The sequence below is a fragment of the Seriola aureovittata genome, chromosome 19, assembly GCF_021018895.1.
Source record: "Seriola aureovittata isolate HTS-2021-v1 ecotype China chromosome 19, ASM2101889v1, whole genome shotgun sequence".
NCBI lineage: Eukaryota > Metazoa > Chordata > Actinopteri > Carangiformes > Carangidae > Seriola > Seriola aureovittata.
The window spans coordinates 9,226,815-9,298,275 of NC_079382.1; the positions used below are offsets into that span (position 1 = coordinate 9,226,815).

At 40.1% G+C, this 71,461-nt stretch overlaps 5 protein-coding genes across 6 annotated transcripts in view; 2 read left to right on the forward strand and 3 right to left on the reverse strand.

The window, feature by feature from the left end:
* The window catches only part of LOC130187852 (C-C motif chemokine 5-like), a 1,468-nt gene extending 227 nt beyond the window's left edge, over positions 1-1,241 (reverse strand). Inside the window, exons 1-3 of the mRNA XM_056405778.1 lie at positions 1,132-1,241; positions 502-613; positions 1-162 (exon numbers count right to left, since the gene is read on the reverse strand). The exon at positions 1-162 is cut by the window's left edge and continues 227 nt beyond it. Of these exons, the coding sequence (XP_056261753.1) occupies positions 33-162; positions 502-613; positions 1,132-1,213 (324 nt within the window). The 5' untranslated portion in view covers positions 1,214-1,241 and the 3' untranslated portion in view covers positions 1-32. The remainder of the gene's footprint in view (positions 163-501; positions 614-1,131) is intronic.
* Positions 1,242-9,893: 8,652 nt separating this feature from the next.
* On the reverse strand, positions 9,894-26,487 carry ehd3 (EH-domain containing 3). Its single transcript, XM_056405464.1, has 8 exons — positions 25,163-26,487; positions 21,075-21,251; positions 20,110-20,207; positions 15,521-15,662; positions 15,259-15,358; positions 14,701-14,871; positions 12,806-12,970; positions 9,894-12,703 (listed from the first exon to the last, which is right to left on the reverse strand). Exons 1-8 carry the CDS (start codon positions 25,387-25,389, stop codon positions 12,176-12,178), a joined length of 1,608 nt encoding a protein of 535 aa, XP_056261439.1. The 5' UTR covers positions 25,390-26,487; the 3' UTR covers positions 9,894-12,175.
* Positions 26,488-27,066: 579 nt separating this feature from the next.
* On the reverse strand, positions 27,067-33,206 carry il20ra (interleukin 20 receptor, alpha). The gene is made up of 7 exons (XM_056405463.1): positions 32,868-33,206; positions 31,688-31,811; positions 31,184-31,392; positions 30,903-31,078; positions 30,615-30,759; positions 30,196-30,332; positions 27,067-29,645 (listed from the first exon to the last, which is right to left on the reverse strand). The coding sequence occupies exons 1-7, from the start codon at positions 32,914-32,916 to the stop codon at positions 28,500-28,502; spliced, it is 1,986 nt and encodes a 661-aa protein (XP_056261438.1). The 5' UTR covers positions 32,917-33,206; the 3' UTR covers positions 27,067-28,499.
* A 1,114-nt stretch (positions 33,207-34,320) lies between these two features.
* Positions 34,321-36,130, forward strand: LOC130160663 (reticulocyte-binding protein homolog 2a-like). The gene is made up of 2 exons (XM_056363313.1): positions 34,321-34,583; positions 35,064-36,130. The coding sequence occupies exons 1-2, from the start codon at positions 34,563-34,565 to the stop codon at positions 35,973-35,975; spliced, it is 933 nt and encodes a 310-aa protein (XP_056219288.1). The 5' UTR covers positions 34,321-34,562; the 3' UTR covers positions 35,976-36,130.
* A 923-nt stretch (positions 36,131-37,053) lies between these two features.
* med23 (mediator complex subunit 23) lies at positions 37,054-55,582 on the forward strand. Of its 2 annotated transcripts, XM_056363217.1 has the most exons (31): positions 37,054-37,214; positions 38,641-38,672; positions 38,890-38,977; positions 39,067-39,191; positions 39,554-39,665; positions 40,194-40,292; positions 40,450-40,551; positions 40,666-40,735; positions 41,183-41,295; positions 41,392-41,487; positions 42,282-42,299; positions 46,516-46,722; positions 47,202-47,345; positions 47,576-47,721; positions 47,918-48,163; positions 48,317-48,459; positions 48,990-49,164; positions 49,627-49,790; positions 49,904-50,028; positions 50,147-50,352; positions 50,706-50,886; positions 51,026-51,196; positions 51,320-51,536; positions 51,703-51,812; positions 51,984-52,110; positions 52,845-53,010; positions 53,160-53,232; positions 53,337-53,551; positions 53,653-53,773; positions 53,909-54,040; positions 54,844-55,582. In XM_056363217.1, exons 1-31 carry the CDS (start codon positions 37,164-37,166, stop codon positions 55,060-55,062), a joined length of 4,194 nt encoding a protein of 1,397 aa, XP_056219192.1. In that variant the 5' UTR covers positions 37,054-37,163; the 3' UTR covers positions 55,063-55,582. The 2 variants fall into 2 exon arrangements, with proteins under 2 accessions (XP_056219192.1, XP_056219193.1); XM_056363218.1 differs by lacking the exon at positions 42,282-42,299.
* Positions 55,583-71,461: the final 15,879 nt, after the last annotated feature.

Here is a 71,461-nt window from a genome sequence, read left to right on the forward strand (position 1 = left end):
CTTCAAAGTGCAGTGTTATAAAACACGCTGGGTCAGGCGGACTCCTTGGACAAAGAGCTCTCTGCTTTTCTAGCCAAGGCTTTTTCTTTGGCCTCGATGATGTTCTTGACCCACACCACAGACGGGTCGGCACAGATTTCCCTTTCACTTGACATCGTGAAGCTTAAACGGAGACAAAGATCGTTGTCAGTGTCAGTTTTTGTGACAGAGAGTTTGGTGTTTTTTTTTTTTTTAAAAAAAATGTTTCTGATAAATGTATATTAATATATGAACTCATGTAGATGCTGTGCATTTGATACTATTTGTTGAGGTCTGTTTTCATACTTGCATGCCTGTACATAATGGTTACAGCATGTGTGTGTTTGCTTAAACTTTGTGCAGCTTTGTTGTCGTGTTGTGTATTTGTTCTCGACACACAGCTACTAAAGACATGAGTCAAATGTGTTGTATATTTTTAAACAAACAAGGCCGTTAAACTTGACTCTGAGATAAGTTACTCACAGGACACCTTCCATTGGACACAGTTTATCTGTGTATTTGTAGCTCACTACCTTCTTCTTAGGGAGGGGCTTAGAGAAGAAGTCAAAGCAGCACTTATCCGGTCCGAAGCTGTCTGTGACGCCGCGATAGAGACAGAACAAAGAGAGAGAGAGAGAGGCAAAGTGGGATTTAACACAAATCCACTAAAATAAAAATAAAATGAACTTTTTTGTGTGTTGTCCTTTTATCATGTGGAGCCTTTAGAGGCCAAGTTAACACATAAAGAGTCCTCCACTGTAGCTGTAACATGTTGAAACAAGCTGGTATATTTTAAAATGCATAAATGTGCATTTTCTCCCAACTTTTGACGCATTTCATAATGTGTATTAATAACTTTTATCTTTTTTTAATTTAATAAATAACTGTTACTACTAGGTTCAGGGGGCTTATGTGGAACCTTTTTCATCCCAAAACTCAGAAATCAGACATGATAAACCTTGTCAACTTTTAAAGTAAGGAACAATATCATTTACCATTTTACCCGATATAAAAAAAGATGAGGTAACACTTTGTTGTTCTCAAGCAGAGATATTAAGTTAGATTTTCCTTTTTACTTACTTAAGAAAAAAAAGTTATGTTTAGTCAACTTACTCAGAGATGCCAGAACAGCGAGGGATGAGAAAAGCAAGGTGCAGGCCACCAGCACGACGGGGTTCTTCATCATCATCATCATCTTGTCTGGATGTTTCTGTCGGCGTCTGTCGTCTCTCTGTCCACTTCTCTCTCAACCCCTCACTTTTATTATGCTGCCAGGTGTGTGTGCGTGTGTGTGCGTGTGTGTGCGTGTGTGTGCGTGTGTGTGCGTGTGTGTGCGTGTGTGTGTGTGTGTGTGTGTGTGTGTGTGTGCGTGTGTGCGTGTGTGTGTGTGTGTGTGAGTGTGAGTGTGAGTGAGAGAGAGTGAGAGAGCGAGCATGGGTAGGTTCCATGACAAGATAGAGTCTTACCTGAAACCTACATAGCCTGCAAACAGCCTGCGGTCATGTGGTCAATGTTTCTCAGTAAGGAGTAGTCGGGGGGAGGGGGAGGCGGAGGACAGGGGATGTTGTGGGTGAGAGCAGATTCGACGAGTCAATAGAAAACATCTCGGTTGTAGTTCAGTCACTGTGCATGAGTGTGTACGTGTCTGTGCAGTATGCAGATGCACTGTGGTCTTGAGCCCCACTGATTCTGCTTCATTTGCTTATAGTTTCAAATGATAATACATGACAAATGAAACATCTTCGTTGTAAGAAATGTGTGTACTACACAAATTACTCTTCAAAATGTAGAGTATGCTTAGAGCAGGTTAAGAACTAAACTTCTCATACAGTTTCATACATTTTGGAGGTCTGAGAAGCACAGGAGCTAAATATATGTTCCTTTCTTTTTATTTGGTCTGAAACATCTTTGAGATGTGTGACAGAAGAGTGATGACAGGAAATAGAGGGGACAGAGATGGAGAAAGGCCCCCAGTTGGATTTTTCAACAAGTGAAAAGCTGCGGTTCATGTTTAGCACCTTATAGCCACAGGAACTCTCTTGCCCACCTCTCAAACTCAAACACGGTCGACACACACACTAAGAACTGGATGCACTCCCCCCTTAATACTTTCATTTTTTCAACCACATAGTGTAACATACATAGAATAACCACATTCTAGGTCAATATCAAGTGTAAAGAGTAGTTTGTAAGTGAAATTATTATCACATGAGAAAAGGTGATATTAAAGTTGATTTGATTTGGAAACAAATTTTATCATTTCACTATATACGTAGTTGTATCACTGAAAGCTTAATTCTTACCTACATTTTTAATGATTACTCATCTACTCAATTTCAAATGATACACTGAGCCTGACTTATCTGTGTCTGCACTGTTTGATGTGGATGTTTGTGCCTTTGTACGATTTGTTGTGTTTAAGGTGTGTAAGATCCTGTGTTTTGTAAATTTGACTTTCGTTGCAAATTTAATTTTACAGATCAGAGCACACATCTGTAAAGCTGCTTCTGCTACTAAGATGCTGGAAACAAACAATAAAAAAGTATTCTGGTTATGTGTCATGGCTTGTACAGAAGTTAGACAGGCAGACAGATGGATAAATTTAACAGACAGACACACACCGACACAAAACCCCAAATGCTGACAGCAGCAGAAATCCACCCCGTGCTAATTCAAACTGAAACCTGTGGTTTGTCACAGGGGTTAGTTAGTCAGGGGTACAACACAACAAGAATGCACAAATGTAGATGTGTGAAAACCAAAAATCTTCAGTAACTGATATCACTTATTTCTAACCGATACACACTGATATTAGCACAGAGAAAATTATGTTGTTATGGTTTACTGTATATACTGTATGTGGAAGCCTCAAAACTTCTTCATTACGACTTTAGGTTTTGGGAAAATGACCAGCCTACTTGTAGAACCTTGGGACCAAAGATGAAATTTAACATTGTAACATGAATAGTAACTGGGCTAAAACTGCATAGAACAAATGGCTTGGTTGTGAACTCAAGTTGAAGATAATCACATGTCAAATCCATTTAGTTATTCTCAATAGGAAAGTTTGCCACTTTTAAAAATAAAAAAGTCAGATTATTGATCTTGGCTAGTAGTAAAAATATGAAATAAAGCGTTCTGTGGCTCGGTAAACAACTCTACATGGATTAGGGAATTTACACGAATTACATCACTGGAGTAAATTAAGGTTTGGTTCGGAAAGTCTGACATGGAAAGTCTTGCTTGGTGGTTGGTAGGAAGAGGAGGGCTGCATTTGTCAGCATCAGCAAATTATCACCGCAACCTATCTCATCTTACCTTCTCGCCTACCCTTGCCCTTAAGATTGTTTTCCAATTTTGGTTACCTCAGCAAATCTCCACCGAATTGATCGATCGGAGAACAGATCTAATTTGTCTCTTTTATTCAGTCATCTTGTTCAGTGTTTGTTTTTCATTCTACATTCTAAATTACTTTCATAGTTATCAAGCATACCAAGCAGTACAAACCACATGGTGGCCCAAGTAAGCAGCTAATGTTACTGTCATTGAAAACTCCCAGTTTATTGGTTAAACTTTAAAACTGATGTGACTTTTTTCATGTTTATCTTAGTGTTATATTGCTGCTCATGCTTCTCTAATGACATGTTTTGTCTAAACATTAAAGTTGTGGTGGCCAAAGTTAGCAGCTAATGTTACTGAAGCATTATACTCTATCCAGATAGTATAATTAATTAATCAATTTAGCAGCAAAAGTTACTCACAGTGAATCATATTACCTTCACTTTAGAATCATTATGTTGTAATATTTATTTACCATACTACTTAAGTTTTAGGAGACAATGGTGGAAGTTAAACCAACTGTCATTGTTTCATTTCCAACCAATATTGAATTTGATGGCCAGAATTAGCAGCTAATGTTACTTTGAATTTTTTCTTTTTCCCTTGACATTAAGTGACATAATTAGTGGCCAACTTGGCAGCTAAGGTTACTTACAGTGAATCATGTTGCATTCACTTAAGAATCATTGTATTGTCATTTTTTTAATTTGACCATATCACTTACTACTTAGGAAGCAACGCTGGAAGGAAACAGAGCTGTCACAGTTTCATATCAAACAAAATAGAATTTGTGATGCCCAGAAGTAGCAGCTAATATTATTTTCACTCTGTCCTTTTCCCTTGACATTAGATTGTTGGAGGCTAAACTTAGCAGCTAATGTTATTGAAGAAGTTATATATTATCCAGATAGTTGGCCAGTTTAGCAGCTAAGGTAACTGACAATTGGCAAAATCACATAATGTTGCATTCACCTTAGAATCACTGTTTTCTTTTTCCTTTTTTTCCTTTTTTTTCTACTGACCATATCACTTCTCAGGAGACAATGGTAGTAGAAAAACGCAACTATAATTTGTGAAAGCCAGAATTCAGAAATCAGTTAACCTGAAAAACAACGCAGTCTGTGGCACAAGGCCAGAAATGTCACAGTAACTGCAGTGACCACTTGGAGGCAGCAGAGTCGTATGGGAAGGAGAAGAATGTAGTCTTTGCAGTTGGTGTTTTTCCTCTTTACTCCAGTCACAGCTAAATTACGTTCTTTGTGTGCAGTGATTTGTTTGTGCACCTGTATTTTTGTTGTAAGACACCAGACAAGCCAGTAGATTTGTCTGATCTAGTTACAGAAATCGTGTCTTAGATAAATAAATCATTTGAAAGCTCAGATTATTTTAATGCTCACAAAAATTTGTAGATGGGACATGTAAAATAAGAATCCCACTGTGATCTATATGGGTGGGAAATGATTTCTATGTATCAGGAGAGGAGAGTGGCCTCTGAGTGTGCAGTCATTAATGACTATGCTTTGCTTTTATTATTGGGGTGTAATATTATGTATGTGTATATTTAAGCTTTGTCTTTTCTGAGAATACATCCTGTCTGTCAGTTTAAGAGGAAAATGTTTAGCAAACAATGTCCACCCTCTCCTCTCTGCACATCCTCTCCTCATCCTGGCCCTTGACCTGTTCAGATAACAGACGCTCATTCATCAAGTGATTCAGTGTTCCCTCGGTTTTCATTCAAAGTCAGTGCTGGATCTCTAAGACGACTAACCTGCATGCAGGAAAAATGCCAAACAGCAACGACTGCAAATCTAAATAAGACAATTACAGCACAACACCACAAAAGCCTTAATAAAAGAGTTAAATCACAAGTCCAGCAGTAACGGATGCTGAGAAGTGGTGAGATTAATCTGGATCTAAGAAGTGAAATGACACACAAGAGACTGAAAAAAGTAGAATTAGTGCTGTGGAGGGTACAACATTTAAATACAGGGAATGAATTAGTAGAGTAACGATAAGCAAAACACATTTTTGAGTGGACGGTGACTTTAAACGAAAAATCCTCCTTATTTTATCATAAAGGCAACAACTGTGGGTAATTCCTACCTTAGATGCATTTAAGTGCAATACTGCCTTGACATCGACTCACGTTGCAGTAGAATATGTCATTTCAAAATATATACTCAAAGTAGTACATGGAACTCACTGTGCTCACAATAGTTGATTAGAACCAGATTAAATGTAATGACTAGTTATTGCCCACGCCTGAATAAATGAGACCTGCTGTCTACAGCTGAGTCAGTCTGGAGCCTGTTTTCCCTAAAAAAAAACATAATGTACTCTGATAACATATCAGGGAATTCCTCATTCGGAGAAGTCTTGCATAACAATAATGAAAACTTTGTTCCTGCATGTGTACACACACATTCACACACACATTAAAAAGATACAGGAAAATCACCAAATTTAGGATTAACTGGAGGCAGTTCAAAACACATTTCATAAATAACTATTGTAGAAATGTGATTAGCACGAGCAGCTTAATATATGTTTCTAAAAAAACCCTCCCAAACATTAACTGAGGATGACCGACTGAAAAGACTCCGTACAGGAATGGATATATTTTACTGTTGAAATCAAGTACTTGAATTGGCAGTAAAGACTCATTGTCATAGGACTTGTAAGACAGTAGAATATCCAAGGTCTGTTTGGTTTTGATGATAAAATAAAATCAAGAATGAAATACAAAAGTTTGAAATTTTATCAAAAATGATTAAACAGCAACATCCTGGAGGTTATTTGTCAGGTCTTTCGGGTGATACATGGAGGAAATATCGGATCACAATAGTGTGTTATGTTGTGTAATCGTTCTATGTAACAAGAATGTCAACTATTGTGGTGTTTTCTTTCCCAGAGATACTGTATCTCCATACAGGCTGTTGCATAACTGATTCGTCTGAGTGAAGTTGATGATGAGATGCTTTTCAAGTTTGTTTGTAAGAGACTTTGTAACAGTTAAAACAAGTGAAACTAGTGTCGTTTCGGGATGTGGAGCATTACTTCATGGGAGAATTTCTAAAAATAACAATCAACTTTATTTGTCCCCCTCAAGCCTGAAAACCATTTAACACTGAGGTTAAATTTATTCCCCGTCCACACGTATAAAGGATATACCCGATATGCTTCCTGGTTTCCAAACAATGATGCTCGTCATTTTAAGGGTCAAAGTATCAGACCTGTTTGGCAGGAGTCTCAAAAGCGAGTTGAGATGGACATGTAGCACTCACTGAATGGGCTCAATGATTGCATCACATAGGCATGTGTGCCTATATTTGTGCGTGTGTGTGTGTTTTTCCACAAGATGGTGACCTCGTCCATGACCTGCTTAAGCCAGGAAGAGGTTCAAGGAATGGCCACCAGGACCTGGGGTTACTTTTAACACACAGAGACACAATAATTGTTTCCCTCAGTCACAGGATGCAAACATAGCAGAGACACATGACCTGACAACAGTTCAAACAACATGTGCAACGTCATTCATTGTCTTTATTTTTCATGGTTTGTAGCACGATTTAAGTTACTCAAGTTTATCCACCTTTGTAATCACTATTAGATTCATATGTGGGATGTAACAATATCTGTCATTTAAGAAATTTTAAATGAACCCTTGGTACAGACTTGGTATCCCTTCACACACCTGTAATAACAAAGTTGTCAGTCAGACATTGACCTACTACTAATTTCATTTAAATTTGTGTTCTGTTTCATTATCACGCCCTGCTCTTACACTTCATGTCGCTATGGAGACAGAGGGCAATTAACAGTAGAGTGTCACCATTCGGCCGACCTTGTGACCACTCCACCCTCAAACAGACACGCACCCGCTGAAACAGCGATGAGTTGTGACTCAGAGAGAGTCATGAGTGGATGTGTCAGTGTTCTCAGCTACTATAGTTTGGACCAGGTTTAGTCCACAAACAAAACTGTCAGTTTTTGCCAATGGGAAGCTCGTGAGGGATCAGCTCATGGTCACAGCACATGCAACTTTGGTGGAGCAGCTTGTGCGTGTTTGTGTGTGTGTGTGGGTGTGTGGGGGGGGGGGGGGTTGAAAAGAAGCAGATGACCACTATAACTGTCAGAGGTAGCACATGTCTGTCTGCAGGCCCCCTCAGGTCAGACTGAAGTGCTTTAGAGATGAACAGAGCAGGAGATAATAAACTCGCCTCTCCCTGATGTGTCAAGAAACACATATAAGTTTGAAATGTTTTTAAAACAGAAAGGGAACATCTGGCGAATTCTAACATATATGCAGGCCTTTAATGTCAAGGGGGTTGAATTTATTTGAAAAGAAATTGATCAAACAAGAAACATTCAAGTTACACATTATATACAATGTTGTTGCAAGGCCTGTGTGTGCATGTGCGAGTGAGCACTTTGTGGTCACCAACATACCCACTTACATTAAGAAGCTTTGTTGTACTTAAGGATATAATCATGTCATTTTAATAAGTAATTAATCGGATGTTATCAAAATGAGTAATTAAGTAGGTAATTAGTAATTATGATAATTATTTGTCTTCCATCTTTTTTTGCTTTATCTAATACATTATGATGTTTCAGTGTCATTAAATGGAAATTGAAAGCCTGTGAATGCATGTTACTCATTAATAAGTCAATCTGTTAGATTGGATGTTTATTTTTATCCATTTAGTCAACTGGTTAAAAATAATCCTGTGTTACATGAAAACTGAGTTAAGTCCTCCTCCAGAAAGACGGTAAGATGAGGCAGAAAGCTCCAGACAGAAGCCAGTGAGTGGGCTTTGAGTTCAAATTGTTTGGTCAAACTTTCTCTCGGTATTCTTCTTTCTGTCTTTCTCCTTTTCTGACTTACAGTTGTGGGATGATATTAGCTTGGGTTTACAGCAGTCATGACGGTCACGTGTGTATCTGAGTGCATGTGTGCGTCTGTTTGGGTGTGTGTGAGAGAGCGTCATCCCCACCCAGCTTTCTGAAATACCCGTTCCCTCGGGTGTTTGGGTGTTTACATGTAATCATGATGTATAGCTTCCTTCACCAGACAAACACACACATTCATCACATATATTCCCTGCATGTGCACAAACACACACACACACACACACACACACACACACACACACACACACACACACACAGTTCATGATATACAGTTTCCCCCTGAAATGATAAGATACCAACTAAAACCAGAGACATGATTCAGCTGTCTCTGATTTGAAATTCCTTTTTCCTCCGTCTGTCTGTCTCACTGTCCGTCTGTCTGTCTCTCCTCTCTGTCTCCATGGGCACTCTCCATCGTTCTGTCTTATTTCCCCGGAATTTCCAGGAAACACTAAAATACTGCACTTAAAATAGTTTACTGTTTTTTCCGTTGACTTATTTAATTTATTTTCTCCATTTTATGATCTGGGGATGGTCCCTGAGCAATGACCACTGCAATACACACACACACACACACACACACACACACACACACACACACACACACACACACTGGGCATAGTTGCCTGTACAGTCTCTGATCTTTGTTAATTATTCTCCAAATAAAAATTTGAAAAAGGCTCATGTTGATACCAAATCCCTAAGAACTGAACTTTGTTTTTCATTATTTTATCATTAAAATCTGCACAAATATTGCTGAGGCTTTAATTCCTCTGGGTTCTTTCCCTTCAGCGGCCTATTAGATAAATAAGAGTAATACAAAATTAAAGTTGACTCTGAGACTGATCCACATCAAAAATATTAACATCTGTGTGTGTGTGTGTGTGTGTGTGTGTGTGTGTGTGTGTGTGTGTGTGTGTGTGTGTGTGTGTGTGTGTGTGTGTGTGTGTGTGTGTGCATGAGTGAGTGAGTAAGGGTCAAGGTGGGACAGACAGGAAATGGAGGACAAGAGCAGAACTTCCTGTGTGAGAGGATAGAGTGCTGCATCTTCCCTGCATGTTTGTGTGTGTGCGTCTTTGTGTGTAGGTTAAAGGGGTTTTGAGTCACAGGCCGAGGGGATGCTTTCACTTCCTGCCCCCACCCCCCCCTCCACCCTCATGTGCACACACACACTTTACATTTGACAATTTATATTTTAAATGACAATTTCGCAAGCTCATTCGTACTGTAGTTATTTCATTTGTAGGAGCTAAAGAAATGTTCTATAGACAGTTTTTTTGTGGCCTCAAACTGAACGTGTGTGTGTGTGTCTTAAAGTGGGAAAGAAAGACCCAATTCTTTTCTGAAAATAAAATCCATTCCATTTTCTTTACTTATTGGTAGAGGTTGTTTGCTCCTTACTACTGAGAAGTTAATTTGAATCTTATGACTTGCACATTAGAGAAATTAATTTAGACTGTTTAAGGTTCCAGAGTGGGTTTACTGTAATTTAATTCAAATAATTTGGTATATAATCAAATTCAATTCAAATTTTTGCATCATAATTGAGTTAATAGAATGTTATCATCTACAATATGTTGTAGTCTATCAACATCCTTACACAAACAAAAAAGGGCAGTAAGTTGAGTAAATGAATTTTATTACATTTCTAGACTGTTTATGTTGACAGGAAAGCAGTGAAGTACAGATTAAGCAATGCATCACCATCTCAAAAACAGACAAAATACCATAACACCAGTGTTTCCACTTAGTATGTTTACCAGTAGGCAGGAATTCATGTTGCAATCCCTCACAGTATGAAACCAACTTCAAGTCAAGTTCAAGGGCTTTGTATAGAGAATAGGGAATTCATATTCAACAAGCAGATATTTTATTGTCTGATCATGGCTCTTCTGTCAAGTATGAGCAAGTGATGCAGTGAGTGTTCATGGAATGAAAGCAGTCTTCTTATGTACATTAGATTCACAGTAATAGCACAGAGACGCACAGGGAAGGACATTAATGGCTAAACTGGAAAAAATGTTTCAGTTAAATCAATTCTAAAGCTCAAAATGTCTAATTCCCAACACATTAGTGAACATATCATATGGGGATCCAATTTTAGTTAGTTTATTGTTTCAGCTTATGATAGCGATTCATTAAAACTATGATCCTAAAGTGAAATATACATACACACATATACTGGCATAATGCTACAGTAATACATCAGAAACATTGTAAAGAGGAATTACATTTATTACATGTGTACAATTTTAAATACATGAAATAGAAAGCCAATTTTTTTTTTCTTCAAAAACTAAAAGAAACATTTTGAAAAATGTGTCGATTAGTGTTTGTCATCATCACAAAATAAGCAAAAAGCTGTGTGCTCACTCTCTGGACTGCAAGGTTTGGTTAGTGAACAGCAACTGATCAATTTTCAGTTAATAACCCACTGGAGTAATCCCAACTCAGTAGCCTATGCAATGCTTAAGACTTAGTACATATACGTTACAAATAATAACACTGATACATGTGTTCATATGCATACATAGAATAGTCAGGTCTGCCCACACAGAACCATGAGCGCCTGCACGTTCAACAGCACATTTATACTGAGCGTGTCAGCACACTGATGTGTCCCATAGTATGGTTTCATATTATAGTCACAGTATCTTTTAAACATGTTAATGAGATTCAGAATTATTTAAAAAATCCTTGAAGAGACAAACCACTTAACATTCTTAGGTTCTCCCCTGCTTGTTTCCCATGAAAGAAGCATCTCCTACTCCATTGTAAAAGAGCCTCTTAATGTCCATCCAACAACACAAGATGGTGACGATATAAACTCCATCCCACACACAATAACTAACATCAGCACATCACATTTTTAAATTTTCAACAGTTAGTGATCGATTTAGACCGTTTTCTTTTTTTTGTGTTAACTGGAGGTGCTCCACTCTGTCGTTGTGGTTACAAAATACAGACCGGGAATGGTGCTCATTTTCTGTGCTTATGTGAGTGTGTGCGCTTTTACACATTGGTATGTGTTTGTGTGTATTCTCAAGCCATTTGACAGGAAATCTTTGTAGTTGTTCAAGATGTCGCCATGAAACAAAAGCCATACTCAGCCGTGCCAGGAGACCAAAAATAATGCAGGACCTCTCGATACAAGGGCTGTGAAATGTTTTGGTGGTCGTGTGAAATACTGCAGTTGAACATGAGTTTTACTGAGCTGATTACAGTTGACAATATAATAACAGTTCCTATTATAGATAAAGTTTTAATGGGGATAAACCATTTATTTGCAAATTTTATATCCTTCTCCCAAAATAATCCCTCCAACAAAAAATTCTTTCTTCCTTCTTTTTGTCTTCTCATGTTTGCATCTCCCCCATTTTCTTCCAGTAGTTTAGACCGACTTACATGTTTTCTGTATTCCAGTGTTTATGTTTTAGACTTGTAGTTTTGTTTTCCTTTACTAATCAACATATCAGTTGTCCTAACATCTCTAATACCTGTCCTACCTGACATTTCCCAATATCTCCACTTTACATAAAAGAAAGAAGACACTGGTCTAAAAGACTTGACTTTAATTAAAGAACTCATCCAGATCCAGTTTTTCTACCCTGGTAAAAGTTATGTCAGCACTGCAGAAATATTGCATTTAAATCCAAATCTTACTAGGAAGTCAAATCCTATAGAGCTATGTGTAAAAACTGAATTTAACTGAATAATTTGTTCTAATATTTGCCTCTTGAAGGTAAGGAAAGACTGGGCAACACGGTGGGTTGTGTGGGGATTTTTTTTGCTATAACGCTACAGGAAACTTCTTCTACCTCTTTTAATGCGAATCATTTTCTCTGGAGATGGGTGTGGGGTCTACTTACAGGTTTTGGAGCAGGGAGTTGAGGTAATCTTACATTTACTCAAGTATTTTCCTCTTGGATGGGGGCACCAGGTGTGCTGGCAGCTCTGATGGCAGTTCATGTCCTTCCAGTTTCACTTTTATCAGGTGATTGGCCAGCGCAAACTCCTCATCATCCAGCATCCCATCCTTATCGATATCTGCCAGCTTCCAGATCTTTCCCAGCACTGTATTGGGCAGTTTTGACTTCACCATCTCCTTCTTGGCGTTGGCTCCAGTCACCTTTCCGTTGACAGGAGATAATGTGTAGAAAATCTCATCATAAGCCGGTTTGTCACGTGCGACGACCCACTCCGCTTCGTCGATGCCTTCACCGGCGCCTTCGCCATACCCGTGGCCGAAGGGGCCGTCCAAAGTGCCATCGAAGGCACCGCCCTTCACAACTGGGTTAGGACGCTGCGTTTCTTCTTGACGGACCAGGACCATTAAGCCAGCAATGTCATTGGCTAGCATGTCGTCAACTGCCTCCAGGAGTTTGGGTTTCAGAGGCTGGAACTTGGTGAGATCCTGAGCCTGGAGTTGATCCTGGAAGACCGAGGGGGGAAAAAAAAACACATCACAAGTTTAAGTCTTATCTATCTAGACCTCTATCTATAAATCTACATTCCTTCACTCTTTCCTCTTTACCTGCATCTTCTTCAAATTTGGGAAATCTCCAGGTGATATCTGATGCTCTCTTTCAATGCGTTTATAAATATCTCCCAGACTGCCGATTAGTTCTTTCTTCTTGTTCTCCTTCCCGAACACAGAAGGCATCTCTTTCTTCAGTGAGCTGATGATATAGGCATGGACCTGCATATGGAGAGAGAAAGAGGCTCACGTACTCAACAGAAATTCACTGGCACAGCAAGATCAAGTTGGACTCTTACGTTTTAGTGTTTTAGGTTACTGTATAGTCCTTAAGATTTCAGTTTTGGTTGATTTGGTGACACCTGTGGTTAGTGGTGGTACCACTAAAGTACCACAAAAGTCTTAATAATAAGTCCCAGAGTTTATTCATCACTAGGCTGAATGCAAATCGAGCAGTTACTCTGTTTAGAAATCCAATAAAAAGAAGACGAATAATATTTTTCTGTTTACATTGCAAATTTGATGTCTTCATCATAAATTGTTGTAGTGACACAAATGTTTCCTCTTCAAAATGAGACGAGCTGTTCCACATTTCCAAATTATGTCATTACGTATCTTATGCTCTGTCAATACACCCTTCTCCTAAGTGTAATGTGAAATTCCACCCGACGTGAGACAAAATTGTTCTCATGAGAATCCATGTGTATTGAGAGGGGGAGACACAGCTCTTTCACTGTTTTACAAAACTACATCACTGATTTGCATAAGATTTACACGAGTCCTCTGAATTATTTACAATTCTTGGACAACAGTATAAAGCAGACAAATACAGTTTTGTGTTAACCATCTTTTAACATGGCCAAAAAAAATAAGGTTCTTTCAAGAAACAATGAAGGACTTATGAAGCTAAACATTAACTCATGACTAAATTATATTTGCAGTTTCTTTGTGATTTTATCGTTGTCCCGTTCTCGACCTTCAGTGTTCTTCCCATGTAGTTTTTCTGGGTCAGACCTTTTGATAAATGGCTAAAATGTAACATTGTAAGCAGCAGACTGTTGAGATCCTGGAGTCTGGGGACACTCAATACTCCTTTAGCCACATTAATCATACACTAAATCTCCCAGATTACCTTAATATGGACATTTGTTTCTAATATTCATGACAAATGAAAACCTTGCAAAAGTATGGGAAAACCCATATTTGTTATGTTACTGGGGTGATGTGTGTGTGTGTGTGTGTGTGTGTGTTTTTATGATTCCCTGGATCTACCACACACACACACTATCAGCTGTCAAACAGGAAAAATGCACTTATACTGTTTGAGTGTGTGCATGTGTACATCCTCTGTGTTTCCTCAAACTACAACAGGCAGCGGGCTGTCGCCTCTCATACCTGACTTCCTGTCCAGAGAGGAAACAGGAATAATTCACTCACAGGAGAACGACTACATTTGTCTGGTTCTATTGCTTCTGTGACAGCGACAAGCTTTTTCAGTCAAGGTTAACAGCTGGACAGGGTGGAGAAGATGAGTGAATAAATAGGAAACACACACACCTGTGCTGAGAAATGCAACATGTCAGTGTATCAGCAGGAAGTCCATTATTTTAGTTTATTACAAATGTCTAAATAAAAAATTTTGTGTCATCCCTTAAAAGCTAAGGTTCTGTTCTATTAGGAAATATTTGAGGAGGAGTGTGGCCAAATACGGTTTTAATAATGTAAATCTAAGGAAATTTAGGCAAAAATGTATGTAAATGTGGAACAGGTGTCCAACTGCTGTAGAGGTAGGAAATGTTAGTTACAGATATGTACCAGTGCTTATAATATCCACATCCACTATTAATTGCGTCCCAGAGTCACCTATAACTACTGCAGTTACAACTGTGCCACAGCCAGATTCTCCATCAGTGGGATTAGGTGTGTGTCTGTTTCTTCCCTAAGTGCCTTACCTTGGCTAGTCTTGCCCTCTTGATCAGATCGTTGAGTTTTCTAAGCGCTGCATTTCTCGGTAAAGACTGAATGTCCTTAAATAAGTCCTGCTCCTCCGCCTCAAACAGCTTCCTGTTGTCAGGGATCAGCAGAGGGTGGGACCAGAATGAACCGATGTAGACACGGATCACCTGTCAGTGAGGGAGACAGAGAGGAAATTAACTGTCGGCGGGACCAAAACAAGACAAAAGAAAACAAAAATCTAGCCAATAGAATCTCATTTATGATATTTTTAGACAATGAGCAAGTATCCACATTGATCGGTTTGTTACCAATAATACACATGAGCTCAATAAATATTGGCAAGTAATGGGGCTTCAGATGGAAACTAGACACCAGCTTTTCCACCAACTTTAAGTGTCCAATTCGAATCATTTATGAAAGGACAATATGAAAAATAATTGATATGATATTTACATGAACAGTTTAAAATGCTCTGACTGAAAGTAAATGCAGGCTTTGAAGTTTCCTCTCAGAAAAACCTATGGAAGATATGACAGTTGCCATGGTTACCATACCTCAGGGGTGTTGACTATTTTCCCTAGTGACCACATCAGGGCACCGTAGACTCTCATCAACTGCTGGGTCTCTATCTGGTCAGCTTTGTTCAGCACAACCCTGAACAACACAACCGAAGAGAACGGTGGTGATGAACGTTCACTTAAGGTTTACGTGCATATACGGAATGAGCAGGTATTCATGTCGACTTTGTGTAGCGATACTTTGTGTGGTGTTGGGTATAAAAGATGTCTTTAGGTCGAGCAGTCCTAGATCTTGTACCTTATTTTGTCTTCATGGTTCTTCAGGGCCTTTATCACCTCTGAGAACTCATCAGAAATGTCCAGTTTGTGGGCATCAAACAGTAATATGATCCGGTCCACTCGCTCCGCAAACCACTCCAGGACAGCCGCAAAGTCATAACCTGAGAAGAGGAAGGGGAGGGGGAGGAAGAGGAGTAGGAGGAAGACAAGGAAAAGGGAGGAACACAAGAGTGGAGACAATCCATGTGAGAGGTTGGGTGTGACGTAAAAGGTGGAATGAAGGTTTCAGATAAGGTGATAGGAGGGTTGTAATAAAAAGAAAAGGTAAGAAAAAGACATTAATTGCGTATTTTTCCTCTCTTTCCTTCTCTAATTTCTTTGCGCCCATACTTTTCGGGTAAAGGTCAGCACAGCAAGTTTGTATGCTGATAATCAACGGTATCTGTTATCAAGGAACAGTGAACATCAACTGAGCTGTTGCAATATTCCCGAGAGAAAACCATTACAATAGCCTCAGGTCATAGAGCGCGCAATAAGAAGGACGCCCATATTACAACATGTTGAGAGAAAAGAATATCTGTTTACTGATGCAGATGGTGTTGCCAAGGTTCAAACTAAGTGGCTTTTAAAAAACTAAATGAGGAAAACAGCTTCATAAATCTTTAACAATTTATTTAACATCACCAAGTAGCAGTTTTGTCTTTAACAACCCTTTATGCTAAATAAGTGCAATGCAATCATTAATGAATTAATGCATGACTGAGTGGATTAATACTTAAATAAATGAATCAATGGCTGAGTCTGTCAGCAGCAGTTCATCATTGACTCCTTTGACTTTCCATCCTGCTCAAGGACTTGTACCTGGAGAAATTCCACAGGATATGAGGAAAACAAAGAACAAAGGGCAGGACGAAAGACTAGTGAGCTAAAATTTACAACCAACACTGAAGGACACATAAGAGATGCAGAGTCAATGGTAAACCTGTTACAGAACAGATTATAGAATAGCAACTAGGATATGCTGCCAGTTAGTAGTGGGTAGTAGTTTTATGTTAATACAGTGAATGTCAAATGGATTTTCTGAAGAGCTATGTTTGCGAAACATTTTCTCCCTTAAACTAAATCTACAGATTTTTACACATTATCATTTTTAATATCTAAAATTCTAAATCTGAGCTGGACTGATGCACTGTTCCTCCTCACAGGGAGGCAATCTTACTATACAGACATAGCTGTGATAAAAATCCCCCTTTTTACATACTCGCTAAAGTGCTGTTATTGCTACTGTGGCTGCACCGCTGCTCCTCCCAGTAGAAGAATAGTTTTCACTCTGGGTGAGTGGTTTAACAACAATAACTGTTCAACGAGACCTCTAACACTCTGATGGTAATGTTGACATGAAGCCTGAAACTGGTCATCTTTCAGAGCAAATTAACGTTGTTGACTATTCAATAATTCATCACTGGGACGTGAGCAAAGGTTTAGCAGTGGTAGCAATAAGCATGTAAAACATGGCAACTGTTTTAGCTGTGTCTTTTTGCCCTGTGTGAGCACAGTTGGGGGGGGGGGGGGGGGGGGCACACAGCTGCTTGAGCAAAGCTATGGAGAGTTAAGAGAGAGATAGATACCTTGATATTTTGAATTTTAATGGCTTGTTCTTCACACAGTGCACTTTTCACATGGTGCGGGGGAAAACAAGACGAAGTCAAAAGCTCTAATATGACCAGCTAAAGGCTGCAGTGTTCATTTCACTGCATAGCATTAAAGAACAAACAAAATCAGATGAGTTTAACTTTACTAATCATAAGGCCTTATCACAGTGTGGATAAAATGTGGCGGAGGTAAGGGGAACAAAAAAAACACTTCAGGGTTTATTTTTTTTGGCTTATGGATACCTATAGTGACTTTTACAAAGATCTGTTTCCTATAACTTAGCAAAGTCATCTTTTAATACAAGATGAAATTTTGGTTTTCAAGCACTGCAGAATACTTTTTTGCTCAGAGCCAAAAACTTTAGCATTCATTTTCTGTGGAACATGAGCATCCCCCAAAAGCATGTCTGGTAATTAAGTGTTGAAATATCTTGTTCTAATAGTTTTTGACAGATTATCCACCGTCACCATTATAAGGCCCTGCCCTTATCTGGACAAGGAAAAGGTTCTACATTTCTAAAAAAGAGAAATTCTCTTATTAGTAGCACCAACAAAATCCTAAATGAAAAAGCAACTGGCTAAATGTGTCCATCAGCTTCCATCAAGACCATGTGATACCTAAAATATCCAATTGGCTACCTAACAAAGTAAACTCAGGGACACAATATATAATTTTATCTTCCCAAAACCATGTGACAAGAGTCTGATGAATTAATCAAAATATCATTTTATTTTGCCTTCTGCAGCTGCTTGATGCCCAGATTTGTTTTCTACAATACCTCCATAAGGACATCTATGTAGGCAGCTATAGCCTGACAACTCCTCATCTGGACACACACACACACACAAATGAATAAAGACATTGATAAAATAATGAAACAGGTTAGACACACAGCATACACATATCACATATACACATGAAACATGAAACATGAATGCACTAACCAAGTAGATGGAAAAGGATGAAAAGAAAATGAATATGAACACACACACAAACACACACAAACACACACACACACACACACACACACACACACACACACACACACACACACACACACACACACACTTTGTCCCCAGAGAAAACACAGCTGTGCTGACTCAGCACAGGTTAAGTTTAGCCTGTATTTTTTGTTATATCTAACAGACAATGGCAGGGTAACACCTCGCTGTGCAGTTTATTTGGCTTGACAACACTTTCAAGGGACACTTGGACCAAAAAAAATAGAAAACACAACAGAGCTGATGTGGTTCTGTTTCAATTAAACTACTTCAAAATATAAACATAGGCTGAAATTGTGTTAGTGCTGACAAGACATTCATTCTCTGTTATTTCTCGATTGAAACGCTGCAGACAACAATGCTCTCATGGCAAAAACGTTTCCACATTCAAGTTCTGAGGAAAATCCAGATCCCTGCAGACCCAACCCTGTTATGAAGTAATGCGTTGAACCCGATGTTCCTTTTTTTTGCTTAGCTTTTGTGTGTTCTTGCATATTTTATCATGCCAACACCCCGAATTTCATGGTGCTGTGCATGCACAACTTTTTGGAGAAATGGAAAAATTGAGATCATAATCTGTTTTGCAATTGAGTGCAGATGATTTATTCTTATAAATCAAGATAATCTAAATTTGTAAATTATTTTTATTCCACTAGGATCTGCTGTGATTGAAATCAGGCCCTTTTAAGACCAAGTAGTAATCTATTTATCCTGTTATTTTATATTGATACAAGCCTCGATATCGTGAGGTGCAAATTATGATAAATGTACTGTGATGACAGTCAATATTACAACCCATCTGGGCCTTACTTGGCATAAGAAAACATTAAACAGTGCAAAGTCACCACTGGTTGTTTTAACTGAGAACAAACAAGAAGGAGGGAATGGACAGAGAAGAAGGGGCAGAGGGGGAAAAGCAAAGAAAGAAATTCAAAGATGGACGGACAAAGATGGAGAGAGGGAATTTGTGAAAGACTAAATTATAGCTGTCTTTTAATTATCTGAGCTTTTTTGTTAACGTTGGCCGTTGGTATGGTAATGCCAGCTTTTAGCTTTAGGAATTCCAGCCATGCCAGACACATGTCAGCCTCAAAGAAAGCTGGGAAGATTTCTCGTAAGCCTTTCTCTCCGAAACTTCTCTTCCCACCGTAGTAGTCTCTCTTCGCATTTTCAGTTCTGCACCATAGCTGGGAGCTGTCCACTACTGGATCAGCTCAACTTAAAATGTACATAAGAAGCGAAACTGAAAAGCATATCTCTTTTATCTTTCAATTTTTCATTGAAGAGCATTTTACTTGCAAAAAAAAAAAAATGTTCAGGTGAACTACAGAAAATTCCCATGGACCGACCTGGGTGTCAAGAGATAAGCACCAATGAAGAAGCAGAATGAAATATACAAATTAACAACTGTTAAAAGTTATTAAAAAAACATCTGTACTTCCCTTGGTTGGCAGTTTGTCCCACAAATACTGAATTTTATTTCCGAGCCAAAGCTAAAACATATGTTACTACTTTGAACTAAATTGCCTCTTAAATCTGCTGCTCTGTTCATTGGGATTATATTATAAATTCAATTCATGAAAATACCTGATCACTGTGATTTTCATGTTTTAAATTCAGTACAGAACTATGCAGTGTGTAAAAATGTAAAAACTGAACTGTGTGCATACATGTGTGCGTGTGAGAGATAGTGTATTCCAAGCTGACCTTTCTGTCACTGCTTCCTGCTCTTTGAAATGACTGAAGCATAATCCTCCTGATAGCTAAAAGCTAAAATAAACACACTCACACGCGTGCGTCCAAAGGAAATGCTGACATTGTTGTTCAGAGTTCAGTGGAACTAAGGGGCTGCAGCTGAATGGGTCCAGTGAACACACAGACACACACACACACACACACAAACTAACAAACAGTGAAAGATAAAAGTGTGAGCCTCTCGAGTGTGGTGTCTTACCTCGACTGATTCTCTGTTTCTCTCCAGACAGAATCCCTGGTGTGTCGATCACACTGATGCTTTCCAGCACTGGGTTCGGCAGCTGGGCACACACAAACCTACACACACACACACACACACACACACACACACACACACACACACACACACACACACACACACACGCGGAGACATAAAAGTATCAGGACAGAAGTGTAAAACATTTTAACAACAAACATCATCCACACCAGACCTCTAACTTTGCCTCCTCTCCTTCTCCTCCTCTATCTCTGCTGCTCTGCCTCTCTTTCTTTCTCCAGCTGAAACAACACGACCAGGTTAGCGGCTGTTCTCACTGTGAACCCCCCTAATCCCCACTGACAGTCAGTGCTGTCTCCTTTCAGCGGTGGTGGGCCCTCACAGTGGGGACACTATCACAAGAGCAAGAATAAAGAGTTTTTTGGCAGTTTTCCCTTTTCCAGAAGGATGACTCTGCAAAGATGACTGCCTGTCTCTCTCTCTCTCTCTCTCTCTCTCACACTCACACTCATATACACACACACACACACGGCCATTAACAGAGGAAAGCCTGACCAGTGAGCAGAGGGAAATTCAATCACACAGGAATGTAGAGCTGTTGTGTGGATTCTCACTCTCACTCTCTTTTTCTTCTCCAATCTCTTCCTAACTTTTTCCTTCTGCATTCATATACTTCACCTTGGTAAAACATTTTGTCTTTTCAGCACACACACCTCCAAAGATGTCTACCAATATCTACCACCAGTCCATCTCAACTCGTATTTTGTGTGTGTGTGTGTGTGTGTGTGTGTGTGTGTGTGTGTGTGTGTGTGTGTGTGTGTGTGTGTGTGTGTGTGTGTGTGTGTGTGTGTGTGTGTGTGTGTGTGTGTGTGTGTGTGTGTGTGTGTGTGTGTGTAAGCGTGTGTGTGTGTGTAAGCGTGTGTGTGTGTGTGTGAGAGAGCATCTACCTGTTGAGGAATGCGTTTCCAAATGCGTTCAGCTTTCTGAAGGGCTTCTTGGGGTCAACCACCAAAGCGTTCCCGGGAATGACTCCCTCTGTGTCGCCGTGCATCACCGCGATGAAGGAATCCGTGGTGGGTTCGGGGCCTATCCGCATTCCAGGAAAATCCTGCTCCAACAGGTAGCTGGAGGTGAGATGGTAAGAGATGGCGTTAAACTAAACAAGACAAGATGCTTCTGATAATCTATACACCGTGTAAGAATAAACCAAGATAAAGGCCTTTTTGTAACGCTGGCGTAATCGTTCCAAAAGATGCTATCTGAGACAGTGAACAATAGTATAGAGGACAATGTGTAGCATAATGAGACATTACAGGAGATTAAAATAAATATTAGCATTTTTAAGTACGTGTGTATTTAACTGAGAAATTGGGGTTAATTGTTATTGTATGAACCAATCATGACAGAAAATAACCATTTCATCAAAGAGGTAATTCTCCACTTCAAAAATTGTGTGTGATTTGTATGCATCCCTCATAACCTTTATATAGTTCATATTACTATTGAATCCCTGAATTCATTTGTAGGCAACAGGACAGATGTGTGCTACATCTGCAGCCCCTTATTTTAAAGAAGTACCACATGCCTTTTCATAGCGATTATGCTGAAAGGAAATTGGTCTGGATGGTAAGGCACAATTCGAAAATACCCAGAAAAGCAGCCTGCCTTGAATTAGAAGCTGCTGGAACAAAGATTAGGGGAGATTTACATCATCAGAGGCTGGATGGCTGCCATTAACTGACTCCAGAATAAACAGAATTGAATTTGTTGTTAACATGGGCCAAGAAAGGTCCCAGTGACGAAGGGTTTTGTGATCAGGTGAGAAAAAGAAAGACAACTTATGTCAAAGTCCCCGAAAACTCCCTTATTCCTCAATCAGCTCCTCACTGTGAGTGTTGGGATCCAACATGAACATCACATTTTATGCCAAAGTCACAATGTGCAGTAAGTGAACATAATGAAGAAGAAAATCTTAATTGATATCTTACAGCACAATATCAAACCTTGAGCACACCGGCACTAGCATTCCCAAAAAAGAAGTCTTTGGTTCAGCTCTTCCTTTTCTGACAAGAAGAATGGTCAGATATATTACCTTGCAACAGGCTTGTTTGCTCACTGATGAGCAGAAACAGCTGACTGGGGTGGAAAGGTTTGAGGGACAGGCAATCACAAGTAGATTTTATGCATGTTTGGTTTTGACTTATTTTTTCAATAGACCTGCAATACATTTCTCAAAGAACTCAGACCTGCGATGGTGTTTTATAGCAACACACAACTCATGTTAACTTCTGACCTCATCTGTAACCATGGCAATACAGCAAAGTTTATACCTCACATGTTTTTGAGTGTGAAAGGTTGAATCCTCAGCTGTTAATTCAGTCACATCGCACATGTTGCAAATGAAGATTAGTGTGTTTCTGTTGAGTTTCACAACCCAAACAGTGTGAACACAGGCCATAAAAAAGAGATTTAGGACCATAAATGTCACGTGTGCATGTGGGATATGTATGCTTTTAACTGCTACCAGATGTAAAGATGGATCTCATATACATCTTCTCCACAAACAGACAGACATACCTTGTCAGAGGAGCCAGCACTGCCTGGTAGAGCCATCTCTCTGCACACGTGTCTGTGTAGTGTGAGTCCTCCTATCTGTCTGTGTGTATGTGTGTGTGTGTGTGTGGGGGTGGGGCTGTTAATATGTCAATCTACCAGATTGTATGTTTGATAGCATAGGCGTACTGTGTACATATATGTGTGGAATTCACACACACATCAGCCCACATGTATAGCATTTCATTTATCATATTCTGTGCAGGGGGAAAAAACCTGAAAATTTCCAGGCACAGACTTCACCAACCCACAGCCTCAACATTACAGTTTGAGGTTAAAAGCCCTGAAGCACCAAACAAATCTACCTATGAGAAAAGAAGACTACAAGGGCGGTCTGAAAAACATTTGTCACTGCAACATTTTTGACTTTATAACATCCTTACTGCACACAAAAGTGTATCCAATCACCTTGAGGGAAAACTTGTACCAGGGACAAAAGTGGAAAATCAATCATTTCATCACAAAAATGAAGACAGGCTCAGATTACTGACCTCTGCCTAACCGCCAAAGAAGATGGACTATATTACCCTCCATCAGCGTCTCTTGTCCTCCATTTTCTCTTTCTTTTAGACAGATATTAATTTACATTTTAAAACATTTAAAATTCACATCAAAAACATCATTATTAGAGCTTCTCTTGTTAAAAGAAATGCACAAACTCCATTTTGTTTTCACAAGAGAAGCACAAGCCCCACAGCACAATTGCACTTGACCTACTGGCAAAGTAGAAAATAGCATTTTCCTGTAGTTAAGGTGAGATTAACAAAACTGGCAGAGCATTCAGCCACATCCTGCACTGCTCCCAGATTCACAGTGAGACCCTGTGATATGAAATGCAAGAGATGCTGTGACTGTAGCAGCTCTGACCGAGGGTTACTCAGCAATTTGTACATTCTTCATCTTACTGTTACACTGTTGGCGGTGAAGGGTCAGGCTGCTGAGTGGTGGGTGTTGTCATCAGTGAAAGGGTAAAACAGAAAGAAAGAGAGAGAGAGGGGATCAGAGACAGAAGAGAGAGAGCAGGGATGTCTGCACTGTCCTGTCTTATAGCAGGAAGTCACTAACAGCATCCTCCCTGCTGTGGCTTTCAACTAATTACCTACAAGGCCCTGCAAGCATGAGTGTTTGTAGATGTGTATGTGTGTATGTGTGTGTGTGTGTGTGTGTGTGTGTGTGTGTGTGTGTGTGTGTGTGTGTGTGTGTGTGTGTGTGTGCGTGTGTGTGTGCGCGTGTGTGTGCGTGCGTGTGTGTCAGAAAGGCAAGATGTCAGCAGAAGTCCTACAGTTCAAAAGAGGCCTATCACCCAGATGCTAAAATCTCTCTCACAACCCCACACACACACACACACACACACACACACACACACACACACACACACACACACACACGCCATAACCAGAATTACTCCAGACCAGCTCTGACTGAATTCTGAATGTAAAACATTTTTTAATCCTAAATAAATTACTGTTGAAAGCAGATTAAACAGCAACAAATTTGAATTTGTATAACCTTAGGCATGCAGTTTGCACCCTTGTGCCAAATACATCCTTGTGCAAAATGACGTCAGATGAGTGTAACATACGAGCAATTGTTCCCAATGTATAAGCTCCAAGAACACACTGATAATACATGCAACATAATATTTGTGTAACAGAGAAAAGAACTAAGCAGAAAAAGTTTCTTTACTTGACTGACCAGAGCCTTTTTTAAAGTATTCACCGCAGCATTTTTGAGAAATTGTTAACTATGGGAGTTTGATTGATTTCCTCAAAGAAAAAGAAACAAGCAAACACTGGTTTTTGCTTAATTTTACAGGGCTACTCTGATGATTCCCCAGACTAAACACACACAGTTCATAAACATTTGTCCTAAGTAAAGAGAACTCTGATCATCCATACACAGACACAAATGCATATACACACACACCTTATCAGAGAAGGCTGCAGTGCCAGGCAGTGCTGCCTCCATATGCATCAAGTCTGTGTGTGTGTGTGTGTGTGTGTGTGTGTGTGTGTGTGTGTGTGTGTGTGTGTGTGTGTGTGTGTGTGTGTGTGGGGTGTGCGTGCGCGTGTGTAATGTAGGTCATATAAACTTTTTATGGATTCAATAAAGCTTGCAGAGGTGTGGCACCAAGCAATTAGGTTGAGTGATTTTGTGTGACTGATGGATGATCTTTTTTCTTCTTCTTCTTCTTTTCAAATAGTGTTTTTTTTTCCATGTCAATTCAATTTTGCTCAAATTAATTTTAATGCACGGCCACTGCACCCCTCTTCACTGCCAAAGTGGAGCGAGGGAAAAAGGCAGTTTGGGTGTGTCAGCCTCTCCCTTTCTATCTTTCTGGTGGCCTCTGACTCTGTGTGATTCCACTTTTCATATGGAGGTTGGTCATATGTGTGTATGACTCTATGTGCTGTGTTCTCACCGTATGAAGCTTGTCTTGCCAGTGGAGTACTGACCCACCAGTAGGACCATGGGCTTGTTGTCAAAGTCAGCATCCTCCAGAGCCGGGGAGTGGAACTCGTGGAACTTGTAGCTTTCCTCCAGCGGCAGGAGTTTGGTTTTGTAAAGCTTCTTCAGTCCTTCGCTGACAGTCTGAAAGACTTCTGGCTCCTTCTTCCTCCTGTCGTCGGTTCCAAGCCAGCTGAACATGGTTGCTGGTTGCTTATTATTAGAATAGTAAAGCCTCCAATATGTAGAACTAGTCAAAGATGCGGTTTGTTGAGCACAAATTTGTGATGTCCTTTAGGGATTAAATATTAGTTTCAATGTCAATCTGAAAGTGAGATTTCACCACATATAAAACAAGATGACCTCCAAATTAAAACTAAAGAGCCAAGAGCTAACTTAATTCAAGGTCCACCTCAAATCAAAAATGGTACATTACATACATAAAAACATTTTTTAATTACTGTTTCCTATTTTAAAAGGCTGTTTTGAGGGAAAAGGGAAAAAAAGTTAATATTTATATTTATAGATGAAATAACAGCAAAAGTCCTGCTTCCCTAAGTGGGTGGTGAGTGGTGTTGTTGTTGATGGTAATATTCAAGTTTGGCCTGATATTATATTAAGCCTATTTAAACTATTTAAGATTTTGTCTCTGGTAGTGCCTACAATTAAAAAAAAAAAAAAAAAAATTGAACTGTTCTATTTATCAGAATTTAAACCTGACCCTTCAAATGCACTCTCATCATCCAGTCCATCGGTCCTCCAAAGTCCAGGCCACTTATGCTCCTGGGCCGGAAAAAAAACACTGCATTCAGGGAGTTTTGTTCTGTTTACCAATTTATATCAGTAAACAAACACTGCCCAGAAAAACCTAGATCATTCTGCTCATGCACAACATCGCGTTACCGCTATTCAATTCCGTCCAAGAGCTAGCGGAGGAATCCCAAAAATGATGCACCGAGCTGCTGTCAGAGCTCAACCACCGTTATTGTTCAACTGCTCCCGCTCTTCAGCCAATAAAACAACCCAAACCTCCTCAGGGTCAAATATTATTGCTGTCGCTTTCTAGTCAAAAAATAAAAGCAACCTGTTTTGCTAGCGCTACGGTTTATTTTCTGTCACTGCACAGCGCTGGATGTAGCAGCAGCTGATGTCCTGCAGCTCAATTTAAATGCCGAGTCGAAGGAAACCCGAGCCTGGCGGAAGTGCCCAACGGCTGGCAGTCCGACCCACCGCGGTCCCGCCCCAGTGATGCGGGAGCTGAAGCCGGGCCGTGCGACGCCATGATGGATGAGGAGAGATGGAGGCGCTGCCGCTGAATGACACCCCGCCACCTAGAGGTTAAGAAATGTAAAAACAAATTCTCTTTCTAAGTGAACAATACTAGTCGTATTTGTTGGTGACAACATTAATTAGTCTCAAATGTATTTGTTTTAATAACCTTTGTCTCTATTCAGCAATTTAGAATAAAAGCAAACAATCACAGAAATGACTATGCAGTAATAGTTATAATATATATAATATATAAGTCTACTTACCTATATAAGTGCCTTAGAAAGTTTTGTCAGCAGATATCAGATGCAAGGTATCAGGGCAGAGTAATTTTAATATGAAGTGTCCTTGCTTTTACTCTCACAGTAAATTTCTTGATGGCTGTTTGCAATTTGACCAGCAGATGTCTCTATTTACTGATTGTTTCAGCTTCTAGAGGCAGGTGTCAGTGATAGAAGTTAAACACAGTACAGAAAGGGGAGCACACAAGTGAATATTTTAAAACTGTAGATTTATCCAGGGAATTTGCAATAGCTGGTAAGGGTACTGAAACTATGAAATACTGATAAAAGTATAAGTGGCCTTTACCTTTGTAAATATAGAACAGAATAGATGAAACAAGTTGACTTTATTCGGTCTTGTGACATACAAAATTATGAAAAAACATATTACTGATTTATTTCCCATAGTAAAACCATTTTAACAAAATACAACATCATGCATGTCATCAAACTTACATTGCAGATAAGGTGTGTGTCAGATTTCCCCTTCCTGTGGCTCTGGATACTTGCAGGTTACCAGTGCACAGGAAGAGATTTTACGGTAGTTTCCATATGAGACTATGAGACAGCACAATGCTGATAACTGGACAGTGTTAGAATACAGCATGTATGTTTACAGAATCCTTCACACATCATTTTGAGTTGTCATGCAGTCATGTAGGCAGAACTACGAACAAAGAGATGTAGAAAGAGGAACAAAATTAACAAGAGACCATAAGTATTTCTTTCTTTGTTACGTGGTGAAACATTATTTGTGCGGCATTCTTCTGAATAACAGAGGTACCAAGCTGAAGTGACAGTATTTACTGTGTTAATCACTTAATATTCTTGATGGTGTGCAGAGGTGATAATAGCAAATAATGAATTCTGATAAATTGTAGGTGAGGCAGCATCAAATATCTTGGCACACTTCTGAACAGGAATATGTTCGCAAAGTTCAGAGTAGGAACCAAAGATAATGAAATAAAATAACATTGACTGATTGAGAGAAGTTTGACACATACTGTGGGCCAGGTAGCTTCCTAATTAATTCAAGAGAGATAAACAAATAAAGAGGAAAGTGATATAGTTCTGTCTTCATCATATACTGAATCAACACAGTAAACATAAAGAAAAACTTACTTTGTCTCTGACCATCAGAATTTCCTTCATACGATTCTGTGATTGTGAATCAGCACAGAACTGACACTACTGAGAAAATGAGGAATACTGTCAAAAATGTATGGACGCTGGTTTTAGAGAACCATGTACGTGTCAGACCACGTCACTGGTCCAGAACAGTCCATTAGTGCTCTGAAGTTTCGTGACCGTGGGTGAACGTGTTTATGTTGCACAGAATTTAAAACACAGAAGAATACAAAGACAAAATAGTAATATATTAATAATTATACAAATAAGAATACAAATAATAGTTTCCCAAAAATTGAGGTGATAATAGTGTGATTACTTCATAATGATTAGTGTGGTTTGTGATAATAAAGCAGCAACATTCAGAGATATAAAAGTAACCCTACTACAGTACTAAGTGCTCCTAAGAATTTGATATTATCACAAATTATTGGGGGTATTTAAAATGTACCCCCAACATAGTATAATATAATCATATTTTTAATTATTTTTATTCTTAATGAAATTCATATCTTTCATGATATGAAATTCAAGTGGATAAGTGAGGAAGAAGAGCATTGTTTTATAATATCGGGGTAAATGTGTTGATGAATATCATCTATTGGTCCAGTGAAATCACCAAATCCCATTTGGTCAAAGTATCATCCGTCTCCGACCCTGTTTCTCCCGTCTCCATCTCTCTAAGTGCCTCGCCTCCTCCTCCTCAGACCCCTGTCTGACAAATACATTTTCCAACTTCAACTCGCTCTTCAGGGCATTCACTTTCTCCTCCTCTCCTGCCATCTTGTATTTACTCCCTTCCTGTCCCTGCTTCAACCCACCCATGGCTCCCTCCTTGTTGAACTTCATCGCCATCTCTGGCAGCAGTAGTTTCTTTGTTTCAGGATCCCAATTAATACAAATACTTCCGTTGTCCTCATCTTCATCGTCTTCTATACCATTTGCTGTAGCTAGATTCAGGACAACACCATAGTCATTTGGTAACAAAACTGATTGGTCTTTGTGGGAGTTGGGGATGTTGTTGATGTTCTGGGAGGCATAAGCAGACATGAGGGCTACTTTCTCACTCTCGCTTCCTTCCTCCTCAATTCCATCTATCTTTCCATCCCTCTCCCCCATTCCTACCTTCTCATTTGTTTGTAGATTTGTTAAAGGAACACAGATGTCAGTTTGGGGTTTTTTGGTAAGAAATAAACCTGGGCACTCTCTGTCCTCCTCTCTGCTCACCTCTCCCTTCGTTGCTCCCTGATAAGAAAGTAACGATCCCTTAATTTGGTTCACCAAAACTGATGCCCACGCCTGCGCCTGTACAAGTGTGCTCACCTCTGTCTGCGCATGTGCCTGTGAGTGTATCGGCATGTGTGTTTGCATGCGTGTGTGGGTTGACTTCTGCGAGAGGTAGGACCTTGCATCAGGAGAGTCAACTCCAGCAGGGTGACCAACCTCAACTATTAATTCTTTCTTCTCATAACTGTTTTCTGCTTTGCATTTCTGGCCTTTACCGTTCAGATTATTCCAATCTTCTCCTCCGTCATTGATTTTAGGAGCTATCCCAACAAGCCCGTAGTCGACGGACAAATCATCAGGCTCTGTGGGTGTTTCAGGCCTCTGGGGGGAATATCTTGGAGGGGGACATGTGATGTGTTTCTTGGGGCATGCAGGGTCTGATATGGCGGTGCCAATGCCTGATGGTGGCTTGTTTTCGATGACACTGATGAGGATGAGGTTGAGCTTCTCAGGAGGGAAAGTCAGAGGAGTAAGGTGAAAAGAAGGTTGTTTCTGGAGATTGAAGGAAAAGGAGTGTGGCATTCAAAGACTGACCATTAAGATTCAAAAAACATTTTTAAAATCGACAGTTCTTGTCTGACATGCCATGCAACAGTCAAATTTGGATTATCTATTTCTCAGATACTCTACCAATTAGACACTAAAATTAAATCAGTTATTTAAGGGTTCCTCCAGTGATTTAATAGTGCAAAAGAAATTGTACAGATATCCTTTTGTTACAAAAGACATTATTTAAGTGTTTTCACAAGTTTCTCTATGACAAGTAATCTGTTCCTCATGCCCTTTAAACACACAATTACCAAAAAGTGAAGAGTCTTATTTGTTGATACCAATATTACATATTTATAGTCAAGCAACTTTTCACAGTGCGAGCGAAAAGTAAACGTTCTACATAGTGCTAGCTCTCTGCTAGTGGAACAGTGGGTGGCTAAAGGTTAAAAATCCAAGTCAACAAATTTCTATTACAATGAGGACAAAAGTTAGACAATAAAATAGTTCACTTGCCAGTGTGTGTGTTAGTGCATGTGTGTGTTTACATTACCAGTGTATGTGGGCTCTCCTGTCCTTTCCCCATCAGGTAGTTACGGAGAAAGTAGCCAACCACTACGAGCACACATATGCACAAAGATGGAACAACAATACCCCAAACCGCCCGCTGCAGCTGCTCAGTCACGGGGTCTGGAAGGAGACGGGAATCAGGAATGTGTCACACAAACACACACACACATACATACGTACATGGGTGTAAAGGTTCATGTAGGGAATACACCTTCCAAACCACATCGGGATTCACCGTAGAAAATTTAAAACGTCCTAATATCAAGCCGAAAGCAACACTATTATCTTTATTGCCGCTTTGTAAATGTCCAAACTCATACACAAATACTTCTCAGGTGCAACGAACATGTTTAGTCACATTCCTTTCTACCTGTCAAACAGATAGCAACATATTCTCCCTACCTTTAGGCGTGGTTATGCAGTGCCATGCGGAGGATTGGCATAGGATGGGCATGGAGACCAAACTTGCCTTGGCACGGAAGCAGTACTCTGTTTCATGCGCCATCCGCTGATACTTGTATGGACTAGAGACCACTGGGAAATGATGCTAAATAAACACATACAAGCACACAAATATCATATAAATCCTTAACTGGTTCAGTGGTACAGATGAACATGAGAGCTTGATTTCATGCCCAGTCCGTGCCAGGAGGGTGGGCAAAGCTAGGATTTTTATATATTTCTACTCACCGTCTGGTCACGATGGGAATTGTGGATGAAGAGGCTGTAAGTCATTTGGGGGTATAATGTTGCCATGGGAATGACTGGGGTGTGGTTGTTAGGCTGATATCTCACAGGTCCCTTCAGAGTGATGATGGCATTATTGTCCTCTACTTCCACAGTAACCAGCGGTGGACCAAAACTAGCTGTACAGGTAGACAAAACAAATTTCTTTTGGTAGATGTAAAAATATTTTGAGTTGATATGTCAATTCTGAGTTATCAAAAAGTTTGAATGTCACTTTAACTTACTGTCCGTCTTCGGATCGAATCTCCTCTCTGTCAAGGTCCATTTGGAAGATCCTTTCCTGCCCACAGCACGAACTCTGGCGTAGTATCCCTGCTCCTGATCCCAAGTCTCACTGCTCAGATCGCACCATCTCCGCACTATATCAGTGCACTGGTGCACCGCCCTCCAGTGCACCCGTTTTCCTTTACTTCCTTTCACGCTATGCCCGTAGCTGGGAAAGACAGAGTAGGCCCACACATATAAGAGGATGGCTGTCCTGAATCCCTGCACAAGCTGGGATACCAACAACCAGTTTATTCAATGCCCCCTCACGCAAGGAACCTCGGGTTATATAGGCTGTTTGTAAGATCAAGTTATGTTTTTTGCTCTTTGTCTGTAAATTGCTGAAGACAGCCTATATAAGAACATTATCTTCCACTTTAACCAGGTAAAGCCAAAGATAGTTACATTATGGCCAATGCACCATAAAGGAAATAACTTTATAATAACTTTAAATTTAAACTTACATTGCATACTGCACTGTAAAGTGTGTGTCTACAGGTGTGCCATTTCCTGGTGACCACTGCACTACATTCATGAGATTCACTGAGGAGAAGTTGACGTTGATGGGGCTGGGAGGAGAGGAGGAGACTGAGGAGAAACATAACAAGTTTGAGAGTAGATGAGACACGTCACATACATTTAACATGAACTCAGGTTTGTCACTATAATGTCTAGTAGTTTCAGGTTGTGCAATACACAAATCCCCCCATTTCTCCATCTTGCAGGCTGTTTAACCGATCCTTAAACTTCCTCTTGTGTTTATAGTACCAATAAAATAATACCTCTAGTAAATACATCACATAAAAAGTAATGGGCTATAACCAAACTTTGGCCTAACACACAGAATGTAGAAGTATTGTTTTGCTTCGACTCAATTCGCTTGTTATTAAAAACATTACATTGGACAGTTATACACAACAAAATTTACAAAAATGTCAGTTGAATTGAATTAAGTTCTCTAACAACATAATATAATATAAACTATTTCTGCACAGGACACATACTGATGAAAGTGAGTGGTTCATAAGTTACAGAACTGAACTGAAGCCTGTAATTGCTTGAATGTGAAGTAGAGCGCCATATGAATGCCAAGAACACAACAAAATGACTGGCCGGTGACCAATTTTTTAGCCTTGACACTTATGTGCACAGTGAAATTTGCTAGTTTGATACTTGAAGTTTACCTAGAGTGAAGTTTTTATAATTATGCCTGCTTGGGCTTTGAGGACACCATAAATAAGTTGATTTGTGTACAACATTTGCATAATGGTTCCAATGCAGGTTGGAATAATTCAACAGTTTGTATTACTACATTTCGATAAATATCATAAAACTTATCAGATTTGAACCTCACTCTGATAACGATTGATTAATCTGCAGCACATTTGACTTTGATGTCATATTCAAAACAGTAGTTTCCTTCATTAATCACTGCGGTGATGACTTTGTCTTTTTACCCCACACACACGCGCATGCGCACACACACACACGGTTTCCTTACTCATTAATAGAAACAAAATAGCCTGAAGTTGCCCACTAAACTGTAATGTATGCAAATGTAGCAGCTGCTACTGGGGAATAGGTCTGACGTACCCAGTAAGAATAGAAAACAACAATCACGCTGTAAGTTTAATGCTGTCATACCTGTGCGGTGAAGAACCCCCAGGTTCAGAAAAATGAACACTATCCACATCTCTGTACGGAGCGGTCATGTCTTCACAACATTTTCCGCCTGCGGTAGCTCCGCAGCCACTCAACCGGCCGGACAACGTCTCCTTCGGCAGTAATCTCCACCTGTCCGCAGCGAGATGTTTCTCCACACGATTAAAGAAATGGAAAGGAAGGAGAAAGTTAAAAAAAAAAAAAAAGGTTTATGTCCGAGATCTGTGACCAACTAACCGGTAAACCGTCGATGATTTTCTGTTTAGTGTAACAATTCCCGTGCCTCAGGTTTCCGTCATGAGGAAGGAATGTGACCTCACTTGTTTGTGAACATTACACCTGTACAGGTACCGCGAGCGCGCGCGCGCGTGTGTGTGTGTGTGTGTGTGTGTGTGTGAAGGCGGCGGTGGTGACAGGTTGTAAAGAACAATGACACTACAAAGCTAAAACTGATAGCCTACGTGAAGTAGGAGCACACTGAGTAAACACTCACCAGGTAAAATGGCATCTGTATTTTTTGTATTATTATTGCTGATTAATAACCAACATGTAAGCAGTGTAGCTGGTTTAAGTGGAGCTATACCCTAGAGCGAATGTGTCTTTTTAAGAAACACCCCAGAGTTTTGGGTCTCTAGGGTCAAAATATGATTTCCCCAAAAGCCCCCCAGAACCCAACTTCCCCACAGGCTCAAATCACCCCTGCAGTGTCCTACAGTAAACGTAGCAGGAAATGGATCCCAAATAGTGTCAAGAATAATAACATTATTACAACAGAAAATAGAGCTAATGTAATAAAACAAATGCCCCACAGTTGATTGAGACACCTTGCTTTGGTCGACCCTGTGGTGTGCTCAAGATTAAAAAAATGAAATAAAGGAATGAAAATCACATAGTGAGTTCAGTGCAGTAATTTCAAGAAATATCAAACCTGAACATCATCCATATCAAAAGTCCTCCAAAGTCAAAGAGACAAGATCAGAACAATGTTTCTGTGAACATGAATGTGAAATTAAAGAAAAAGTAGCCCACAATCCAACAGCTTTCTGTACTCCAACATGCATTACAGCTTTGAATACAGTTGGAAGTGAAATTGCCCCAATGATAAATGTCATCTATGGTTCTGTTTCCATCTGTCTTTCATCCACGTGGGCCTGGGATGTGTAAGTATACAGTAACACGAGATACTGATTGGGGGTCAGACCAGGAAACATTGTGTCAAATCTGTTTACTTCGTGTTACCAATAAAATATGTTGTTTTTCTGTGCTTGACCTTATTCAGTGCTTTCACTATAACCTCATTAGTTAGTTGTAAAATACAATGAGGAGCTTTTGTTAGAACCTTGATGATCTGGAACTCACGATGAGAACGTTCTGTGACATCATGACTGTAGAACTCTGACATCATAACATTCACTGGAACCTGCACCTGCAGAGACTCTCCATTTCCATCCAGCACCCTGAACTGAGCACCGTCTCTGCCTTCAACACAAACCTTTTGTAAACCATTTGTAAAACTTATCTATTGTATATCTTTGTCTCAATATCTCTGTCTCCTCATTATAACGTGAACAATTACATCAGACACGTCTTCAGCTCTACAGCACAGTTTCAAGTCCAACTTCTTCTGTGAAACACAAACTGCTCTTTGTCACTTTCAAGGCTCTTCTCTGAGCTGAGATGAACCGACAAAGAAAACAGGTAAGATTTCTCGTTTGTCAACAATTTGTCATAGCCGGAAGGCCCCGTTAAGAAATACAGTATGTTGAATTTCTTTTTTTTTGTTTAAAATATAACTATGATAGGATGATTTTATGATTCCAGTAAGGTTTCTTGAACAGAGAAGTGCCATGTTTTTTCTCTCAAAATGCCAAAACAGATGAGACAGATAGATACTCCTCCTCAGTGTCTCTAATCAGTGGATTAAAAATTGAAAAAAGAACATAACTAACCAAGCGAGTATGGAAAATTAGGTTCAAATTAGGTTTATATTGCATTTTATTTTAATCAAATTTGAATTAACATTTGAATATTATATATGGCGGGGTGTGAGCTGTGTTTGCACGTTGTCCTGTCCCTAGGCTAATGTAGATTCAACTGTATAAATAAGTGTACTGGTTGTACGAAGCTGTGACAAGAGTCTTAAACATGAACTACATATATGTTTCTATTTTTCCAAAGCAGTTTGGTGCTGCCCTGTACAGCCCAGCTCAGTACTGGCCACCTGCAGTGCAGCTGCACATTGAGCAGCAAAATGCAATAGTACAAGGCCTCAGAGACGCCCTGCTCTCTGCAATCAATGAGATCAAGTCTCTAAAGGAGGAGAACACATCTCTGAAGGACAAAATGGACCTGCAGCAAAATGAATGGAGGCAGGTGGAGAGCCAGCTTCAAGAGGAGCTTCGTCAGAAAGACGAGCTCCTCAAAAGAACCATCAAGAAAAGGCAGGCTCGCACAAAGGCCCACGCTGACGTCCTGGCCCTGCTCAGTCAGAAAGAGGCTGAGATGGACAGCAGAAAGGAGGAGTGGAAGGCCAGGTGTGGAGCACTGGAGGTGAGCCTGCAGGAGCGGGTTCAGAGAGAGGAGGACTGGAGCAGGAAAGTGGAGGAGGCAGAGCTGGAGGAGAAACTGGCTCAGAAGGAACAGGAGGAGAGAAACATTAAAAATGAGGAGGAGGACAAGAATCAAAAGGACAAAATGATCCTGCAGCAAAGTGAATGGAGGCAGGTGAAGAGCCAGCACCAAGAGGAGCTCAGTCAGAAAGACAAGCTACTCAAAAGGAGCATCAAGAAAAGGCAGGCTCGCACAAAGGCCCACATTGACGTCCTGGCCTTGCTCGCCCACAAAGAGGCTGAGCTGGAGAGCAGAGAGGAGGAGTGGAAGGCCAGGTGTGGAGCACTGGAGATGAGCCTGCAGGAGCTGGTTCAGAGAGAGGAGGACTGGAGCAGGAAAGTGGAGGAGGCAGAGCTGGTGGAGAAACTGGCTCGGAAGGAATGGGAGGAGAAAATTATTAAGAACAAGGATGAGGAGAATAAGAGTCAGAAGGAACATGGGGAGAGAAACGTTCAAAAGGAAGCAAAGAACAAGAACTGATGATGAACTAATGACTGAGAGAAAAGAGAATAAGCAAAAGAAGAAGAGGGGGGAGAAAGAGAAGAACAGGGGTAAGCTACAGCGCAACATCCCTCTTCCTGATCACCCCACCCGGTTTCCCCTTTCTCCCTTCTTACCCACTCCCCACTTCCCCATTCCCCAACCCTTGTGCATATATTCCTTATTGTAAATATGTACATATGTAAATATAGTTCTGTGTGAGTTCTTCACATCTGCCTGTGTTTGTCTTTCTGAATACAGATACAGGATTCATGGCTCTTATCGAGTACTGCAGTGTCACAGTATTTGTTTAGGAGGAGCAGATCAGATTACATTTTCATTTTCCTGTCCACATACTTTTGATTATTTTTGGTTTGGGCTAATGTATAATGTTGCTCTACATCTGCTGGATGTGTGAACAGTGTTACGGAGTCGTGAACTACATGTTATTAAACTAGCAGTATAATCAAATGATAAATGAACCTCCTCAAACACCATGGACGTATTTAAGTAGTTATTGTGGGCTAAACTGTGGGCTTTGACTTGAGGCCCGTTTTTTTCAGCCCATGTTTGTTTACATTATGGAAAAAGGAGTGTACTGAATTATCTATTTTAAGTTCATTGGATGACAACTATCACTGGAGTACTGACTGATGAACTTCTTTTTTCTCTGATTTCTAAACAGATTTACCACACCAGCTCTCTACCACACCTTAATAACAATTAATTTAACTGATTTTTAAATGCAATATACAGTACAAAACATGACAAACAGACAACAACAAGAGTGCTTTGACACACCCCTATAGTGGCATCTGGTGGCCAACCTGTGCCACCACTGCCATTAGCCTATCTGCAATTCAGAAATTATAGCTCATAGGTCAGACTTTTGTTGTCATGCCAATAACAATCACTATGATATTTGTGAAAGCTGTAATTATCACACATATAATTATAGAGGCAGAGCCGCCGGAAACATACAATGATGATTAACTGAAGCGGAACTGTGCGTATTCCGTCTCTGATGTATCTCCGGATTGTTTTTGATGTTGCGCCTCCCACGACGTATTCACTCCGGTGCCTGTTAGCATTTAGCTTGCTGACAGGATTGTCTGCACTCACTGAAAGCGCTAACTGGACGTATTTTTATGATGCTTCGCTAAATATTGACTCAATTTTGATGCAGATATGGCGCTTTCTATGGAGACGCAGCTCCAGAGCATCTTTGAAGATGTTGTGGTAATTTGCAGCTTTATGAACTGGTTTTAAAGCTAACACTTGTTAGCATCTCAGACAGCGTTAGCCTTTTCCACTAACTGATGCTGGTTTTGCAGATAAATCATTCTAACAGGATTTTCAAGATAGAGTTTGTTTATATTTACATTACTTTTTCCAGCTAGCTAAAGCTGTAGCAGCTGAGCTTGTAATGTTAGCCTAACGTCAATAACGGTAGGCTAACATTTCTAAACAATGGAGGCTTAAGAAAATTGTGTTCACAAGCTCTTGAAATTAATGCATGAATTCAAGTTTGTAATCGTCATTCATTACACATTTTTAATGCGTTGACCTGCCTATTTACCTTTACAATGTATCCAATAGAAATAGTAATGACATGTTGCATATGAAATATTATTTCACTTTTCCAGCCAATTGTGGAATTTGTTGTGATTTTCACTGACTGTTATGTGTGCATCCATTCTCATCTTTTAATACTAATGTATTTAATATTAACCCAGCTTTAATGTATTATGGTATTTTTACTTGCCTGCCTTGACAGTGAAAAGTAGCATTGAGAAGGGCTAATAGCATTAGATAAAGGAAGTAGTATTCCCCCTACATACGGCTATATTTGAATATCATGTACTAACGGTACTGTATCTGCATTTAAACCCCACAAGCTCTATTTAATAAGCTCTGCTGAGGTTACATATGAAGCCTGATACACTGTGTATTTATTCATTTATTTATTTTTTGGGCGACTGGTGGACTCCACTAAAGTCAACTTCTGTTCTCTCTTTTTTCTTTCTTTTCTCCTCCTGTTTTTAATTCTTCTGTTTAACTTATTGCAACTATATTTCTAAACCTCATTTACTGCAAGTCCAAAATGCCCTTCAATCAGATTTCAGTGCCCTACAAAATGTGCAACAATGGTACAAGGGCTGAAAAATTCATTGAAATATCATCAAAATCACATTTTTTTTGGATAAAGGTCCTATGTGTCACAACATACCATAAATGAAGCACTGTGGTGCTACAGAGATGCCCCGACCTACAAATCATATTCTCTAAATGTAAAGGAACATGCTTTGTGTACATGTTTCAGATTATGGGATTATTTTCAGATTATATATATGTATATATATATATATATATATATATAAATTTGTGTGTTGATTGTTTAAACTGTGGTGTATCTGTTGATATTGTTGGTTGCTATTTTGTTTTTGTCTTTCCTTTTACTTTAAAGTCTCTGTTTAGTTTTTAGTTTTTCATTTTTGTTCGCATTGTATTTTAAGACCTCTTGTAAATGAGATGATTCATCTCAAGGATGACCATCATCATTACTAAGGTTATTATGATCGGTAAGAAAGGTGAAACTAAAGAAAAAATCGAAGGAATTGAAACATTTTTAATTAAACATTTTTCTCCTTTTTTCTCCTCTTAGAAAACTGAGATGATAGAAGAGGCCTTTGCCGGGTAAGATGACTCTAAACAAACAGACACACCCCTTCTGATGTACTGTTATCATTTAATTAAATCAGGTTTTCACTTGTTTAAGAAGGCATGATAATAGTTTGTCTTATTCTGGCACTTCCATTTCAGTAGTTCAATTAGCAGAAAGACCAATGAAATATTAGAATGCAAATGTATAATGCCTTTTATTGTCTTATCCATTGAATATGTTGTGCCTTAGGATGTTTATGGACACTCCAGAGGATGAGAGGACTAAACTGATCAGTTGTCTTGGAGCCTTCAGACAATACTGGGGAACACTACCACAGGTCCCTGCACACTCAGAAACAAACACATGTTGGTATATTGAATAATTAGCTGAATTTTCTTTAGTAACTTTCTCCATGTCTCTCTGCAGGAGTCTCATGAACAGTGCGTACAATGGATAGTGCGGTTTATACACAGCCAGCACAGTCCCAAGAGAATCTCTTTCCTCTATGACTGTCTTGCAATGGCTGTGGAGACAAACCTGTTACCGCCAAGGTACAGACAGTCACACACACTTACTTACAAATGAATACAGATATATATCTATTAATTAACACTCTGGGGCTAGACAAATTGAGTTGAGTCTATAATTATTGAGTTAATTTGTTGAGATTTACTTAGGTTTTTGCTTAGGCCCAATCACTGTCAGCTACTGCCTCAAGATATAATTAAGACAGACGAATGATCCTTATGGTTTATGATAATTCCAAAATTGAAAGGATTACTGTTCATTTATATGATAAATTCAGTCTCATTAACACGTGTCTCTCATTAATCTGATTCTGTTTAACACAAACACATTGTGTGTTGGACCTCTTATCATCATTTGTCTAATGAATCTCTGTGTCTGTCTCTAGGATGGTGTGTGTAGCTCTGATAAGCTCTGAGAGTCTAGAGTGGGACAGGACTCAGTTGTGGGCATTAACTTTCAAACTGATCCGCAAGATCATCGGAGGGGTGGACTACAAGGTCTCTGACACACACACACACACACATACACACTCACACTCACACATACAAGCACAGCTGAGCCATCATTCCTCGTGTAATCATTGCAATTTTTTTTTTTTTTTTAATATATATATGATTTTTTTGACACTGTTAGAACATCAGCCTCGAAATGGTTTTCAGTGTTCATGTAGCTGAACATTTCTCCTGAAATGCTGTCAGCTGGAGGTCATGCTGACACTACAAGAGGTCACTTGCCAGATACAACAGACTTTGTTGACTCTATTTGGAGACTCTTGTTGACAGAGAGAACAGGCCTGCGGCAGGAAATTCCAAACCATATCAAACGATGGGAAGTGTTATAAGATGTTACAAATTAATCTAAAAATTCCAGTATGTTTTCTAGAGACTTGCTGGCATTATCGGGTATCACAAAAAATGTCAGTTTTCTCCAGCATGTTGAGCTTTTGGATCAGACATGTGTTAAAACTGAGGTCGTAAATCACTGATTAGTCTTAATCTTAAAGTGTGTGTATCTTTGTGTTTCAGGGTGTCCGGGACCTGTTGAAAGCTGTCCTGGATAAAATTCAGACCATTCCTACCACTGTCAGCTCAGCAATAGTCCAGCAGCTCCTGGCTGCCAGAGAGGTTATTCCTTTTAACCTGTTATTCCATCTTTTACTTTTTGAATTTAATTAATTGGAATTTCTTTGTATTTAATTGCTTGTTAGAATTATTTTCTATAAGCACACAACATCTAGCAGTTTAATGTTTTATTTTGTTTCAATATTTGTGTGTATTTTAGGTAGTAGAGTATATCCTGGACAGAAATGCCTGCCTCCTGCCAGCCTACTTTGCCATTACAGAAATCAGAAAACTGTATCCAGAGGGACAGTTGTCACACTGGGTAAGTGTATGTTCCTTGTGTGTTTTCTCTGCAGCTACTGTATATGTGTATATCTAACACTCTTTCTCTCTTATTGTGTCTTCTGTCCATTTGTTTTGTCTCTCCAATTTGCAGCTTCTAGGCAGTTTGATATCAGATTTTGTGGACAGTTTCAGACCCACAGCAAGAATCAACTCTATCTGTGGTAAGAAGCACATAAACACACACACACACACACACACACTCTCTCACACACACACACACACACACACACACACACACACACACACACACACACACACACACACACATACACACACTGGATCCTTACAGAATATTGATCAAAAAGAGCAAGATCTCAGAGTTCTGTGGTTCTCAAGGGTTCTTGTTTTTTCTGATTGTTTCTCCTTTTCATGCTTTAATGAAGTCCATTCCTTTTTTAAACCAACATATAATCTAAAGGGGAAAAGCAGTAGAAAATAAGTGACTAAAATAAACAACTATAAAGACACAAGAATAGATTTAGGCAGTTTCTACTGAGTGCTCTGTGGCTAACTCCACTCCTACATGTATACCACATGCCACAGATTTATGAATTGTTCTCACATTAAGTACATAATACAGATCATGTATGTGATGTGTGTGTCTGCAGGACGATGCAGCCTTTTACCAGTAGTGAATAACAGCGGGGCGATCTGTAACTCCTGGAAATTAGACCCCACTACTCTCCGCTTCCCCCTGAGAGGCATGCTGCCCTTTGACAAGGTAACATTTGTTCTTACGCACACTTCACACACCAATGCACACATTCCCAGAAGCAGTAATAATGTGTTTTTTTTTGTTTTGTTTTTTGGGCTCTAGGACCTGTTTGAACCACAGACAGGTTTGCTGCGCTATGTGCTTGAACAGCCGTACTCAAGAGAGATGGTGTGCAACATGTTAGGACTCAACAAACAGGTAAAACATCCTCTCCTTCTACTTCTGCTCCTTTGCTTCCACAGCATACCAGGGCCTCCGCCTGCCGTCACTTTTCCTTTCCCTTTCACTCTCTTTACCGACTCTCCCCTTTCTTTATCATTTTTGCCATCCCATTCTCTGCTCCTGCTGTTCCCAACACCTCTTCCTCCTTTTTTATTCTTGTCTCCTCTGCTGCTCCCAGTCTGTTGTTCTTTTTTCTCTCTACCTCATCCGGCTCATGTCTTAGTTTGCTGTTTCTCTTCATCTTTACTTGTGTCTTTCCTTTTTTATTTCTCCTCTTCTCCTCACCTTTTTCTCCCTTGAACCCCTCTCCTTCCTTGTTACCCTAGTAACACAGCTATAAAGACCATATGTAAAGCAAGCCAATGCTGTGAGCTTGACCCATAATGCACTGGTGTTAGTTTGCCCTGTTGGGTTCATGCAGTTTCAACTCAGCCCATCTCATCGACATCAACACATTTTGACTAGTTACTGTTGTGTCCAGACAGTTTGTTGCTAACAGAAAGCAATAATTAATGCTGTATATTGGATTTTCTTCATATTTTAACCATGGACAAATAAACCAGAAGCTGGTTTGCATGTTTGAATTGGCTGAGTTGATCCTAACTGTGCTGAACGGACAGTGAACAACCTAGCTCCTTAGTCACCACTTTCTCTCTCTGTCTCTCCTTTTTCCCCCTCTCTGTTTCTTTCTCCCTCTGTCTTTGTTTCTCTCTCTTTTCTCCTCTGGTTGTGTGTTGTGTTTGTCTGTCTCTCTGCCATGCGCTCTCTAGACTCTGAACATTGCCCAGGTATGTCGTTGTTCCTCTTCCTGGTCACCTGACCTACCAGCTAACCAGCCCATTGGACGCTTAGCTTTTTAGGCACACTGATGTCTTAGAAGTGGGAAGGTGGACAAGAAAAAAAAAAAGTTGAAATGGAGTAAAGGGAAATGCCACAGAGCTTGAAATGATCACAGCAGGGCTTCTTAGAGATATACCGAATAGAAAGAGAGATGTGGCCGTATAAAGACACAGACAGATAAACAGGTAGATAAAAGTATGATAGACAGGCAGCAGATATTAAATTATGTTGTACAACTCTGGATTAATTGAACTAGCTGACACTGTGGATTCACTGGACTGCTCTTTTGTTTGTATTTAGTCTCAGCCATTTTACACAGTCTGTGGTTCCATCTGATAACCTGACATTAAGTGTTTCTGACTTTAACCCCTGCTGTTGACATTTCAAGTCCTGCTGCACTGCATGTGTGGATGTAGTCTGGTCTGTGCCTGTTGTTGGCGAGGTCCTCTCGTGTCTGACCCAATGCTGCTACTTTGTTGCACTGACCTGGGCAAAACTACACTATTTTGACTAAGTGGTGGTCTTCATTTGGGCATTATTATATGTTTTTATTATAATTGTTGTGTAATCATATTAATTAGCTGAAAACAGTCTGGCAAATCAAGACACTTAACAGCTATCTTGCCAGCCTACCATATAACAAAATTGTATAATGTAAGTATAGTGTAATAAGCTAGACAGTAGTAGCAGGAAGATTGTGCACCACTTACAGCAAAGACAAATATTAGAAAGTCTACAGGTCAATTAATTATTATTGAATTATTCATTAATTTTTCGGTATGCACAGGACAGGTTGGTTGGATTTTGGTTTTACATAGCACTAAACTATGATGAGTTGAATTACAGTCTGCATTTGCAGTTGATGGATCTTAAAAATGACTTTGTCTCACTGACATGTCTTCTACTTTCAGTCCAAACTAACTTTTGATGCTTTATTGTTGCAAGACATTAGCAAACCTAATAAACTAATGCAAATTGTGTGATCCAAAATGATCAACGATTGTAATTTGTAATAGTCATGCTCTGCTAATGCTGCTCCTTTATAAACTGACTTATTCTCCAAAGAAAACCTCTTGGTTACTGATAGGTTGATGTTTGTAGTATTAAAAAGTTTCAAGCTTTGATCACAGCAAATGAATAAAAATAAAAAGAAGACATGGAAAGTGTGATTCACAAAGCCAAATCCTCCTCACAGTGAGTTTTCACTCAGTTTTGTTGTATTTTAAGTGTTTGAGCAGTGTTTTGCCCAGGTCGGCTGATGAGTGACTCTGATTGGCTGTCTGACTGGATGAGTGAACTCTGACGTGTGTTGCATGATGTTCACTGGTTAATGATGCGCATTAATGAAAGACGACAATAGTTGTTTGGGGTTTATTTCAGTTTGTACCTTGATGATTGTTAGTGAGCCACTTCGTCAACTTCAAGTAGCTTCCAGTGAGACTGAAAATGTGAGGGAGACTTGTTTTTTTTGTGGATAATATTATGTCCATCACAAAAGCTCCTCTTATGGTGATAAATAGGATAAGATGTTGAAATGAATGCTAATGAAAAGTGCTTAACCTGCAGGTTAATAGCCAAGGATATTTCCTCAAAAACTGTGGCATAGCAAACGCAGCAATAATCGACTTACATGTCATGTTGCTCTCTGAATTTTGTATCAATAGTTCACAGACCAAAATTATACAGTTCATCCAGACACCCAGATATTATCCAAAATGTAATTACACATTTGTCATGATGACCTGACAAGGTATACTAAGCTCTAGCCTTGCCTCTGTTACCAGAACTGTGAAATTCAAAACACAAGAGTCAGACATTGACTGTCAGTGGCAGACAGTTGGCCATGTTTACTTGCTTTACAAGCAATTACCAGCAGTGATTACAACTGGTGGCTGACTGAAAATCAAGTAGAGAAAAATGATTAATTGTGGAGAAAGTTACACTTAAATTGTATTTGACGCAGATGCGGTCCTGTGTTTTTAGCTTGTTAGGGGTTAGAATAAACAAAGTTGCCATTGGTTGGGATGTTGGTAGATGATAGGTGAGATTATAGACCTGCCACCGGTGTGGTTTTTGTTGGCAGGACACTGGTGTTTGGACATAACTAGGTAAGCTGTTTGGCTCATAGTAGATGTGGACCCTTCTCTCTTTCTCTCCATCTCTCTCTCTGACCTTCTCTCTCTTTCTGTGTGTGTTTTGGGGCAGGGGAAGAGACGTGACGTCAGCTTCACAGCTCCTCTTTGTCTTTCCAAGCACATCACTTCCCCACCTTCCCAAACCCTGTTAGCCTGCATGCGGGAATGTGTTGCACTGTTTGGTTCAGTTTGGTGTTTAGTGCTATGTCTTGCTGTTCTGTGCCATGTTGTACTGCGCTGTGCTGTGCTGTGCCTGTGCTGTGCTGTGCTGTGCTGTGCTGTGCTGTTCAGTTCCTTGCTATGCTGTGTCCCAGTTGAATGAAAAGGGCTTTGTTAAGTCCTGAAGTGCAGAGATCCTCACTCCTGCTCTGTCACTACTGGGTGAAGTTACTTTCTCCATGAAATTCAATAATTGCGATGCATAGAGCTTCAATCCAGTATTGGTTTATAGTACCATGTCTACACAGTCTTCCACATTGTATGCCAACTCTAGCCCACACAGAAGAATGTACTCGGTCCACAGTCGAACATGGACTGTGTTAACTGTACTACATGGCCTTGGGGCTTTGAAATCTTGTTAACGTAACTCCCCCGCCTCCCCCTCTCTCCAGCTATTTTTCTGACTTTCTCTTGATTCCCTTCCCCTCTTTCCTTTCGCCTCCTGTCTTTCATTGAAAGTCCCCTGTACACATGAAACTCACAACATTGCTGGTTCAGTTGCCCCTGTGACGTTCACATATCATACAGTTCTATTCTATATGGAAACATGTTGTTTCTGCATGATATGATAATTCCAGAAAACCAGGTTATACTTCCCACAAGACCTCAGCTGAGCTCAGTTTTACTTTTGTGTTATAATATATTGGCATTAATACTGTCTTTATTTATTAAAGGACAATCCAATGAATCAACATAAATAACTAAATAAATGTGCTGTTGTTCACCACCAAGCTAGTTTTCAACTGCAGTCCTTTGGCGAGATGTTCTAAAAACAGTTACCTCCTTGCAATGTCAAAGTTTAGACAAGATTTGACTTGCCTAGATTGTGGGTGTAATGCTGATTGGCAATTACCCATAAGCACGTGAAATTTCTTTTCTGATTGATTCGCTCATTCTATGTAAAACCTTCAAAATAGAGAGCTGCAACCTTTTACATGCCCTGGAGCTGTAGCAGAGGATTTGATGGAGATCTTACTTGGTCCAAATCACAATGAGGTAGAGTTGTTCTGATACCGATACTAGTTCTGTAAATGCCTCCGATACTGCCTAAAATATGATATCAGGTATCGGCAAGTACTCAAGTCTATGTACAAATCTGATACCCGCAATATATTAGTGTAGGAAGTGTTATTTGTTTTTTTATGATTGACATTATTTGGATAATATAAGCAAGATTTATTGTATTCATGCATCTGTTCATGTTTTACAAATGGTTTAACCTGAGCAATACTGCACAACAATGACAGCAATTATATCACATCCATACAGGGTTAGCAGTATACAGCTGTCAATTTTTTTTTAACACAATGGTATCTGATCAGTACTCGGACAGATACACAAGTTCAGGTAGAGGAATTGGTATCGGGAAAGAAAAAAATGGTATCAGAAAATCTCTACAATGAGGCAAATTCCTGGAGCTATATGGAGACATAAGTTTAGCTCCCACTCGTCCATAATAAGATCACAGGAAGATACCAGAACATCTGGATATGAAGGTAAATGGAGATGGGGTCAGAGGAAGGTTTACCCAGCTGACAGAGGCAGGAAGGAGATGCAGTCCTGCATGCAAGGGATGGGAAGAGGTTTTATAAGTCAATTTGACTGCTCGACCATCTATTAGCATTAAACTTTGTATGTGAAGTATATTGATGATAACCTTCCTATCATTCTTTCTTCCCTCTGTCTTTACGTGTTTCCTTCACCCCTCTTTCTTTCTTGGACGTCTTTCCTCCCTTTTCTCTGTTTAACCTCCTCTCTCTCCTGCCCACTGTTCTCTTTATCCTTTAACACTCCCCTCCTCCCCTGACAGCATAAGCAGCGTTGCCCGGTGCTAGAGGAGCAGCTGGTGGACCTGGTGGTGTACGCCATGGAGCGCTCTGAGACTGAGGAACACTTTGACGCCGACATCGGAGGAACTAGCCAGCTACTGTGGCAGCACCTCTCCTCTCAGCTCATCTTCTTTGTGCTGTTTCAGTTTGCAAGTTTCCCGCACATGGTGCTGTCGTTACATCAAAAGGTGAGGAGGAAGACGGGAGGCAGAGAGGCTTAATGAGCCCACTAATAAATGATTGGATTGCAGTCACACAGATGAAAAACACATACAATAAGTGTAATCTTAAAGCCACTTAAGAGGATGGTGTGTTGAAACATATTATTGATAGTGTAAATCTTCAATGAATCTGATAAAAGTAATTATATTTACACTGCAAGTCAAGCAGCTTGCAGGCAGCTCAGGTGGTAACAGCTGAATTTCTAATATTCAATGGAGAGTTAAGTGAACTCCAGTCACATACATACAACCTTTAGTTCAGTAAATACCGTGCCAGCTCTCTGGCCTCTCTAACTCCTGTATGTACAGTAGAAAATGCAGGGCAAGAAAGTAGAATATCATTTAAAACTGTATTTATTATTAAAGTTATGAAATCTCAGCTCATGTGATCTTTTTTGTTGAGCATTTCTTTAGTATTTCCTTCTTTCACCCCTTTCCTCTTGCAGCTTGCAGGCAGAGGTCTGATTAAAGGGAGAGATCACCTGATGTGGGTCTTGCTACAGTTCATATCAGGAAGCATTCAGAAGAACGCCTTGGCTGACTTCCTGCCTGTCATGAAGCTCTTCGACCTGCTTTACCCAGAAAAAGAGGTTCACATCTGCTAAGAAATTATCTTGGTTTACTATGATTATTATCACTTGTGCCCCATTTTAATTGATCATTTCTTGTCTTTTGCACTGTGTGTCTCGTTTCAAATGTTTTCTAATGCAGAATGTTTTTATTGGCAGCTGTAGAAGTGTTATTGGTAGTTTTCTCTTGTTAACAACTTTATAGGCAGCACTAACAGATTTATCTTTGTTTTTTCTTCTCTCACTTTCAGTGCATCCCAGTTCCTGACATTAACAAGCCTCAGTCCACTCATTCCTTTGCCATGACCTGTATCTGGATCCACCTTAACCGCAAAGCTCAGAATGACAACTCCAAACTGCAGATCCCCATACCGCACTCTCTGAAGCTACACCATGAGTGCGTATCTTTAAAATACTATACCATGAAGTGTTTGCTTTGCTTCACTACCTTTTTAAAACTGTGCTCAACCATAAGAGTTTGCTTCCAAACTGTACCACAAATGAACCCAGTAAATAGTGAAATAAAATCAAGCTAACCGTGAGATCTGCTGTGTAACATGATGACCCGACCTCCACCCCTCCCTGTCTGTTAGGTTTCTCCAGCAGTCGCTGCGTAACAAGACTCTGGGCATGTCCGACTATAAGATCGCCCTGCTATGTAACGCCTACAGCACAAACTCAGAGTGCTTCACGCTGCCGATGGGCGTCCTAGTAGAGACCATCTATGGTAACGGATCTATGAGGATCAACCTGCCTGGCACCAACTGTATGGCATCAGGATCTGTCACACCACTGCCCATGAACCTGCTGGATTCACTCACAGTACATGCAAAGATGAGGTAGGGAGGATGGAGATGAAGATGAGGGAAAATGAGATGCCTCATTGTTTGTATAGATACTGTTTAGAAGGACAGACGATGAATTTTACAGATTATTTTACTCATGTCTTCCTCTGCGTCTTTATAAGTCTCAGTCTGCCTGTCTGTCTCCAGTCTGATCCACAGCATTGCCACACGGGTGATAAAGTTGGCCCATGCCAAATCCAGCACTGCTCTGGCCCCTGCCCTGGTAGAAACATACAGCAGGCTGTTGGTCTATATGGAGATCGAGTCATTGGGCATCAAAGGATTCATCAGTGAGTACATTTTGATTCATTTTTTTGGGTGCTGTCACGGTGTTCAGAAGCTCAGACTATCCAGCAGTGAGGAATAGAAGCAGGAAAAAAGATTAGAAAAAAGGCAAGAAAAATGATTAGGACATTTGATGAACTTGTATCGTTTACACTCACAGGCTTCATATCTTTAACCGCTGTAAAGCAGCATTAAATTAAACTGACACTAGTCTGGCTGGAGATTGGCTTTAGAGATGCCTCAGTATTTCCAAAGCCAGTTTGTTACAAAAGAAACTACACAGTTTTACCATAAATAGAAAATAATACAAACAAATCAAATTTGTGTATGGTGGTGGATATGCATTAATGTTTATGCCTGAGAGACAAAAACAAAGCAATCAAAATCTATCTATATGCGTCCACTATGTTTTCAGAATTTATAAAAGTGCCCAGCATGTTCACGCCAAGTTTGTCAGTACAGCTTCGGTTGCATTTTGAGCAGACTGAATCAGAACAATTGTGTTTAACATTAGTCTGTCTCTCTGTCTGTTCAGGCCAGCTGTTGCCCAATGTGTTTAAGTCTCACGCGTGGGGAATCCTTCACACTTTGCTGGAGATGTTCAGCTACAGGATGCACCACATCCAGCCGCACTACAGAGTCCAGCTACTGAGTCATCTGCACAGTCTGGCTGCCGTGCCCCAGACCAACCAGAATCAGCTGCATCTGTGGTAATGTGCACACACACATTCAAAAATATCCAAGATACTTACTATATATCACTACACAATACTGTCACTATTGATCAACTATTACTATGTATATTATTGTTTCATTCACTATTGTTAGTCTCAGTTCCAGTCACAAATACCAATGCCATTAGGATTTCTACTGTAAGAAATAATAAAATGATAATCATGTTGAGTTATTGATCTAACATCTTGAGTATAGGTGGTTTACATATTAACCTGACAATCAAATACAATGTGATGTCCAACAGAAACACCCCAAACTACATAGAAAATACAACACAATTCAACCAACACTTTGCTATAGCACATGTATGTGTTTTTTTTATTGTGTCCACCTCCTGTAATTACAACTGAGGATGGTTGAAAAAGACTAAAGAAATTTCAAGGCTTCTGATGGTGTTTCTAGTTGTCTTATGTCTATGTCTTTGTGCCTTTCTTTAGTGTTGAGAGCACAGCTCTGCGGCTGATCACAGCGTTGGGGAGTTCGGAGGTGCAACCCCAGTTCACCCGCTTCCTCAACGACCCAAAGACGGTTCTGTCAGCGGAGTCTGAGGAACTAAACCGAGCCTTGATCCTCACCTTGGCCAGAGCCACACACGTCACTGGTAGCTCTCACTCTGGATTTACTTCTTTAGATATTTCTTCTCTTGAGGTTTATTTGAATTGTCTGTCCCTGTTTCGCGTGCCATACGGTCACCCACTTTGTGTTTGTATGAAGACTTTTTCACAGGGTCTGACTCCATCCATGGGACTTGGTGTAAAGACATTCTCCAGACCATCATGACCTTCACGCCTCATAACTGGGCCTCACACACTCTGTCCTGCTTCCCTGCTCCACTACAGGTGCAAATATGGTCACTTTGGCATGGATGACACTGACAAACTCAAAGTATATATATTATTGTTTTCTTAAATCAGATTCCTCCTCTTATAATGACTCCCACCCCTCCATTTCCTCCAGGCCTTCTTCAAGCAGAACAACGTCCCTCAGGAGTCTCGTTTCAACCTGAAGAAGAACGTGGAAGAGGAGTACAGGAAGTGGAAGTCCATGGCCAATGAGAACGACATCATTACCCACTTCTCTATGCAGGGCTCTCCCCCACTCTTCCTCTGTCTGCTGTGGAAGATGCTGCTGGAGACGGACCACATTAACCAGATAGGCTTCAGGTGGACTCTCATTATTTTGTGTCCCTATAATAAGACCCAGCAGTTACACATTTACACAAACATGTACTTAGTATATACGTTTGTAATTTTTACACGTGTCTACAGTGTTTTATTTTCTCACAACACTGAACACCAGTAATGACAGTTGATACTGGTTATATTTCCATGAGACACCACTATCATATGTGGTAATGATGCATCTCACCACTGATGTTGAAGCATTTTAGATTCACACTAATTGGCGAGAGAGGTCTCTAAACAACATCTGTAGCTAATTGGTCCAGTGGGAGAATACAGCAGTTGTGTGGTTGTGGGATGATTATCTAACTGTAGCCTGACTCCTTATCCCTCAGGGTCTTGGAGCGTATCGGGGCTCGCGCGCTTGTGGCTCACGTGCGCACATTTGCAGACTTCCTTGTCTATGAGTTCTCAACCTCGGCAGGCGGACAGCAGCTCAACAAGTGCATCGAAATACTCAACGACATGGTCTGGAAATACAACATAGTCACACTGGACAGACTCATTCTGTGTCTGGTAAGGACAAGCTTGTGTACAGAGAAATATAATGGGTTATTTAATAGAACACACACACACATATGATATGCTTCTCTTTATATCTCCTGTAAATCTGACAAAGACTTTGCATCATTCTGCTTTTCTCTTCTCCTTCCAGGCGATGCGTAGCCATGAGGGCAACGAAGCTCAGGTTTGCTACTTCATAATCCAGCTGCTGCTGCTGAAGCCCAACGACTTCAGAAACCGAGTCAACGATTTTGTGAAGGAGAACGCCCCCGAGCACTGGCTCCAGAGTGACTGGCACAACAAACACATGAGCTACCACAAGGTACACAAAAAAACAAAGTGAAATTAAATGGTGAAAGATCCCATTTTTAAAAACACAAAATTAAAATTGTAAAATTATTGTGACGTAGCTCTGTTAAAAAGTTATTTGTTGTTCTCCTTTCAGAAATACCCAGAGAAACTGTATTTTGAGGGTCTTGCAGACCAAGTCAACCCTCCCATGCAGCTCCAGCCACAGTACCTGCCAATCTACTTCGGCAACGTGTGTCTGCGCTTCCTGCCCGTCTTTGACATCGTCATCCACCGCTTCCTGGAGCTTCTTCCCGTCTCCAAGTCTTTGGAAACGCTGCTGGATCATCTAGGAGGGCTGTACAAGTTCCATGGTGAGTAAGACTGTCTAAAAATGCAGGGCTATGTAGAAAGAAAGAGCAATAGCAATAAATGTTTGGATGAAAAATGACAAAGGGAAGAAGGGCCGTCTCCTGGGATTTGAATTCCTGAGTTTGGTTGTGCAAACTGATCTGTGTGCACTGTTGTGATTGTGTACAGACCGTCCAGTCACCTACCTGTACAACACACTTCACTACTACGAACGACACCTGAGGGACCGAACCAGCCTGAAGAGAAAACTGGTGCACGCCATCATGTCTTCACTAAAGGTATGCAGAGGGAACGCACATACATCCGAGTTAATATATCAAATGTTGTAACAATTTACACGATATGTTATTTATTAAAACCATACATGTTGTTGTCTCATTTTATATGTTGATCAATTTTATTTATTGTTATTGGCAGCAGTTTTTTTTAAGAGTGTAATGTTTCTATAGGACAACCGTACCCCAGGTTGGTGCCTTAGTGAGACCTATCTGAAGTTTGGCATGAACCCCAGAGAGGACATCGTTTGGATCCCTGATGATACCTACTACTGCAAGCTGATTGGACGCCTCGTGGACAATATCCTTTATTAATCTCATCCTATTGTTAGCTGGATTTATTACTCATTATGTTTACATGCACAAAATATTCAGGTTCTTGCAAACTGATGTCTAGTTCATTTGTGTACAATGCATAGAGCTGACTGTTAACCCACAAGACAAACTCCCATAAAATCTCCAGCTGAGACGCATACTCCAAATGTACTGTGTACATGACCAAAGAATGCTCCTAAAACCTGAATAATGTTGGCATACCCCACATGGTTTCACGTGAAAAAGGCCAGTATTTGGAATATGCTGTTTACATGATCCATATCAAATTCTGAATATTGTCAAGTTTGCAATAATAATGGAATATTAGTGTGCAGTAAGTTAGTATTCTCAGTAACGACTACCTTGATGCTGGCTAACAGAAAGTCACGGGCCTCTGGGGTACCTGAATAATATATTTCCTTTACTGCTGATAATCCCTAAATGCCACTTTGCTTTAATGTGAGACAGTAATTGTTTGTAGCTCTGCAGTTAATTTAATCTCAGTTCATTTTTAGTGCAGCCAGTGGGGTTGTTACAATGGAAAAGAATTATTGAAAGCAAGGTGGAATCTGTCAAAGTGTCTCATGTGTCAACAGCCAAACAGTGTTAAAGATGGAGAACAGACATGTAATTAAAACTGGGACACCTAGCACTTCCCTGCCACTATTAAACCTTGTTGCCTCCTCCTGTGACGTTCACTCTCCTTAACTTCCTTCTCACCCATGGCGGGAAAGTCACCCGGTCCTTTCCCCAATTGTGACTGGAGGTTCAACGAGTTCCCCAACCCCGCGGCCCACGCCCTGCACGTCACCTGTGTGGAGCTGATGGCTTTGGCCGTGCCGGGGAAAGATGTCGGAAACGCTCTGCTCAATGTTGTGTTGAAGAGGTATGATGGACGAACAGCATGTCACCTTCAAACATATAACAGCTCTGATTGTTCAAGGAAAAATGATGCTAAATTTGTGCTCTAGGAAATGGTAAACATATTTGTTATCCATGAAAGCATCAGTTTATGTTCTCCTTTTTACCCTTCAGCCAACCCCTGGTTCCCAGAGAGAACATCACAGCTTGGATGAATGCCATTGGACTTGTGATCACTGCACTTCCTGTAAGAAAACCACACACAACAGATCTTCACAGTGCTTCATTATTTGATGAAGTCACATGGAGCTTGTTCACCATGACCACTTCTGCACCTCTTCTCTCTCTCAGGAGCCCTACTGGATCGTTCTCCACGACCGCATCGTGTCTGTGATCAGCTCTCCGGCCCTGACGTCAGAGACGGAGTGGGCCGGCTTTCCCTTCGCCTTGCTGGACTTCACAGCCTGTCACCAGAGCTACAGTGAAATGAACTGCAGTTATGTGCTCGCCTTGGCACACGCTGTCTGGCATCACTCATCCATCGGACAACTGTCTCTGATACCCAAGTAAGGAGGTCTTCAGTCTCTCTTGCTCTTTAGGTCCTTTTCATGATTTTTAGCCTAGCATCATTTCTGATTGTCGTGTCATTATAAATCTGTTGGTGTAGATTCCTGTCAGAGACTCTGAAGCCCATCGTCCAGACGGAGTTCCAGTTGCTCTACGTGTATCACCTGGTGGGGCCGTTTCTGCAGCGCTTTCAACAGGAGAGGACGCGATGCATGTTGGAGGTACACACACAAGTTTGATTATAGATGCTTTAGATGATAATTGTTACATCTGAAAAAATGCATAATTGGGTATTATAACGTTCCCTTTATTTCAAGTTTGACGCATATATTCCTGTGTGCTTGTGCGTGTTTCAGATTGGCGTGGCCTTCTATGAGATGCTCCAGGCGGTGGACCAACACTGCCAACATCTCGGCTACATGGACCCAATCTGTGATTTCCTCTATCACATTAAATACATGTACACTGGAGACAGTGTGAAGGAGCAGGTAAGCTTAAGCCTGGGTTTTAAATGGAAAATTAATTAACTTGAAACCCAATAGCCTGTTCTATTACTTTGACAGGTTGTCATTATAGCGTTCTGCTTAGGTACACAAGCATGTTTTTCTAAAGGGAACAGTAAATAGTGAAGAAAAAAATACAACGGTACAAAAAAAACTGACAAAACATAACTGGTAAAAAATACTAAAAACAGACAAATGGAGACCTTCGTCACACAGCTTTCAAGTAAGATGACATCCATGAACTCGCTGCTCCTCAGGAGACAGTTTTGTGTTTCAATTTTCCATTTTTAGTTTGAATCCGTCACCCCCTGTACAGCAAGACAAATCCCCATGAGTCAATTAGAGGAGATGAAACTGTAGCTTCACTTTGTGCTCGAAGCTTAGAGAAGTGTACTTTATATCAGATGCCTTTCAAATCCTTAATTTAATGGACAAAGCCACTATTGTACACTGAGAACAGTCTTTATTCATGCTATACGCATCCTTTTTTGGGGTTTGTGGTTCGAAACCAGTGATTTATATATATATATATATATATATATATATAAATGAATGTGATATTGTGTTGAACTGGTAATTCCACTTTATCTTAATTTTACTACTGCTTCAGAGATTTAACTGTGCAGGTGAGCTTAAACCCAAACAACATCATATTTGTGGCATTTGTTATTTTTCCTCACTTTCCCTATGAGTCGTCATTATTTTCCTTCTTTTCAAATTATCCTTCTGTCAACATCTGTGTGTTGACCTCTCTGCCTCCGTCTCCATCTGTCTCTATTTTTCTCTAGGTGGAGAAAATCATCATGACTTTGCGTCCGGCCATGAAGCTGCGTCTGCGCTTCATCACACACAGCAGCAAGATAGAGACCTCTTCATCGGCTGCCGCTGCCACCTCCACTTCCACCCCCTCCTCCTCCTCCGCCCCTCAGCCCCCTCCCTCCTCACTCTCGTCGTCCTCTGCTGCCGCCTCGCCCTCCTCCACACAGCACACACACACGCCGATGTAGGCGGCCTAGGTAAACACAAAAACAGTTACAATCATGAGGACGGACGTCTACACACACAACGCAGTCAGATATGTTGTTTGAGTTTTTGAAACATTTTTGCATTTGTTTTTATTTTTAACTTGGATTATTCTCAAAGTGAGGATTATACATGTTTATTGTACTTTAATAAACAAGAACACTGTAGAGCTGGTTGTCTGTCCTAATCATGAATCTTCTATTTCGTAAAACTCAACTTGTTGCAAAGTGAAAAAGCTGCTCCCCAGGAAACTCTCAAAATGTATCACTTTGACATATTTAGAGAGCATCTGAAAAAGTGAAGGATCTCTGGCAAAACATTTATCAGAAGGAGCATCTCTATACCAACAAACTGTACATAATCTCCAGGTCTCGTTTAGTAGGGTCACAAGGAAACAGCATTTCTCGCTATTATCATGACATCATTTTTTACCTTTGTCTGCAGTCATTTTTATATTGTATATTATCATTACTATTTCATTAAAAAAAAGATTTTGGTATCCTAGTTTCAGCTTTTTATTGAAGTTGTGTGTGTGGTTTGAGCCTTTTATGTACAGATGCAAAGCGAAATTACAGAAAACGTTTGCTCCCATCATTCGTCCCTCTTTGGATTACCCCACTAAAAAGCTTTTGTCTTGGGCTGCTGTTTTGTTAGTGTTGCCCTGATAACTTCAGCCTGCTGTTTTTCTGGGTGTGAATACCAGACTCTCTCTGTCATTTCAGCCAACCCCCATCTCTCACTCTCTGGACAAACACTTTCTTTAGGTGAGTCACACTCGGGCAGGTCATGACCTAGACGACCCAGTTTCTGAGAACGCTGTGCTTGCCTACCGTGCCATAAAAAATACGATAGGAGCCGGACACCAGTAGGGGGAGTCCAACATTTGCGGTTGCCTTTAGTCATGACTGTTATTTCTAAAGCATAGATAGTGACGTTAGAGGCCCTATTGGACTCTATGCAAGAGGGATGTCTCCAAAACATGAGATATCCCGTTACATTTTAGAAAACCTAGCACTGAGCCAAGAATGCTTAGGCATGATTACAACATTTGGGTGATGGGTTGTATCCTGGATTTTTGCCATTTTACAACTGGCAATGAAACAAATGGTGAGAGAGACTTGATTCCAAATCCTATATCCTAGGGGTATATTTGTTGGGTCAGTAAATCAAATTATAATTAACATGGTCCCTTTGGGTGTGACAGCAAGCTCAAGAAGTGAGGCATTGATGATGCTTCTAGGTCTCATTTTTCCAAAACCTGTAGGAATTTCAGATGTGAGCAAAGACAAGAAATCATAAGCAGTTGCCTCTGTTGCAGCACAAGAAAGAAAAATGGACCAGACCTTTAAAGAATCATTTAAGTTTTTTACTGCCTTCATTGGTTGAAACTTTGACCTCTTAGCGTCACTGATGGGAGTGGTTGGATGTGGGCCACCCAACCAGCACTGCGCCAGATGGACGTCACCTCCACTCCATTACAAATCTGTACACAAAACTGCACCTGCTGCTCGTGCCAACCTGAATTCACTGCACGTAAATGCAACGTGAGAAATTTGAAATTTTGACGTGATGTCGGCCATGTCGGCATGGTTTTGCCCTGTTGTCATGTTACAAGCGGAGCTACTGTTGTGGATATTGGCACACCCACCGGTGACAGCATGACACACCCAAGTGTACATTTGTACATCAATGCAGGTTAAACGCCTGTTTCTGGTGTTTTCTGACGTGGCAAAATAAGGTATGTTTACTGCATCCTGATGCCAGGATGAGAGACTGTTAAATTCCCACATGAGTGTGAACACTTTGCCCACTCCCCTCCGATCAAGGCTTACCTGGAAAGATCCTTTCACAGACTGAAGTGTCACTCTTGAGTATTTTTAAGAGTGTCCTAATTCCCCTCAGCACAATATTTGAATCCCGACGAAACGCTTGTGTTTACGTAGAAGAAAAGTAAGGTTACGATCAATAATAAATTATTCCTACTCATCCACACTCAATTACATTACATCTTCAGCAGGTCAGCTGTAACTGTATTACATGCGTCTTATGCAAGCTGACACTTAATTACATTAGAGACCTGAGCATCTCTTGTGATTTCATCCTGATGACAGTGCAAATTCAGCTCACAGTCATCATCGCTTGTGACTGTTGAGAAATATTGATTTTAGTTTTTCTAGACATGAAGCCTGATATCATTATTCCTCTTCATTTAAGTTTCATGTGTACTAGGTCAACCGTGACATAATCACATCACAACTAATGCCGTGTACTCTGGGCGTTTTATCCCATTCTTCTTTATGTGTGTGTGTGTGTGTATGAGTCATCACATGATCTCTCTATAAGGCCTGAGATATGTAGGTCAGGGTATGCACTGTTGGGCCTGTGGCTTACCCACAAGACGGCCCTAAATGTAACGTGGCAACCTGCATGTCTGTGGGATGCGGATGCACAGGGAGATTGATATCACAGCACGGTCGGGTAAAGCTGTCGTTGCATATGTGTGTTTCTGTTTCAGCTCTGCTTGTGTTGCGTGGGAAGCCCAGGTTTAAATTTAGAGTAGCCGTATATAAGTGTTATGAGCTGCAGATGGCCTGGTGAATGTGTCATCTTGTATCGATTCTGGACATGTAATTCACTTCTGTGAAACATCCTTCTCATACTAGTTGTTTCAGTACCTGAATTGGTCTTAATTTTTCAACTTAATGATCACAATACAATAACTGCCATTAAAAAAAAAGAGAGCAATGAGTAATACTTAAATGAATTCAGTTTTAGGCAATGCCTGTTGAACTGAATTAGCTCCATCCAGATTATTGCCTCCCATGCACAGCTAAAATAAACACTGAGTCTTCTTTCATAGATTCCTTGCAATACATTGGATAATGTTTCGTAAGGATAATTGGTATGATCTATCATGCCACATATGCAGTACAGTGCATCAAGCCATTTTTTTGGCCAGGCTAGAATGGGTTTATCGATGGTAGTGTTGGCCACTTTGGTCTATACTTAAATATCTCAACAATTAGATGTGTTGCCATTAAAAAAAAAATGTACAGGATGAATGCTACTGGCTTTAGCGTTCCCCTGATTTTCTATTGTGCCACCATGAGGTCTCTCAACAACCACTGGATATGGAATGTAATTCAGTATGGATAATATAGATATATAGGATATCGATATTTGAAGGTAAATCATATGATCCTCTGACTTTTCAGCTAGCACCATCATCATGCCATTACTGTTTCACCAGCACTTTGGTTTATGACCAAATACTTGCCAAAATACTGACATTCCCATGGGCTTCAGCTGTACTTTGAACTTAGTGCTAATTAGCACTAACATGCTAAACTAAGTTGGTGAAAATGAGAAATATAACCAACCAGACATCAGTATGTAAGCGCACTGATGTTAGCCTTTAGCTCACAGCACTGCTGTGAATCCATGAACCTTGCAGCTGCTAGTGAACACTTGCCTGACCAGGGGATCGTGCCAAGAACGCAACAATTTGGATTTATGTTATTCTCTGTTTGTACAGAAGATCAATGGACATGTGCATATTCAGATTCACATCACATATAAATTGTTTTTTGCACTTCAATAATCTGTATAATTAGGGTTAGTAAGTAGAGGGTCACATATGCAGGTCATCACTTTCTTAATGAAATTAACTCCTCTTTCTGCCAGTGTTGTAATCATATTGTTCTCTGGTAAAAAAAAAAAAGAAGAAAAAAGCTTCAGTTACGCACTTTACTTAGAAAAGTCCCCCTTCATATAGAGACTGTTACTTTGCCCTTTTTTGTTTCTGACACACACACACATACACACACACACACACACACACACACACACACACACACACACACACACACCCTTACCCTTGTAAACCATTGCACACTCAAGTTTTTCCTCCATTCTTCCTCCTTCACATTCAATTACTGCTAAATGAAAAGCTCTGAGCTAAGCACACATGCACAAACGTAGACACAGTGCACTCCTCATCTGGAGTTGCCACGGTAACCGGGTGAATCCGAGGGAAAGTGAGTGTGTCCCCGGCTTTTGCTTGCTTCTGACTTGAAAGTGTGTGTGTGTGAGAGAGAGTGGATGATGATCTTCTAACCCTATCACTCCAGATCTCGTCTGACAATTTTATTTCTTTGACAGGAAGCAGAGAGGTAGAGGAGAGGCTGGGAGGGTAATGAGGGAGGAACAGAGGTGAGAAGGGGGAGAAAAGCAGAAAAGATAGACAGATTGACATAAGTGACAGGAGAAGTTGGGAGTTGATTGTTGTCCTTCCTGGCACAAAAATCAAAAAACAAACAAACCATGTGCCATGTTGGAGATGCACTCATATCAGAGCAGCAATCAGGTCAGGATGGCATTAATCATAAAATTAAGTGGACAAGCATGGGTGTATTTGAAGAATGCACTATGGACTGCAATGGTGCCAAATAGGAAGCAATTACTGACATAATTGTCATTTACCACACAGTAATTAGGATTACTGTGGAGGGCAGAGACGAACAAGGACAAAGAGGGAACGTCAGGTTACTTCACTAGTTTTACTGCACACCGTAGACCGTGTCTGTCAAAAGGCAAAATGCAAAATGAATACATAGATTTAAAAATAAACCAACCATTGTCAAGGAAAATTTAAGGTGTCACCAGATACTTCTGCTAATACTGCTGTATTTTTGCATCTTGCCCAGATGATGGGTCACAAGTAGATTTAGCTTTTTTTAGGTTTCCAAGAAGAAAAGGTCCTGAGGCATGACACAATTAGCAACAATCATAAAGTTCAGACAAAATATTGTTATCACAAACAGCCATCATCTTTTGACCTTAGGCCTGCGTAGGAATAGAGCCTATGGGGAAATGGTGTTTGTTAAAGATAACTAAAAACATATTTAATATATAAACAACAATATTAGATTGTTTTTCAAAACACTACCATCCTTATCTGCACATGTGAAGGGAGCCACACAACAAACTGTTGAGAAAGGCTTTGTTCCAAGGCTGGATTTTATGTTATTAGCATAGTTACAAATCAGTCAGTGATATTTTGAAAGAGGTTTTCTTAATTCTGTAACAAAACCCAGAAGTTGCATTTTCACTTTGGATATACATTAGTGAGAGCTGAACACTCAAAAATTCAGCTTCATTAGGACTTGTCTGACAGTGGCAGCAACACAAGCAAACAACCCAACAACTATCAACATGTTAAACTCTGATTGGCGCACAATACTGTTTGTTTCCCAGCTGAGCCAGGCTCACTTCAAACCAGTGAGAAGAGCTCAGACAAAACAGAAAATATCAAAATGTCTCTTGAAAAATTACCAGAACTGTTCTAACTGTGGCAGAAAGTAGTGCACCTACCCATCATTCATAGGAAGACACTGGTTGGGAAAACAGGTTTTAGAGCCTGTAATGTCTTATTAAATATCAAAACAACAGTTTTTAAATTTTGGCCTCCATTTTAACAAACAAGACTATTACAGATTCCATGTTACTGTTTGTGACTATGAAAGCGCTCTATATGCAAATCAGCAACCAAAATCTATAATTTCCATACAAATGCACTTTAGCTGCAGCTGCCTTTTAGTTTAAACTGTTGTGTGCTCTGCAGATGGCTGATTGCCAGCACTGTGTTTCCAGCTGATAACAGCTGCTGTTTTCCAACTTTAAAACTGTTACACAGAATAACTTTTGTGCAGATATCGGTGCATTTACACTGCAAAAAAACTGCCTGTTAAACTATTTCAGAATTAAATTATCCCAATAATGAATCCGAAGGATAATTAGAGTAAAACAGAGATCCAAGAACAAAGGGGAGACGCGATGACCATCACCTTAATCATCACATGCACATTTCCATCTGGGTCCACACGGCTCAGCAGATAATGAAATAGGATTTCAAGTGTTTTATTCTAAACACTTAATCAGGCCTCACACAAGTAAGAGCTGGTGACTAATTTCTCTGACTGTAAACCATTTCAAATTCATTTTGATTCATTTTTGAAAGAGTCCCATCTGCTCAGCAGCATGTGTGCGTGTGTGTGTGTGTGTGTGCGTGTGTGTGTGTGTGTGCAGATGGTAATCTGTATTAAGATGATGAAGGGAGTGGACAACATCCTCACCTTCATCATTGATGATTAATGGAGTAAAAAACAACATCCTCCTCATCAGTGATCCTCTGTTGCTGGGTCTAAGCTGAAAGCTGCCCCAAAGGGAAATTGAACAATCAGAACAATAGAAACCAGCAACAGTATTAGGGTTATTAGGCAAAGTGAAGCGGTGGGAAAACACAGTGAGATAAACCTCATGATGTAACAAAATCTTTACACTATTGTCTGTCCTGAGAGTTTTATCTTGTTTGCTGCTGAGCCTCTCTCTGGCCAAAACAAAGCTTGAACATATTTCACAGCCTGAGTGGGGTGTGTTTGTCTGTTCAGAGGAGGTTTGGGTCTATTGGCTTCTCCAGCTGGTGTGTATGTGTGTGTACGTGTGTGTGTGTGAGAGCAGCCTGGACTTTGGTAAACACTTGTGGGTGCACTCTTGTCCATTTGTGGCTTTGGAGGTTTCATCTAGTATCAGTGGACAGCAGCTTATATTTACTGATATTTTGTGTGTGTGTGTGTGTGTGTGTGTGTGTGTGTGTGTGCGTGTGTGTGTGTGTGTGTGTGTGTGTATGTGTGTGCACTGCGTGGGAGGGAATGTTTGGGTACATTTGAAAGTGTGTATCTGGCTAATAAGGACAAAATCTTTGAGCAGCTTTTAGCAATCTGAGTTACAGTCACACAGACATTTTCTTGAGCAGAGCCGGAAGGATTATTATTTCAAATAAACCTTTCATGTCTTTATAAAGTAAAACAAAATGAATGTGTCTCAAACTGCTTTTAAGGCTGCATTTTTCACAAAAAAAAAAAAAAAAAAAAGAAGAATACTGTGACTGAAAGCTCAGCTCTTCTTTGCTTTCAGTGTGTGTTTTAATTAGTGGCACACATGTACTCATACACACTCACACCCTGTCACCCACAGACATGCCCGGTCAGTTACAAAACGCACTCGACGGATGTGCAGTTTGCTGGTGATATTTCCCTGCCGTGTAAATTGCAGTGGTTATTAACACGGAGTCAACATGAATCTCAGTTTGAGGCCGGCAGGACAGAGGCGAGGCTGTCAGATACACAATCTGTGACTGACGACAGGAGGCGAAAAGCGAATCATCAATGAATCTTCAGTTTCCTCTTTGTATGTCACCATCTTCTTATTTTCAATGACAATGTGCACATCCCATAAAGCCACAATGACCACAAATACACACTCACAATCAAAATGCATCTTTATATGATCATTTTAACCCCGCTGAAGTCTACACTGCACCCAAGGTTTTAATTTATTTTGGATAATTTATAATCTATTATTTATATTTTACATTACTGCCAACCCTTTTCCAAAGCGTGGTGCAGGTTTTTGATGGGTTTCCTACCTTCCAGGCAACACCATGAAAATTACACGCAGAGTTAAAAAACTTTCTTCAGATAAGCAATCCATCACCGTGAACATAAATCATTTGAATTATTCTGTCAGTGTTACATAATCATGGTTTGATGATACAGCTGCAGGGGTTGTTTCAAAACTCTGTCTCGGCGGATTCAGAGCTTCTGGACTCTCAAGCACTCAAGACATGAAAGTTGGCTTCTGACCAGCCACCTTTTTAATAAATGGAGGGAGTGGTGGGGTGGCCCTTTATGTCAAATCCTGCTTTTCTGTTAATGTTTTACTTGCTGTTACCGTGCCCAAACATAAATGGTGGGTCTAATACTTCCATCGTCGTCATTGGGGTTTATAGACATCCTTCAGCTGAAGCTAGGTCTATTCATTATTTGGCATTTGGAATCACTCTGTCGGTTTACTGACTCAGATATGATCGTCTTGGGAGATTTTAAGATTGATTGGTTAATTAATTCTTCAGATTATTAAAGGTTTGCTCTAGCCTCAATTTATCTCAATTGATCAAAGAACCAACCAAGCCTAATACAGGCCTAAAGAACCATAATTGAAATTGATTTTTTTCTAATAGGAGTGACAAAACCTTTGCACATGGTGTTTTTGACTTAAGAATCAACAATCATTATCCTACTGCATAGGAACACACGCCTGAAGAGAACCTCATCACAAATTATAGTTAAGAGAAACTTAACAAATTTGAATGACTATATGTATATAATATAGTATATATATTACAAAAACATTCCTTTCTGTTGTGAATAAGATGGCACCTTTTAAAAAGATGTAAAAAAAAAAAAAAGATGTAATCCATGGTTTTCCCCTGAACTATCAATTATTTTCTTCTCAAGCAGCAAAGCTTGGCCCCTGGTTGGACAGACCAAAGAGGCCTCCTTCTGGGATTCATTTAGCAAGATTAGAAATAAATCTGGTAATCTGCTAAATCTGATTATTATCTGAATTTGGTCTCTAGCTCTTATTCAAACACTGCAATATTTAGGTGGATGGTAAAATCTAATAATAGCAATTCTGCTGCCCTCCTGCCTATTCACGTGAAGTTATAAGTGATTAGTATAAGATCATATTGAGATCTGTTCTGCCTTTAATAGACACTTCACAGAGGCTGGCCACATTTTTGAGGACTAGGGTGGTGGATCCCGTCCTTCTAACACTCTTTTTTTATTAAGCATGATTATGTTGCTACTTCAAATCATGCCTTTTCATCACGTCTCTCTCAGCGTAGCTATTAAGGCTTTTCAAGCCATTGATCCCAAGATATTTACTGCTGAGGACGATTTGGATCATTTTTTTCTTCCGTCTCTCTGCTCCTCTAATTGCTGAGAAAATAACTAGTAATTTTTCTATTTCCACCAGTGCTTGGAAAACTTCTCATGTCAGGGAGGACATAGGAGTGATAGAAATAGCTATAGACCAATATCCAAACTACACTGTTTAGCTAAAATTCTAGAGTCGATTGTGAAAAGTAAACTCAAGAAATTTCTTACAGAGCCCACATCAATCCAGGTTCAGGTCTATGCATAGCACTGTTTCTGCCATCACTTAGTTGTGAATGACATTGTCAACGTCTCTCAATGTCCTGGAGGAGAGAGAGCCAGAAGCCTGAGGAAACCTGGCTTTTATGCCCTTCCACACAGGTGCAGTCACGCAGGTGCAGTCACACAGGTGCAGCCACGCAGGTGCAGTCACGCAGGTGCAGTCACACAGGTGCAGCCACGCAGGTGGGTGGAGTCTCCCAGGAACATGGAAGCCAGGAAATGCAAACTGAAAGAGGAGGCCAGGATGTAGCAGACTTAGCAGTAAGAATAGGGGCAGGCAGAACACCTGCAACAGAGGACAGAGGACAGCATATAATATGATATTATTTTATCATATATACATATTTTTTAAACCTTACTATACTATGATTTTCTTGACGTTTTTATGCCTAACTATACTATGACGTTTTTTGAACTTCTTATGCCTTAATAGACTATGACCTTTTATTACATTTTTATGCCTTACTATACTATGATGTTTTTATGCTTTTGGATGGATATATATTTTTGTCACCTATGTCTATTATATAAACAGACATACTAAAATACATGTTTCTATTAACTAGACATATATGTCAATATATGATCATATTGTTCCAATTTCAAACAGGTTCTATATGTAATTCTACACATATAGTCTATACTTTGAATACCAATATGATTTCACTTCTTCATACGTACATATATTTCATATACAGAAATTCAACACATGTACATATATCATGTTTGTGTATGGGCATTCCTGAATGTAAATTCAGCCCGTATATGTTAATAAACCATGTGGTTGAATCTGTTTGTTTTGGATGGGTGGCAGCGTTATTGCGTCCCTACCAATTTTGAGACCAAACCTACGCCCTTGGTGTCAATACTTTTAATATGGACATGTCTTTGGGCTGAAGTTTATGTGCTTAATATTCAGCTAAGTAAAACATTGGGGAAAATCTATGTAACTGCTTTAAAGATTCATGTGCATGTATCCATGACTCATATACAAAAAGTTATATTTTTTTATCCACAAAACATTTAACCACCACTGACATTCATTGGTACACACACACACCAAAAAACCATTCACTGAAAAGGACTGGTAACACCCATCTTAAAAAAGCCAGACTTTCCTTAGAGAGACAATCAAAAACATTCAGTCATAACATCCTCCTCCAGTGTTATGAGACTGTCACTGAGGGCATCCTCATTTCCTCTGTAACGGTTTGAAACAGCTCAGACAAACAGTCAAACTCCTGACCCCTCTCACCCTGCACACTCCTTTATCTGCTGCCCTCTGCTCAGCTCTACAGTGCAGCTCCCTGCCCACTCACACAACCTGCTTCAAAAACAGCCTTTTCCCACTGCTGTACGGAAACTCAATGCATTAAAATAAACGCTGCCTGTCAAGACCCATGTTTATGCACTTTGACTCAGTGCTGTGCTTAATTTATTGTGTGTGTGTACATGTATAATGGCCTGCTGATGTGTGTGCTGTGTTTGTGTTGGTTCAGTCGGTCTGTGATGGAAGGCGAGCTGATTACCGAGCTCCACTGAGACAAAACTGCCCCAGCTGCGTCTGTGTCATCACTAAACCTGAACTTAAACAATGATGCTGACTGAAACCCTGGTTGCCTCCACAGAGAAAATAAACATTGATTCTCTGAAAGGAAGAGCTTAGGAGCTTAGTTTTCAATATTAACATGGATCCTGGATGATAATGGAGCAACGCCAAAGTCTGATTGACAAGGTCACCTCTGCTGTGATAAGAAAATAAGAAAGTGTAAACCAGGTAGAGTCCTTGGACTCAGACCGAAATGACATGCAGTTGAACTACCACTCTTTTTTTTTTTTTAGCTTGCCTTGCATTGTAGCTTACTACTATCCAGATACTATATTTATTTGTTTTTCTCCCAAAACATTACTTGAAGCATGAATACCATGAATCAGTTTGTGTGTGTTACACAGCAGGTGTTTATCACGGCAAATTAACAGAAAATGGCTTTTGAGGTAATTAAGAAAGTGTGATTACAGTTTGTCAGGCACTGTGCAGCGTGTGAGGCGACAGTGGTTTCTCACAGCTGCAGGCAGTCGGAAAATTGTTCAGCTATAAATCACTTGACTGTAGTAACATGCCTTTGTCCTAACCCTATGATAAGCAAATAGCGTACAACAATGTAGAAGTACTATAGTGAACATCCTGTATTTAAGTTGTTAGTCAGGTATAAATATGTAAGTTTTCTGCTAGAAGTAAAATGGACGAAGCATCAGAAGTACTCATTATGCAGCAGAATGTAAATGTAATGTTAATGAATCCTTAGGAAAAAATCCATATGTAAGCACTATTTTAATGTTGCAGCTGGTTAAGGTGCATTTTAACTACCTTATACTACTGTTCACCATTTTAACCAATGCCATACATCATATTTTTTGAGTGAATAGTTTGACACTGTCTACAGTCAGCAGCCAGTTAGCTTATCTTAGCATAAAGACAGGGCAGGGTAAAACAGCTAGCCTGACTCTGTCTGAAGTTGAAATCTGCCTCCCAGTAAAGTATATATTTGGATTTCACCACTGGTGAAGTACATTTTTTTAGAAAATAAATTTGGTAAATTTATAGCTAAAGGCATCAAGCAGAAGAAACAGAAACTTCTTAACACGTTAGAGTTTTTTTCTTTATGTCTGTTTGGTTTATTATTATTTCTCTGTGTTTACTTCAAAGTTCAAGCTGTATTTTCAGTAAGTACCTTTTTTATAAACATTCCTGAGGGGGGGAAGCACTTTAAGTACAGTATACACATCCAAAAACTCTAATATCACCCAGGCTCCAATTATTGTATTATACCAGCGGTGTAGTCAAACACACACTTCTTCAGATGAAAAAAATGTGTGTTCCTACTGGCGTTAAAAGAGCTGCATTTCTTACTTTCCTTGGTGTATGACAGAGAGAGACAGAGCATCATTCCTCCTAATAGATTCAGTGAATCTGTATGTGGGTGAGTGGGGGGGTGGAGGGGGGGGGGGTAGCTTGTTCATATTCCAGTCATGTTCGAGTCACCTTGCAGTCGAAGCTCTTCATCACACTCTCACTCCCCCTCCCTCTGCCTGCTCTTTAATTTCTTAAAATTATTATTGTGATACTTGCCAGCTCTCAGCCCACACCCACAGTGAGATGGTTTCTATTTTTCAAATTTTTATTATGACTATTACACTTATGTGCGTGTATGTATTGTATGTGCTCGCTGTGTGCTGTTATCAACTGAAATATGAGAAAACTGATCTGTGAGGTGGCAAGTATAGTAAGCTGACCAGACACGCATACAGAGTATAGAGTCTGCTTACACACTCACACTCTTTCTTTCTCAACACACACACACACACACACACACACACACACACACACAAACACTTAAAAGTGCATGCGTTCAGTAAGGCAGATGGTGCCATGAACTGATATTAAAATAAACAGAGAAAAGAGGGTAAAAAGGAAAAACGAGGATGATATTTTGTCTTTCAGAGCAAAAGCAGAGAACAACCCTGTGGGCTTCAGAGAGTACGAGCACACTCACATGCACACGCGCACACACACACATGCATACAAGCTGCACAACACATCAGGAGCACTCAGTTGTATGGATGCAGGCCAAGTTTTGCTACTTTCTTGTATCTTTTTTTAGTTTGTTTTTGGTTATTGTTTTATTTTTAAAAAATCTATTATTTCTAAGTTTTTAGTTTAAAAAAAATTTCTTGGTCTGAATTTTGAGAGCCAGCCACTGTGCATCCACTCGTGTCTTGTCTGTCTGTTGTGAAATGAGACAGCCTGTTGTATTTTTTAATTCAAGCTGCGGTATCAGCTGTCCTGACCGTGTCTACTTACAAAAAATTACAAAAACTGGTTTATGAAAGTAAAGTATAAAATAGAAATCAGTTTTTGTGCCGTCTGAGAATCAGACTGTGTGCAAAATAAAAGGGTCCCTAGTATGGGTCACACCCTCAGACTTCCCACAGTGCAACCTCATAGGAGGCCCCAGGGGAAAAAAATTGGTTGTTGTTGTTGCTGCTGAGCACTCTGACATTTAAGTGGGTGACTCTGATACTCTAACTGAGCCTAACTAGCTTGATTATTACACTGCTTGATAGTTGGAGTAATATCATTTGTTGACATAATAAATATATTTTGGGGAAGCATGAATATAACAGTCTTGAGATGATTTACAGCAATATGACTAAAATACAGAACTTTAAAGATAAGAAATAGGAGGAAGTGGAGAACCTGCCTGCTAGTGCTCATACCGTCCAGAAAACCAGAGGAAGGTCTGGGATGAAAATTCAAAGTTGAATGGACAATAAACAACTTAAATATTCTACTTTAATAATTATGTTGGTATTCTAAATCAGTTTTCTCTCTGAAAAACAAACATACGTGGGCCTATCATGGGCCTCATGAATATTCAGCACAAGTCACACCAGTGATTTCCATTCCCGATGAGACACAGCGGGTATGAAGCACTAACAAGGGCTAATAGAAATTTTCTGCAGTGAGGCTTTTTTTATCTTATGTTTTTGTTTTTCCAGCAAAGCAGTCGGAATGTCAACCATAAAACCATCAACCGAGGAGGCAATTTCAGGAGTTATGGTCAAAAAAAGTGGATTATGTGTTGAAAATTTAACAACCAAACTGATTCAGAAGCCGTGAGAACATTTTGGTTGAGAAAATGTCTTCTATTTCCACTTCACTACAGTTTCTGAGATATGCTGGCAGCCAGACAAGAGACAAACTGATGAAAACAAAACCTCCTAAGCAAAAGTGCTAAATTTACATTCTACATTCAAATGCAGATACTCCGAGCAGTTCCCTGGTCTTTGTTGTGATTCTCATGGTTGAAATCTAATATCTGCCAGCTCTCCCGTGCATCATGAGTGCAGCTGAGCAAACCTCCACATTTACCAAGTGATGTGACTCAGAGAGGGCTGTAGATGGGCGAAGGCTGCAGAGCAAATTCCAACAGGACAAGCGTAAGACCATGTATCTATATGCTCAGATCATTTCAGTCATGTTGGTCAGGCGATTACCAATGCGCCCTCCATCCATCCACCCATCCATCCATCCATCCATCCATCCATCCATCCATCCCCCAGCCCTGTCTCCGGTTAAATCACGATGCTTTTGACAGTCACAGTTGGCAAGCTTTTAATTCTCCACGAGTTCTGATGAATCACACTGAATGTGCGCCCGTCACAGCACTATATCACACACAGGTTAGCCGATGACTAAATCACAGTATCGGATATGCAGCATTACTACATGCAATTGAATAGATTCTCACATTATGAGGGAAGCTGTGAAATAAAAGAGCTAGCACATTGGTAACACCCTGATGAACCTATTTCGCAGAGCTCACACTGACATTTTTTCATTTATTCAAAAGCTAATATTGATATGAGAGAGAAAGCTGAGGGAAAGGTGCAAAAACAGCAACACTGTGCTCTTTACTTTGATTTGATATGCTTTATATTTATTCACCATCTTTTCTGTCTTAGTACTGCTAATGCAACAGGTATGAGGCTGCCTCCTTCACTTCTGCTTTATACCTCCTGAATGTCAACAGAAAGAATAAGGTCATTATTGTTTGTGAAACGGCTCATTAAGCTGAACGTCGATGAAATAAGCTGCTCTTCTCCCGCCTGTATAAAACTCTGCAATTATTTCTGTCCACTTGTTTTATCGTCTGTCCTACTGGTTTCATTTTAGGTCGTGGATCCAAATCATCCACTCATTTATCACTTGCTGTCCACCCATCTGCCTCTTGCTGGTCATTCATGGTGTTGCCTACAGATATCCCACTGCACCAGGAGCATTAACTCACCTCCTCGCAGCACAGATGCTTTCTGTGTTGGGAGCGCCATGTGACACTGTCCTTGATCCCCCCCCCCCCTCAAGGGAAAAATACAGATGACAAGCCCCTCGACTCTGGTACATTCAGCATAATACACACTTCCACAACAGTAATCTCATCAGTACAATAGATACAGTCATGTCGTACTCACCATTCTTCTCTTCTGTCTTTCTCTTTTCAACAGAAATACCACTTTAATTCACCAGCTTGTTCTTTACTGTGGTTTCACTGCACGTTGAGCTAACGTCAGTGACACTCTCCGACTTCCTGCAGATGTTTCAAATTAAAAGGGTAAACATGAGAGAAGCGTTGTTTTTGCTTTAAACAATTAGAAATAAATGACTAATGTAAGCATGTCCCAAGTAAAGGCAGTGTTCTCCCTTCAACTGAGGTCAATTTGAGACTTCACAGGAACAGAAGTCAGAGATGTCAGTAAGGAATGTCTGCATAATCCTGAGAGGAGGTCTAAAGGGACTTGAACCTAAAATGAGGCATGCACCATTTGGCCATGATGCAATGATGTAGATGAAAATGTAAGCATTGGGTGGGGCTGTTACATTCCTCCATTAAATAGACCTGGGTTCTCTTCATTTAAACAGTTTTATTACAAAATGAGATAATCATAATGTGCAGTCTCAGTTACGTTGCATTTTGAGGAAAATAATTTATATTTCAAATACAGCCTGATCAATTTATTGAACTGTCCCCCCCCCCCCCATACTGACATGACATTTAAGAAACAAATTCTTTCATGAAAATCTCTATTTGAATCTTAGCTTTCGTATTTGTCACTAATAGTGCAATCCTTTAAGAAGATGCGGGCACTGTCCAGTGACATGTTTCATGATGCCTAGAATACTATTAGAGTAACGTACGGGGCCAACACAGTCTTTTGGAATATATGACAATCTTGATGTAAACTGTACATGTACTACACACAAGCACAATCCGTAACCCCTGTGGAACCACACGTACAACCAGACTGAAATCAGGACACAGAGAGGGTATTGGTTTTCAATCTCATATCCTGTTTTATTGTTCAAATATGGCAGAACAAGATATACAACACAGCACAAACAACACACCTACGCAGTCAGACACACACACACACACTCGGACAAATGGAAAGACAAACAGAAAGGGCAATTTTGTAGAGATGTTCACACAGGAGTTCACACAGCTGCGAGTTGTCGTGATTGATAGAGACAAGAACTTCTCTAGGGAACCACTGATCAAACATCCCACAGTCACTTTATGAACACACACACACACACACACACACACACACACACAACACACACACACACACACACACACACACACAACACACACACACACACACACACACACACACACACACACACACACACACACACACACACACACACACACACACACACACACACACACACACACACACACACACACACACCACACAC

What these genes read in the sequence shown, in the direction of transcription:
- ehd3 (XM_056405464.1), bottom strand. Translation starts at nt 25,389, where the DNA reads ATGTTCAGCTGGCTTGGAACCGACGACAGGAGGAAGAAGGAGCCAGAA. An exon ending in GGCAAGACAAGCTTCATACG is followed by an intron (nt 21,252 to 25,162) that starts GTGAGAACACAG and finishes TCTCACCTCCAG; the next exon opens with CTACCTGTTGGAGCAGGATT. An exon ending in GAAACAGAGAATCAGTCGAG is followed by an intron (nt 15,663 to 20,109) that starts GTAAGACACCAC and finishes TCCTCTTCTCAG; the next exon opens with GTTATGACTTTGCGGCTGTC.
- il20ra (XM_056405463.1), bottom strand. Translation starts at nt 32,916, where the DNA reads ATGTGGATAGTGTTCATTTTTCTGAACCTGGGGGTTCTTCACCGCACA. An exon ending in ATTCGATCCGAAGACGGACA is followed by an intron (nt 31,079 to 31,183) that starts GTAAGTTAAAGT and finishes CTACCTGTACAG; the next exon opens with CTAGTTTTGGTCCACCGCTG. An exon ending in ATTCCCATCGTGACCAGACG is followed by an intron (nt 30,760 to 30,902) that starts GTGAGTAGAAAT and finishes GTGTTTATTTAG; the next exon opens with CATCATTTCCCAGTGGTCTC.
- LOC130160663 (XM_056363313.1), top strand. Translation starts at nt 34,563, where the DNA reads ATGAACCGACAAAGAAAACAG. An exon ending in TGAACCGACAAAGAAAACAG is followed by an intron (nt 34,584 to 35,063) that starts GTAAGATTTCTC and finishes ATTTTTCCAAAG; the next exon opens with CAGTTTGGTGCTGCCCTGTA.
- med23 (XM_056363217.1), top strand. Translation starts at nt 37,164, where the DNA reads ATGGCGCTTTCTATGGAGACGCAGCTCCAGAGCATCTTTGAAGATGTT. An exon ending in TTGTGATCACTGCACTTCCT is followed by an intron (nt 53,233 to 53,336) that starts GTAAGAAAACCA and finishes TCTCTCTCTCAG; the next exon opens with GAGCCCTACTGGATCGTTCT. An exon ending in GGACGCGATGCATGTTGGAG is followed by an intron (nt 53,774 to 53,908) that starts GTACACACACAA and finishes TGCGTGTTTCAG; the next exon opens with ATTGGCGTGGCCTTCTATGA.